Raw genomic sequence first — 72,089 nt, forward strand, 5'->3', positions numbered from 1 at the left:
GTGGTAGTTATTAACTTACAAGTAAGTGTTTATACCATTAGTCATTTACCATCTGTGGCTATAGCCAAGAGAAATGTGTGGTAGTTATTAACTTACAAGTAAGTGTTTATACCATTAGTCATTTACCATCTGTGGCTATAGCCAAGAGAAATGTGTGGTAGTTATTAACTTACAAGTAAGTGTTTATACCATTAGTCATTTACCATCTGTGGCTATAGCCAAGAAATGTGTGGTAGTTATTAACTTACAAGTAAGTGTTTATACCATTAGTCATTTACCACCTGTGGCTATAGCAAAGAGAAATGTATGCAAGTTGTTAGCATACAAGTAAGTGCCTATATCATTAGTCATTTGCCAAAGGCTATAGGTAAGATAAATGTGTGCTGTATGGTTAACTTACAAGTAAGTGTTTATAAATGTGTGCTGTATGGTATGTAAGTGTGCATAAATGTGTGCTGTATGGTATGTAAGTGTGCATAAATGTGTGTTGTATGGTATGTAAGTGTGCATAAATGTGTGCTGTATGATATGTAAGTGTGCATAAATGTGTGCTGTATGGTATGTAAGTGTGCATAAATGTGTGCTGTATGGTATGTAAGTGTGCATAAATGTGTGCTGTATGGTACGTAAGTGTGCATAACTGTGTGCTAGTTGTTAACTTCATTTACAAAGTGAAACACTTCTTTTCTGGAGTAAATTATATCTTTTTTACATTAAACAACAGTATGCTATTTTTTATTTATCTAATGTAAACAGATTAATATTTTACAGTTTTAACTTGATTCCTTGTTTTGTTACATATTATAAAGTTTCTTTCTTCAACCATCCTTTTCGTACCTTTATATACATTCTGTTTTTAGTGACTTATTTTGAATTGGTTAATAAAAACTGATGTTCTTGTTCTGTCTGAATGATTGTAGAATGGCTCGTTAATCACAAACGTCTCACTAAGTATTGTATATCAGATGAAAAATAAAAGTCTTAAGGTTTCATACTACCGATGTGAGTGCAAGTTTCACTCTGGTACAATTGTAATCCTAGTAAAGCTTACCAATAATGAGGGGAGTTAGGCAGGTCAGTCTGACGCCCTGCTTCGAAACACAAATAACTTCGAAGAAATTCTGAATCATAGCCAAAAAGTTGAAGAAATGGGTCACCACATTATAAAGAAATATATAATAGTTCGAAAGAAAGGGAAACAATCTAACAAGTTCAACTATAACTTAACCACATCTTGAAGAAAAGAATTATGTACCAGCATGATCCATTGTGTTGACTTGTATTTCTTTTGTTTATCAATACCATAATCACTTAACCACGAGAGTTGACCAACTATTACATCAGATTTTAGGGTCAGTAGTTCTTAACAATTTTAGAGAAAGTACACTGAATATTTTCATACAATAGCACGAATACAAAATATTAAACATTTTTTTGTGATTTCGTAACTCTGATATGTTTATTGGATATGTTTGATTATTGAAATACACGAAGAAAAATTAAGAAATCAAGAAAGAGAAATAAAAATACCCACTTGATAAACATAAAAATGTCTCTTAATTACAATAGTTTAGTTTTCGTGAGCGTCCACAGAAATTTCACAACTGAATCCCTCCGTACCCGAAGGGTAATTCCTCAATATTAAGTGTCAACGACTATACTGATATTTCATAATGGTTGCACTAACTGGATAATTCATCAATATAAACTATCAACTATTGTAATGGCACTTTATAAATGTTGTATTAAATTGATAATTCATCAATATAAACTATCAACTATTGTAATGGCACTTTATAAATGTTGTATTAAATTGATAATTCATCAATATAAACTATCAACTATTGTAATGGCACTTTATAAATGTTGTATTAAATTGATAATTCATCAATATAAACTATCAACTATTGTAATGGCACTTTATAAATGTTGTATTAAATTGATAATTCATCAATATAAACTATCAACTATTGTAATGGCACTTTATAAATGTTGTATTAAATTGATAATTCATCAATATAAACAATCAACTATTGTAATGACACTTTATAAATGTTGTATTAAATTGATAATTCATCAATATAAACTATCAACTATTGTAATGGCACTTTATAAATGTTGTATTAAATTGATAATTCATCAATATAAACTATCAACTATTGTAATGGCACTTTATAAATGTTGTATTAAATTGATAATTCATCAATATAAACTATCAACTATTGTAATGGCACTTTATAAATGTTGTATTAAATTGATAATTCATCAATATAAACTATCAACTATTGTAATGGCACTTTATAAATGTTGTATTAAATTGATAATTCATCAATATAAACTATCAACTATTGTAATGGCGCTTTATAAATGTTGTATTAAATTGCTAATTCATCTATCAACTATATATAATGACATTTTATTAAAGTTCTATTAAATCGATAATTTATCTATTAACTATTATAATGACACGTGTATTAAATAGATAATTCATTAGTATTAGCTATCAACAATTATAACGACACTTTACAAAGATTCAACTAATCGGATAATTTGTCAACATTATATATTTACAATCACAGAATAGATAGAGCATATCTGAAATATACGTCAGTTAGTAAGCTGAACGTCTTAGCTTCTATTTACCCTAAATACTCATGTTTTTATTTATAATAGGTGATTAGGATTATTTTATTACAGAAACATATTCTGTTGAAGGGATACAAGATCATAGCATGTCGAGCCATAAATATTCACATCATGGCGTGTCGAGCCATAAATATTAGCATCATGGTGTGTGGAATCATATAAACTTAGATCATAGCGTGTGGAACCATATATGCTTAGATCATAGCGTGTGAAATCATATATACTTAGATCATAGCGTGTGGAACCATATATACTTAGATCATAGCGTGTGGAACCATAAAGAATCAGAATACACAGGAACATGATTCCTCTATTGGTCGATAAGTGATCATTTAACATACTTTAATTTTAAACAGTGACATCGTGTAGAAACATTCTGTTCACCCTCTCCAACCTTTAGCACATTAGGTACAAACATTCTGTTTACCCTCTCCAACCTTTATCACATAATGTACTAACATTCTGTTCACCCTCTCCAACCTTTATCACATAATGTACTAACATTCTGTTCACCCTCTCCAACCTTTATCACATAATGTACTAACATTCTGTTCACCCTCTCCAACCTTTATCACATAATGTACTAACATTCTGTTCACCCTCTCCAACCTTTATTACATCATGTAGAAACATTCTGTTCACCCTTCCCAACCTTCACTACATCATGTAGGAACATTCTGTTCACCCTTTCCAACCTTTATTACATTATGTACAAACATCCTGTTTACCCTTCCCAACCTTCAATACATAATGTAGAAACATTCTGTTCACCCTCTCCAACCTTTACAACATAATGTAGAAACATTCTGTTCACCCTTTCCAACCATTGGTACATCATGTACAAACATTCTGTTCACCCTCTCCAACCTTTATTATATCATGTAGAAACATTCTTTTCACCCTTTCCAACCTTTATTACATTATGTACAAACATTCTGTTAACCCTCTTCAACCTTTATTGCATCATGTACAAACATTCTGTTCACTCTTTCTCCAACCTTTATTACATCATGTACAAACATTCTGTTCACCTTTACCAACCTTTATTACATCATGTACAAACATTCTGTTTACCCTTTCCAACCTTCAATACATAATGTAGAAACATTCTGTTCACCCTCCTAAACCTTTATTACATCATGTACAGACATTCTGTTCACCCTCCTAAACCTTTATTACATCATGTACAGACATTCTTTTCACCCTCTCCAACCTTTACAACATAATGTAGAAACATTCTGTTCACCCTTTCCAACCATTGGTACATCATGTACAAACATTCTGGTCACCCTCTCCAACCTTTATTAGATCATGTAGAAACATTCTGTTCACCCTTTCCAACCTTTATTACATCATGTACAAACATTCTGTTAACCCTCTTCAACCTTTATTGCATCATGTACAAACATTCTGTTCACTCTCTCTCCAACCTTTATTACATCATGTACAAACATTCTGTTCACCCTTTCCAACCATTGTTACATCATGTACAAACATTCTGTTCACCCTTTCCAACCATTGTTACATCATGTACAAACATTCTGTTCACCCTCCTCAACCTTTATTACATCATGTACAAACATTCTCTTCACCCTTCTTAACCTTTACTACATCATGTACAAATATTCTGTTCACCCTCCTTAACCTTTACTTTATAGGATTTAACTGACATTTATCTGTGGAATTTCCCAATCAACCAATTTGTTCTAATTGTAGTTGACCTTGTCTCAACGTTAATGCACTTGCCTTCTGTTTATTAATTTTATTATCTAATTTCCTCTTCTAAATACTTCGCTTCCATCACTGTTAAGACAGGTCCTTTCACACTGCATTCAGAGACTCACTCTAACACAAACGACCTGAGATATTTCTGATTCATTACACTTACAGTACTAATGTCTAACGCTTATGTTTTTAATATTTTAACATATGGAGTTGTTTACCAGCCACCTTTGTTTTAAGTGTTATTTATACAGCAGGGACAGTTTTCAGTTATGTTTGTTTTTAATAGTGTTATCTAAACAGCAGGATAACTTTCCAACTACTTGTTGAGGTAACTTATCCAGGACTTCATATGCACTTCCACTTCAACCACATGAGGGACTCTTGAATGCCAAGTGCGGTCTCAGAGTCTGAAAAGCTGTGTTCTCGCTCTGATCATGCTGTTGGTTTTGGTAGTATTGGTGTTCCTCTGTGCAGTCACTGATACACGTTGTGTCGCTCTGATCATTTTCTGGGGCTGGTATGGTAGGTGTAGCCACATGCCACTTCTGTCTCTTAATTCTTTACCGATCACCTGAAACGCTATCATTACACTTTCTATTTGCTGTTGCTTGGTTGTCATTTGTGTACGTTCAGGAGATTTATACACTTTCCCACTATATGGGTCACTCTTATACACTATTATTACACTTTCTATTGCTTGGTTGTTATTTGTGTACGTTCAGGAGATTTATACACTTTCCCACTATATGGGTCACTCTTTTTGAAGGTACGTCATTTCCAACATCAACTTTCATAAGTGATTTTTATCAGAAATACAGTCTTGGTCAAAGTGTTTGTATATTTTGTAGAAAATAATAAGATCATTAGTAGGGAAAAGATGAAGGAAAACTGTCTTATCTACGGGTAACACACAGGGGGAGGTGCAGTATATGCTTGGGCAACTACTCATCATGGAGGAAAATCCGCTCTTTATATTTAGCAGGAAAATGTCAATGGCGCCTTGTACAAGTATGGTATGGAGAAGATATTTCTACCATATTCTAGGGCAACGTTTGGCAATAACCTTGTGTTCTCGGACGACAATGCCACTGCCCACAGTACACATATTATACAGAATTATCTCGAAAGTAGGATACTAAAAGATTGCAATGGTAAGCAAATTTTCACAATTGTAATCCCATTGAGAACTATTGATATGAGCCATAAGATTGACTTCCACATCTGTAAACCAGCTACTGTCTGAGTTTCAGCCCCTTGTAATGACAATTTGGATGAAATCCCGGTGGTTAGATCAATAACCTTATGGACAGCTTGCCACATCGTTTGCGGAGGTTATTAGTGTATGAGGCAGATAATCAAGTGCTGAATGTTTAATGTGAACTGATATAAAGTTACAGACACTTTATATTTTTATAAAGTACAAAAATCATTGTCTGTCTGTTTCTTGCTATCTATTCCTATGTTACTACTCCAACGTCAACCAAACTTTGTGGGTGATAGTTTGAAACAAGGGGCTTGGCAATAGGCGATTTACAACCCCTATATTCTATTATTAATGTTGTTAAGCATTTATTATGTTTTACGTAACTTAATGTTAACTGTTTTCAGGGATAATGACACAAAATAAAAAGTAATTATTAAATTCTCTATATTCCAGGGGGACAACGGTAAGTAAGTTTTCAGATTTACAATGGTAAGTCAGGCATTCGATACCCTTTGGTGGACACAGGAGACAATTCAATATGACTTTGACATAAGAAAACACACATACACATCAAATGTTATATAACGCAACATATAACTATCCAAACAGTGTGCTGTTGCTAGTGGTAGGGCAAATGGGATTTTAGGTTGTATCTACAGAAACACTGAATACAAGTCTACAGATGTTATGATTTCATTGTAAAGATCACTGGTTAGGCCAAATTTGAGTTCAGCCTTGGGTTCCTTACCTTAGGAAAGACATCAAATTGTTGGTAAAGAGAAGGGTTACTGGAATGATGGAACGTCATATGAGGAGAAGATGAAATCTCTCCAATGGTTTTCTCTTGAAAAAAAGAAACGTTAGGGTGATCTGGTTGAGGGGTTTAAGACTGCAAAAGAATGAATAGTATTGATGTATCATCTTTTATAATATTTCTTGATGACGAGATACAGCACTAGTACAATATTTAACAGTGATAAATACTAATATTTCTTGATGACGAGATACAGCACTAGTACAATATTTAACAGTGATAAATACTAATATTTCTTGATGACGAGATACAGCACTAGTACAATATTTAACAGTGATAAATACTAATATTTCTTGATGACGAGATACAGCACTAGTACAATATTTAACAGTGATAAATACTAATATTTCTTGATGACGAGATACAGCACTAGTACAATATTTAACAGTGATAAATACTAATATTTCTTGATGACGAGATACAGCACTAGTACAATATTTAACAGTGATAAATGCTAATATTTCTTGATGACGAGATACAGCACTAGTACAATATTTAACAGTGATAAATACTAATATTTCTTGATGACGAGATACAGCACTAGTACAATATTTAACAGTGATAAATACTAGTATTTCTTGATGACGAGATACAGCACTAGTACTAGTATACATTTTAGCAGGGTAGAAGCAATATTGAGCTAAGACAATTTTATTTTTCTGACACAATAGTTGGTCTTTGGAACGCGTTGCCTTCAGAAGTTGTAGACGCAGTAATTTAAGTGCGTTTAGGAAAGGGCTTGATGAATGGTAAGGGCTGGCTTTAGGAATTTTTATTAAATTATTTAAATTTACTTTAAAGTATAAAACTGCTGAGATGAACTAATAGGTTCTATATGGTTCCAAACCATAGTGAGTTCTTAAAGCTTGTACAAAACCTTTGGTGAGATAATAATGAATACTGTAACAATATGTTATGTTACAAATTGTGTGGAAGTTAGGACTGTCGTATTATTTATCATAGCTTCTATTCACACGACATTTTAAAGTTGATAACCAGATAAAGTATGGGTACCTGAATTTGTTTTAATAACTTCGTGTTATATTTTGTCATTATATATATATTTTGGTGATAGGTGAAATGGCGAATTACACACATTTCTAAAGGTGTCTGGTAAAATTGTATACTGTTCTAATAAATTGTTCAAGATCCACAGAATCCATACAGGTGACATATGTAGATCTTTAATATGTCAGTTTGGTAGCATTTAGTTTATTTATATTCCATTTGAACGATCTTATTTCATATAATTTAACGATGAAAACCATACAATTCGGGTATTTTCGAAAGGGAATCCTTATTTCTTTAAATTAGACAGTGTGTCCCTGAATAAGAAAGGCCCACCTTTTGAAAGCTTTCGGGTTACAGGGTTTTATATTAAGACCACTAGAGTTTACGTGTTTTTCTGACATCAGGAATTTAATTAAAAACCGTTTGACAAAGACTGCACCACTTTGACCCAGCAGTACCTCTTGTGTCGTTTTAAATAATCTCCTGCTTCTGTTTGACAAGATGATTTGACGTATAAGCTAAGAAATATATTTTTTCTATTTTTGTATATACAATGGATTCATTCAGTCGCCGATGATAGTTACCAAACTATTTCCATCAGTGGCAGGTACCCTTTTTGATACCACAAGACTCAAAACTCTCAATACTTTTAGCTTCACCGATATGCTTACCATACTGTTTCAGTGTCTTATTGTTCAAAGTTTAATATATTATGATCGTTCCAAACAGCTGTTTAAAGATACAACACACCTGTTGATCAAAGTTTAATCTGTTATGACTCGTCAAACAGTTGTTTAAAGAAACAACACACCTGTCGATCAAAGTTTAATCTGTTATGACTCGTCAAACAGCTGTTTAAAGAAACAACACACCTATCGATCAAAGTTTAATCTGTTATGGCTCGTCAAACAGTTGTTTAAAGAAACAACACACGTGTTGATCAAAGTTTAATCTGTTATGACTCGTCAAACAGTTGTTTAAAGATACAACACACCTGTCGATCAAAGTTTAATCTGTTATGACTCGTCAAACACTTATTTAAAGATACAACACACGTGTCGATCAAAGTTTAATCTGTTATGACTCGTCAAACAGTTGTTTAAAGAAACAACACACCTGTCGATCAAAGTTTAATCTGTTATGACTCGTCAAACACTTCTTTAAAGATACAACACACCTGTCGATCAAAGTTTAATCTGTTATGACTCGTCAAACAGTTGTTTAGAGATACAACACACCTGTCGATCAAAGTTTAATCTGTTATGACTCGTCAAACAGTTGTTTAAAGAAACAACACACCTGTCGATCAAAGTTTAATCTGTTATGACTCGTCAAACACTTCTTTAAAGATACAACACACCTGTCGATCAAAGTTTAATCTGTTATGACTCGTCAAACACTTCTTTAAAGATACAACACACCTGTCGATCAAAGTTTAATCTGTTATGACTTGTTACATAGTTGTTTAAAGTCTCTTTTATGAGTTACCAATGAGAGATTTTTATCACGAGGCTCTGTGTTGTGTTTGACCATCCATGCATCCAGTTTCTGTCATTCAATCATAAGATCCATCATGCGTTCAGTTTCCAAATCTGGATTTTTTCAAGAAGTATTTGATTTGCAAAAATTATTGATATTAAAATTGATATAAAGAAGAAAGTACCAAAATGATTACCTTCAGCTGTATAACAATTTACAGACTAAACTATTAAAAGTTGAAGTTCAGTGATATCAGTGTTTGAAATAGTTAGTTCTAAATGTTCGTGCTTAAATAATAAAAACTTGTTTATCATAATCACATACTCTTGTCTTAATGTTAATCTGGAACGTGGAATTCGTCCACAAAGAGAAAGAACGTGGCCTCCTACTCAACAAAAGGTAGAGGCTGGTTAAGTTTGTTAACACAAATCAGGTTTTTAACGGGAACTTAATAAAACAAACAAAATGCACAAGCAGATAATGAGAAGTCTGAGAAAAAAAGTAGAACAGTCTATAAAAAATCTATTAAAATAGTTTACTTATATAAAACAAACTAATGTTAACAGGTATAAACAAGTAACTTATAAGGACTAATAAAACTATAAACCATGCTCTAAAGAACAGCTAGTACATTCTTCAGCCTCTTCTGATGGTACATCTGGTACATTCTTCAGCCTTTTCTGATGATGCATCTGGTACAATCTTCAGCCTTTTCTGATGGTACATCTAATACAATCTTCTTAAGCCTTTTCTGATGGTACATCTAGTACAATCTTCTTCAGCCTTTTCTGATGATACATCTAGTACAATATTCTTAAGCCTTTTCTGATGGTACATCTAGTACAATCTTCTTCAGCCTTTTCTGATGACACATCTAGTACAATCTTCTTCAGCCTTTTCTGATGACACATCTAGTACAATCTTCTTCGGCCTTTTCTGATGATACATCTAGTACAATCTTCTTCAGCCTTTTCTGATGATACATCTAGTACAATCTTCTTAAGCCTTTTCTGATGGTACATCTAGTACAATCTTCTTTAAGCCGTTTCTGATGGTACATCTAGTACAATCTTCTTCAGCCTTTTCTGATGGTACATCTAATACAATCTTCTTCAGCCTTTTCTGATGGTACATCTAATACAATCTTCTTCAGCCTTTTCTGATGGTACATCTAATACAATCTTCTTCAGCCTTTTCTGATGGTACATCTAGTACAATCTTCTTAAGCCTTTTCTGGTGAAACAGAGAAGCCTTAAGTAATAGATTAGTTGAGAAGGGGATTTAAACAAGATTGTCCACATATTTCAGATGAACATAACGAGTACTTCATAACTAACAAACATTTATCTTCGATAAGAGAGTATAAGAGAGTCTTATCGAAGATAAATGTTTGTTAGTTTCGCTCAAAGCTACTCAAGAGATATCTGGGATATATTCACTTATTACTGAGAATCTAACAACAGGATTTTTATCCAACACGCTGATACTAGTGGTTATATTAACTGAGAATCTAACAACAGGATTCTTATCCAACACGCTGATACTAGTGGTTATATTCACTTATTACTGAGAATCTAACAACAGGATTTTTATCCAACACGCTGATACTAGTGGTTATATTAACTGAGAATCTAACAACAGGATTTTTATCCGACACGCTGATACTAGTGGTTATATTAACTTATTATTGAGAATCTAACAACAGGATTTTTATCCAACACGCTGATACTAGTGGTTATATTCACTTATTACTGAGAATCTAACAACAGGATTTTTATCCAACACGCTGATACTAGTGGTTATATTCACTTATTACTGAGAATCTAACAACAGGATTTTTATCCAACACGCTGATACTAGTGGTTATATTAACTGAGAATCTAACAACAGGATTTTATCCAACACGCTGATACTAGTGGTTATATTCACTTATTACTGAGAATCTAACAACAGGATTTTTATCCAACACGCTGATACTAGTGGTTATATTAACTGAGAATCTAACAACAGGATTTTTATCCGACACGTTGATACTAGTGGTTATATTAACTGAGAATCTAACAACAGGATTTTTATCCAACACGCTGATACTAGTGGTTATATTAACTTATTTCTGAGAATCTAACAACAGGATTTTTATCCAACACGCTGATACTAGTGGTTATATTCACTTATTACTGAGAATCTAACAACAGGATTTTTATCCAACACGCTGATACTAGTGGTTATATTCACTTATTACTGAGAATCTAACAACAGGATTTTTATCCAACACGCTGATACTAGTGGTTATATTCACTTATTACTGAGAATCTAACAACAGGATTTTTATCCAACACGCTGATACTAGTGGTTATATTAACTGAGAATCTAACAACAGGATTTTTATCCAACACGCTGATACTAGTGGTTATATTAACTTATTACTGAAAATCTAACAACAGGATTTTTATCCAACACGCTGATACTAGTGGTTATATTAACTTATTATTGAGAATCTAACAACAGGATTTTTATCCAACACGCTGATACTAGTGGTTATATTCACTTATTACTGAGAATCTAACAACAGGATTTTTATCCAACACGCTGATACTAGTGGTTATATTCACTTATTACTGAGAATCTAACAACAGGATTTTTATCCAACACGCTGATACTAGTGGTTATATTCACTTATTACTGAAAATCTAACAACAGGATTTTTATCCAACACGCTGATACTAGTGGTTATATTAACTTATTATTGAAAATTTAACAACAGGATTTTTTATCCAACACGCTGATACTAGTGGTTATATTCACTTATTACTGAGAATCTAACAACAGGATTTTTATCCAACACGCTGATACTAGTGGTTATATTCACTTATTACTGAAAATCTAACAACAGGATTTTTATCCAACACGCTGATACTAGTGGTTATATTAACTTATTATTGAGAATTTAACAACAGGATTTTTATCCAACACGCTGATACTAGTGGTTATATTAACTTATTACTGAGAATCTAACAACAGGGTTTTTATCCAATACGCTGATAGTAGTGGTTACATTAACTTACTCTTGAAAATCTAATAACAAGGTTTTTATCCAACACATTGATACTAGTGGTTATTTTAATGCATTCTTGTTAGACTTACAAGGAAAACAAAACCCGCTCCAAACGGTCAGTCTGTAATTTTTATTCTTTCTCCAACAAAACCGATTAGGTGTATCGCATCAAAACTCTTTGTAAAACATTAAATAAAGTACTGTGAAACATTACATAAAGTACTGTGAAACATTATATAAAGTACTGTGAAACATTAAATAAAGTACTGTAAAACATTATATAAAGTACTGTGAAACATTAAATAAAGTACTGTGAAACATTACATAAAGTACTGTGAAGTACTGTAAAACATTAAATAAAGTACTGTAAAACATTAAATAAAGTACTGTGAAACATTAAATAAAGTACTGTGAAACATTAAATAAAGTACTGTGAAACATTAAATAAAGTACTGTGAAACATTACATAAAGTACTGTGAAACATTAAATAAAGTACTGTGAAACATTAAATAAAGTACTGTGAAACATTACATAAAGTACTGTGAAACATTACATAAGGTACTGTGAAACATTAAATAAAGTACTGTGAAACATTACATAAAGTACTGTGAAACATTAAATAAAGTACTGTGAAACATTACATAAAGTACTGTGAAACATTAAATAAAGTACTGTGAAACATTACATAAAGTACTGTGAAACATTACATAAAGTACTGTGAAACATGACATAAAGTACTGTGAAACATTAAATAAAGTACTGTGAAACATTACATAAAGTACTGTGAAACATTACATAAAGTACTGTGAAACATTAAATAAAGTACTGTGAATGTCGCAATTGTGTTGGAAAATCAGTTTGTTTCTTCCGTATTTGACATACGTTAAAGAACAGAATTATTGAAATCCTTACCCCTTGAACCTAGTTGTCTTACAAATATCAGTTAAAACTTAAGTATAAGATAAAACAGTTAATAATAAATGAACATGTAGTTCCTCAATGTTTATTACACTATAGAATCGGTAGCTTTAGTGATCCAACTCCACATTATGAACGAAGTTAAAAAATATAAAGAAATCACTACACATAATATTAAATTTTTTACACGCATTTGTAGTATAATTACTTTATTTGTAGTGTAATTACTTTATTTGTAATGTAATTACTTTACTTGCAGTATAATTACTTTATTTGTAGTGTAATTACTTTATTTTTAGAATAATTACTTTACTTGTAGAATAATTACTTTATTTGTTGGTTTTGGTTTGGTTGGTTTTTGGAATTTCGCACAAAGCTACTCGAGGGCTATCTGTGCTAGCCGTCCCTAATTTAGTAGCGTAAGACTAGAGAGAAGGTAGCTAGTCATCACCACCCACCGCCAACTCTTGGGCCACTCTTTTACCAACGAATAGTGGGATTGACATTATAACGCCCCCACGGCTGAAAGGGCAAGCATGTTTGGCGCGACGGAGATGCGAACCCGCGACCCTCAAATTACGAGTCGCACGCCTTAACGCGCTAGGCCATGCCAGGCCCCTACTTTACTTGTAGTATAATTACTTTATTTGTAGTATAATTACTTTATTTGTAGTGTAATTACTTTATTTTTAGAATAATCACTTTACTTGTACAATAATTACTTTACTTGTAGTATAAATACTTTATTTGTAGAATAATTAATTAATTTGTAGAATAGTTACTTTATTTGTAGAATAATTACTTTATCTGTAGAATAACTACTTTATCTGTAGAATAATTACTTTATTTGCAGAATGATTAATTTATTTGTAGTGTAACTACTTCATCTGTAGAAAAATTACATTACCTGTAGTATAATTACTTTATTTGTAGTGTAATTACTTTACTTGTAGAATAATTAGTTTAGTTGTAAAATAATTACTTTATTTGTAATATAATTACTTTATTTGTAGTGTAATTACTTTACATGTAGAATAATTACTTTACCTGTAGTGTAATTACTTTACTTGTAGAATAATTACTTTACTTGTAGAATAATTACTTTATTTGTAGTATAATTACTTTACTTGTAGAATAATTACTTTATTTGTAGAATAATTAATTAATTTGTAGAATAGTTACTTTATTTGAAGTATATTTACTTTACTTGTCAAATAGTTACTTTATTTGTAGAATAGTTACTTTATTTGTAGAATAAATACTTTATCTGTAGAATAGTTACTTTTTCTGTAGAATAATTAGTTTATTTGTAGAATAAATACTTTATCTGTAAAATAATTACTTCAAAAGACACGAAGGTTTATCTGAAGTGATGATTTAGACGTATATGTTTTATTTGATGAGGCTGCTTTTCTACGATAAATGTTTATATGTGCTTAGCGGTAGGTGTTTAGGAATATGTTTGCCCGTTTCTATATATTACGTATAGGAAACTTAGTTACACAGAAACTATAAATTCTCACTATATTCTCAAACAAATATCTGTGACAATTTCCATTTGCCGCTTAATAATTTACATCTTGAAGAATTGCGATCAAATAGTCAATAGCTGTAGTAAATCATCATGAACCGTATCAGCTGTGTTTATAATCATAACAATGTAAACGGTTAGCTACCACATCAAGTAATCCCTTCTCCATAGTTGAGCACAAACACATTCCTGCAAACAAAATTAACAAAAAATAGGAGTTTGAAAACCTGTAAACAGGAATATAGATAGCGTAGAAATTATTTACTGAAACTACAAGCCACTATTCTGGCTCTATGCTGCTACCAAGAATTACATTGGATGGAGTCAAAATAAGGAGTTTCAATAAGTAATGTCTATATTATCCCCAGCCTTGTTTGTTCACTTTTTACGATCCAGATTTTTAAATTACTATTTTTATTTATCTTGTATATCCTCATGAGAGACACAGCTGTTTAATGAGTTATTTAATTATCTTGTAAGCAGTAAGATTCCACACGAAACCAAAAAATAATTTGTATAAAATATCCATAATTCAAATGAAACATGTTATGCATATATATAGGGGATTGATATGTGTGTTCTTATAACCACCTGAGTCCACCAGGCGGAATCGAGCCCCTGTTTTTAGTGTTGTAAATCCTAAGACTTCACGCTGTACCAGCTGAAAACTAGGGACTTGACAATGTGTTGTGATGTTTTTGTTATTTAGTTTCACAAATGCTCTAAACTTTTAATATTTTATTTAATATAATTACTTCGTGTTTCTTGAATACTATTTTCTTCTATAAAAATTTTTGTTTTAAGTTGCTTAGTCTTTCAAAGTCAACCAACCATCGAAAAACAGTTATCTCTGATTACTATATAGTTATCATAGATTCTTTGGAGATTACATACTTATCTCAGAGTCTCTGGAATGTTTGTAACTAAATATTTAACATTTTCCGGGTAGTATATAGGTCAGTTATTTAAGGTTCCCTGGGGAGTAAGTATATAGTTGAGTTATTTCAGATTCTCTAGAGAGTATATAATTAAGTTATTCAATAATGTACTCTCGAGAAAACATAGTAGGTTACCACAGATTTTCTGGATAGACAATTGTTAAGTAATATAATGTTCTTTGGAGAGAATATAGTTAAGTTACCATAGATTATTCAGAGAGAATATATTTAAGTTACCTCAGATTCTTTAGAGAGAATATAGAATATAGTTAAGTTGCCTCACATTCTTTAGAGAGAATATAGTTTAGTTACCTCACATTCTTTAGAGAGAATATAGTTAAGTTACCTCATATTCTTTAGAGAGAATATAGTTAAGTTACCTCAAATTCTTTAGAGAATATAGTTAAGTTATCTCACATTCTTTAGAGAGAATACAGTTAAGTTACCTCACATTCCTTAGAGAGAATATAGTTAAGTTACCTCACATTCATTAGAGAGAATATAGTTAAGTTACCTCACATTTTTTAGAGAGAATATAGTTAAGTTACCTCACATTCTTTAGAAAGAATATAGTTAAGTTACCTCACATTCCTTAGAGAGAATATAGTTACGTTACCTCACATTCTTTAGAGATAATACAGTTAAGTTACCTCACATTCTTTAGAGAGAATATAGTTAAGTTACCTCACATTCTTTAGAGAGAATATAGTTAAGTTACTTCAGATTCTTTAGAGAGAATATAGTTAAGTAATATAATATTCTCTGAAGAGAATATAGTTAAGTAATGTAGTATTCTCTGGAGAGAATATAGTTAAGTAATTCAGTATTTTCAGGAGAGAATATAGTTAAATTGTGTCAGATTTTGTGGAGAGTATGTAGTTATTTCAGATTCTTTAGAGAGAATATAGTTAAGTAATGTGGTATTCTCTGGAGAGAATATAGTTAAGTAATGTGGTATTCTCTGGAGAGAATATAGTTAAGTAATTTAGTATTCTCTGGAGAGAATATAGTTAAATTGTGTCAGATTTTGTGGATAGTATGTAGTTATTTCAGATTCTTTAGAGAGAATATAGTTATGTAATGTGGTATTCTCTGGAGAGAATATAGTTAAGTAATGTGGTATTCTCTGGAGAGAATATAGTTAAGTAATGTGGTATTCTCTGGAGAGAATATAGTTATTTCAGATTCGTCGGAGAGTGTATAGTTAAATTGTATCAGATTTTATGGAGAGTATACTATTAAAGTATTTCAGGTTCTCTGGAGAGTATATAGTTATCTCAGATTCTTTTGACAGGATATAGTTATCTTAGATTATCTGGACAGAATATAGACAAGTTATGTCAGGTTTTCTGGAAAGTATATAGTTGAATTATCACAGATTCTCTCCAAGTTAAGTAACACAACTGCCCTAGATAATGCATTATCAAGCCTCAACTTCGATAGCGAGTACCTTGTCAAGTCAGTTTAGTTTCTGTAGGATATGCAAAAGATAAATATTGAACGATTATTTTAAATGATGTTTTAAACTCTGTGATTCTTCCCCATATTTCTCTTAAACTCTTATTTTAACTCGAGTTACGCAGGCAGATGATAATGAATCTAAAACCTTTACATACTTACAAATAACTCTTACAAATTCGTATCTTAAATACAGAGATAATTCCCTTATAGATGTTTCCCATTTATCAACTATAATCTTGCTTGTTCTGACCTTATTGATGCTAACAGGAATTCCATTACAATTGTTAACAGATGTGTTGGAAAATAGTTTTAAAATAGAAAAGACTGCGTCAGAAAATAAATGTTCTCTTTGATGGTCAGTTATTTTATGTTTCGTTCAGGTTAAATGTTAATTAATACATTATTGAAGTTTTTTAAGCAGCTAAAGCAGACTTTTTATTTCTTTCAAACGTGTGAATTACTAGACATGAACAGCTCCGCTAACCCTTACCTGTAGGTTACCCTTCTCGACAAGTGCTTGCTTCATGTGTTTATCTGACACACAAATCAGAAAACGTGAAAATGTTATAAAAGGATTAACATCTGTGGATGATCAAAATCGTTTCGAAAGTTGTTAACAGTTCTTGTAAGTGCGTATATATATTTGAATAATTATTGAGAAAACAAGCATTCATGTATATGTCTTGCAATGTGATGTCTTAGCAGGACGAATCTTTTCCTCTTTATATTTTTCACTCGTTTTGAATCAGCATTCGTCATCGGGTTTTAGGTCTTTGTAGACGAGGGAAAGTAAGGTTCGATATAAACTTCGTGTTCTGTGTTTTATATATGTACAATGTAAAATTCTATTTAGAACTTCAAGTAAACAAAGTTAGGTGATTCGTTATTTTTATCCCATTCGTTTTAAATAAGCCAAATATATTCAAATTTAAATAATTTCCTATTGAAAACGTTGCTATGTAGTGGCATCTGGTGATATAAATGAATTTTAATAAATTCCTTTTGTTGGAAATTAGAACTGTGTATGTTTTAAGGTAATAATACGTCATACCTTTCGCCATCGATGTTGTCAAATAAATCCACCTCTCTATATTTCAAGTAGCCTACCCTTTGTTTGTCTAGTATGACCACGATGCTGTCATACAGACTAGCCTCTGTTTGTCTTGTACGACCACGATGCTGTCATACAGACTAGCCTCTGTTTGTGTGGTATGACCATAATGTTGTCATACAGACTAGCTTCTGTTTTCTGGTATGACCAGAGTGTTGTCAAACAGACTAGCCTCTGTTTGTGTGGTATGACCATAATGTTGTCAAACAGACTAGACTCTGTTTGCCTTGTATGACCACAATGTTGTCAAACAGACTAGCTTGTGTTTGTCTGGTATGTACACTATGTTGTCAAACAGAGTAGCTTCTGTTCGTCCAGTGTTGTCATAAAGATTAGTTTCTGTATTACTAAATTTAGGAGAAAACTTTAAAATACCAGTTATGTTTGTGTAGTTTTGAAATGCAAAGACAATGTGATTTCTTATAAGTTATGTCTGTATGATAGTCGTTGTGATACGACCCCTTAATTTATTTGTTTTAACTTTTAACATCATTTTATTTGTCTACCATGAACAGCAGTAAGCTGCCAATATGTGAACCACTTTGACAGTTGTTAATGAATCTTGTTCAATGATTCATCCAGTTTATTTGTTCACTCACTGTCATTAATCGTGTATGACACCTAACTTGAGTTAAACTTGGTCCAGTGTTGTATTTTTAGTGTATGGAACACAGCTGGATTTAAGCTATTCGATATTTTATTTTTTATAGTATATTAATAATAACGTTGGTGTTTTACTTTCTATGGAAATATGAAAGTATAGAATATACTCATTATAATTTAAGTTCAGTGTATTACATTCAATAAGTGTGGAACATCAACTTGATTCGATGTCTTATTTTTTAGTCTGTGAAACAATTTAAACTAGGTTCGGTGTTTATTTTCTCCAGTGTATGGAACATAACTTGATTTAAACTAGGTTACATGTTTCGTTTTTTAAAGTGTATGAAAGACAGTTAAAATTAGCTTCGATGTTTCATTTGCTATAGTTCACCTAACATAGCTTGATTTAAGCTAGGTTCGATACTTCATTTTCTACAGTTCATGGGACATAATTTAAACTAGGTTTGGTGTTTGTTTTCTACAGTGTATTTTGGTCTACTTACTGATTGTAAGTCCTTCTACATTAGTTCACTTTAGAGCTCAAGTGAAACATTGTTTTTCCTATAACTCCATCTTACACTGACAAGTGATTGGCTTCTTCACAGTGAGCCATTTATCCTTCGACTAATCCGATCTGCGGACTGTCATTATGAGGAACGTACCCTTCTTGAAAGCCAAGATACAGAACAGGACTCGTAGCTAAATCTTGTGCACCAGTATGGCCGAGGTTCTTATTAAATGGCTGAATTTTGTAAAGTGTCTCCAGTACTGGACGTCCTCTCGGAGGTCCGCCTGCTCTGTAAGTTTTTTGGTCTGTGTTAGAAAATCTGTGAAGGTCCCTTTGTCCATTTGTTAAAGCGGTGAGTGATACACCTGCTAACTGATCTCCTTCACTCGGGTATTGTTCGGTGTTAAGAGGAATAACATTCAGCGCCACTCCTCGGAGACCTTGAGTAGCTGTTGGATATGGTAACATGGCTGGAGACCTTTGTGGCAAGCCACTTGACTGCTGACCTTCGTCATAGAGGGATGCTGGAAGTCCACCGGCATCGTGTGTTGCTTCGGGAGACTGGCCAGTAAACGGGTGAGGGACAATTCTTTCCGGCGGATCCATTTCGGATTGTGAACCTTCTTTTGATTGTGTAGGCCTAAGGGCATATCTTCCTAATATTGACTGTCTGAAGTTCAACTGTTTTTGTCTACCGTCGTTCATACTTTGGAAATCTTCTGGTAGGTTTCCGTATCCATATTCATGATTTATTATTGGTCGGGCGAAATAAAATCTTAAAAATCCGTTTGGACGTGTATTTGATGGTGATCTTTTGTCTTCACCTTGGACCATATATCCTAACAATATCGTTAGAACCTATTAAAACAAACATATAATAAAGGAAAGTTAGGGCCTGTTAAATATATAAATAGATACTTACGGGGTCGGACATAAAAATGGCCCCTCCTTCAAAAATGTTGTTAATTTGTTACATTCTTTATTAGATGACAGAAACAATATGTGACACAATATGTTTTTAGAATGCACTCGACGAGATCTGTTCGAATTTGATTTGAACTCCTAGTTTCTGACTTTCATAAATATCTGAACTTTTCATGATTTCAGTTACATTTTCTCATAAAAACGTACTGTGTACCAGCTGTAGTTTCTTGGACCTTCTTACTACAATTAGCTTATAAAATGATCAAACAAGTTTCTCTGTAATAATCGAACGTAAAAATGAAACTCAAAATAACACCAACCACTTTCATAAGTTAATATTTAGTGGACGTTCCCTTGGATTTCAGTACTGCTTCATATTGACCTGGTATGTTTTCAATGAGTGTCTACAGATATTCCTGAGTGATTGACTGTCATTCTTCTTGGATTTCAGTACTGCTTCACATGTATGTTTTCAATGAGTGTCTACAGATATTCCTGAGTGATTGACTGTCATCCTTCTTTGAGTAGTTCTTAAAGTTCATCTTCAGTGTTTGGTTTGTGATCTTTCATTAATCGGTTTAACTCAGCTCATAAATTTTCAATCGGATTAATACAAGTGATTGATCTGGCCATTCTATAATATTAACTTTCTTATTTCTCAGATTTCTTTTAATGACTCCATAACTGTAGAGAAAGTTGTTTGTTTATTTTCTAGGCTAACTAGAATAAGAAACTATAAGAAACTCCAGTACATACACAACACTTATTATGAGAAAATGTAACTGAAATCATGGAAGTTCACGTATTTATGAAAGTTAATGTTCAGATTAGGAGTTGAGATCATATTTGATCAGATCTCGTTGAGTGTGTTCTAAAAACACACAGTGCTATATAGTTTTTTAATAGCTGATAAAAGATATAACAAATTAACATTTTTCAAATTGGTCCATTTTTGTCCACCACTATATATAACAGAGAAAAGAAATAGTTATAGCTTTTCATGATGACGAAAACCCACTTGAAGAAAAAATATCTTCTAAAAACGGTTAAGCTGAAGATGACCTTTAAAGGTCGAAACGACATTTTGCAGTTTATTTTAATTAAAGCTTTCATACCAGCCGTATTTAGAATACAATTAAAGCCATTTTAAAAATACACACAATACATATATCTGTGATAAAGAAAGGCCACTGACACCCAGTGTAATAAAACAAACTATTTTTAGATATATAGTAAAGAAGGACAGTTGGAACCTGTTAAAAAAACGTTTTATACGTATGATAAAGGATCGGTATATTCTGTTAAAAACACGTCTTATACGTATGATAAAGGATCGGTAGAGCCTGTTATATATACTTGTTAAAAACATGTTTTATATATATAATAAAGGATAGGTAGATCCTGTTAAAAACATGTTTTATATACATAATAAAGGATAGGTAGATTCTGTTAAAAACATGTTTTATATATATAATAAAGAATAGGTAGATCCTTTTAAAAACATGTTTTATATATATAATAATGGATAGGTAGATCCTGTTAGAACATGTTTTATATACATATAAATACAATATTTATTGTATATACATATATACAATAAAGGATAGGTAGATCCTGTTAAAACATGTTTTATACATATAATAAAGGACAGGTAGATCCTGTTAAAAACATGTTTTATATACGTAATAAAGGATACGTAGATCCTGTTAAAACATATTTTATACATATAATAAAGGATAGGTAGATCCTGTTAAAAACATGTTTTAAACATATAATAAAGGATAGGTAGATCCTGTTAAAACATGTTTTATATACATAATAAAGAATAGGTAGATCCTGTTAAAAACATGTTTTATATATATAATAAAGGATAGGTAGATCCTGTTAAAACATGTTTTATACATATAAAAAAGGATAGCTAGATCCTGTTAAAAACATGTTTTATATACATAAAACAGGATAGGTAGATCCTGTTAAAACATGTTTTATACATATAATAAAGGATAGGTAGATCCTGTTAAAAACATGTTTTATATACATAATAAAGGATAGGTAGATTCTGTTAAAAACATGTTTTATATATATAATAAAGGATAGGTAGATCCTGTTAAAACATGTTTTATATATATAATAAAGGATAGGTAGATCCTGTAAAAAACATATTTTATACATATAATAAAGGATATGTAGAACTTGTTAAAACATGTTTTATATACATAATAAAGGATAGGTAGATCCTGTTAAAAACATGTTTTAAATACATAATAAAGGATAGGTAGATCCTGTTAAAACATGTTTTATATATAGAATAAAGGATAGGTAGATCCTGTTAAAAACATGTTTTATATATATAATAAAGGATAGGTAGATCCTGTTAAAACATGTTTATATACATAATAAAGGATAGGTAGATCCTGTTAAAAGCAAAATGAAAAATACTTAATTATGAAGTTATATGATTGTTTTTGTTAGACGCTGTTTGATACTTAACTATGAAGTTATATGATTGTTTTTTTAGACGCTGTTCGAGGAATAACTGGCTTTAATCTTGAAGTAATAGATTAGAGGAAAGGCAGTTAGTCGAAATCACATACCGCCATCTCTTGTTTGACCAAGAACTGGGACTTAACCTTTAACCTTACGGCCAAATAGCGCAGAACACGATTTTTGTTTATTTATTGTGGTAATACAATGCTAACCACGGGGCTAAGGTCTACAGAACAACATGTTAATTACTGTGTCATGTTCACCTAGAAATAAAATAAAAATACTGGAAATATAGGGCATTTACTGTTTTAATATGTCATGTTTTAATCGGTTGATATTCTTTATTATATACAGTTATAATTCATAGATTCAGAGAGAAATTTAAAGTATAATTAAATGTTTTTCATACATAGTTTCTCAAGTACGTTTAATTGAGCTTTTTACAGTAATACCTGCTCACAAACAATAACAACACAAAATTATTTTAGAAAGGAATAAAAGAATTGAAAGACGAGAAAAAGCCTAAAGAAAACAATTTTATAAATAAAAAGTGTTGTTGTTTGTAAATATAAGCACAAAGAGCTATCTGTGCTCTGTCCACCACGGGTATCTTGATAAATAAAAAGTGTTGTTGTTTGTAAATATAAGCACAAAGAGCTATCTGTGCTCTGTCCACCACGGGTATCAAAATTCGGTTTTTAGACTTGTAAATCCGTAGACTTACCACTGCGCCAGTGGGGGACATAAAAGTCTAAAATATAAAGTAGATAATACTGAGATATTTAATATAAACTAAATAATACTGAAATATTTAATATAAAGTAGATAATACTGAGATATTTAATATAAAGTAGATAATACTGAGATATTTAATATAAAGTAGATAATACTAAGATATTTAATATAAAGTAGATGATAAAGTAAGTTAAATTAAAGTTAGATAGAGCTGGAAATAATGTTGATTGAAGGTATATAAAATAAAAAATAATTTAGGTTGAGTTTAATTAAAGCTACAAACAATGTTGATTGAAGGTTGATTAATCTAGAAGATAATCTTAAAGGTAGATAAAAATTATATTAGGGTTGACAGGTGAATAGCGAAAATGTCGATATTTTCATGGATAACATTTCGCTGTAAAACCATAGACAGTAGATCATATATGGATCATTTTGAAATCGTCATCTAGTAAACATACAGTTAAAATTAGTTTAACTAATACAGCTGGGAACAAATGAAAACACATGGAAACTTTCACTTACAATTGACTTCAACACTGGCATAGCGAGTTACGTGACGTATATTTTAGACACTACTGGTTCAGGTGTGTTTCTCTTCTATTTATACAGTTACAACGAAGTAGCTACAAGCCAGAGTATAAGAAGGTACTGGGCAGTTACCCACCTTGTTTCTAAATTCAGCGTGCTTTAATCCAGGCATGAATTCAGATTAGCATGTATAACATAGAAGAGAAAGTAGTTATGTGCTAGACTTTCCGGGTGAAATAAACCGTGATGTATTGTGTGCCAATTTTAGATTTCATACGTTGATACCGTTACACAAGCTATTCTAGAACAAAAATACAAACTGCACGAGAGCATCATCATAAATGAGGTCAAAAAGTTTGGAACGAGTAAGAATTTGTTTTGTTTTTTTTGCAATTTCGCACAAAACTACTCGAGGGCTAGTCGTCCCTAATTTAGCAGTGTAAGACTAGAGGGAAGGCAGCTAGTCATCACCACCCATCGCCAACTCTTGGGCTACTCTTTTACCAACGAAAAGTGGGATTGACCGTAACATTATAACGCCCCCACGGCTGGGAGGGCGAGCATGTTTAACGCGACGAGTAAGAAAACAAAGTAAACAAGTGTTGCTGTTGAGTATATGCTAGAACAACAAAACAAAGTAAAACAAGTGTTGCTGTTGAGTATATGTTAAAACAACAAAACAAAGTAAAACAAGGGTTGCTGTTGAGTATATGTTAAAACAACAAAACAAAGTAAAACAAGTGTTGCTGTTGAGTATATGTTAAAACAACAAAACAAAGTAAAACAAGTGTTGCTGTTGAGTATATGTTAGAACAACAAAACAAAGTAAAACAAGTGTTGCTGCTGAGTATATGTTATTCTATTACATCAAATGAAAATATGATATTACACAATTGAAATATACTAAAACAAATAATTGAAGTGAAAAGGATATAACTGAAACGAAAGACAAACTCTTTTACTCAAACATTACTCTCAGTGATGTCGAGAAACCCACTTGTTGAGAAATATATATGCAAAAACGGCTCGTTTGGGTTGAGAAAATATTTTACATAGAAGAGCGAACAACGTTTCGACCTTCTTCGGTCATCGTCAGGTTCACAAAGAAAAAAAGAGGTAACTGACCGGAAGCTGACCACATGTTTGTAAGGGGTTGTGTAACTGAATGTCGGAATGTAGAGGGCGGTGTTAGATGTTTTGAATATATAATTTTATTTATTTATTATATTAATATAGGTATAAAAGCGTTCCTTTATATTGGTTTATTTTGGGTTTAAGTTGTTGTATAAGTAAGGCTTCTTTAATTTTGCGTTTGTTTATGTTTGTTTCTTTATTTAGTATTTGAGTGTTTTCTATGGTTATGTTGTGTTTATTTGACTTGCAGTGTTCGAAAACGTGTGAAGGTGACTTTTTATGTTCTTTGAATCTGGTTTCCATTTTTCTACTTGTTTCTCCAATATAGAAGTCGTGGCAGTTATCACATTGTATTTTGTAAATAATGTTGGTGTGGTGTTTGTCAGTGTAGTTTTTACATAGTATAGACCTCAGTTTTGTGCCTGGTTTTTGAATAAATTTGGTATTAACTGGAATGTCATTTTTTGTTACTAATTTTTGCCAAATGTTGGTTATTTGTTTGCTGATGTCGGGAATATATTGTATACAGCAGTATATGGTTTCGTGATTTTTTGATTCGTGAGATATATTTACTTTTGTTGGTTGATTTTGCTTTCTGTCTAGGTGTGTGCGTATAATGTTTTCTACAGTTTGTGGAGGAAACTTATTGATGTTGATGAAGTATTGTTTTATTTTGTCTAATTCATCGTTAATTTTATCTGGTGAGCATAGTTTTATGGCTGTGTTTATTTGGTTTCTTAATATGTTCAGTTTTTCTGTTTCATGTGCTCAGTCCCAAGCAATGTATAATCCAGTATGGGTGATTTTACGGTAGATTTCTGTTTTCAATTGTGTGTCGGTTCTTGTAATTTTGAGGTTAAGAAATCATATTTGATTGCTTTCTTCCTGTTCACAAGTGAAGTTAATGTTGGGATGTATAGAGTTAATGTGATTGAAAAAATTAAGTGTGTGTTCTGTAGATGTGAATCCCGCAACCGTGTCATCTACATATTTGTACCAGTATAGTGGTGGATGTAATGCTGTGTTAATTGTTTGTGTTTCAACTTGTGTCATAAAAATATTGGCTAGAACTGGTGATACTGGGTTGCCCATGCTCAGGCCATTTGTTTGTATATAGTTTTGGTTGTTGAACATGAAGTTTGTCTTTATCGTGGTGAATTCTATGAGGGTTGCTAACTGGTTACTGGGAATTTCTATGGTTGGGTTAGGGTCTCGGATATAGAGTTCTAAGGCTATCTTGCAGGCTTCAGTGGTTGGAACTTCTGTAAAGAGGGATATAACATCGAAACTGGCCATTGAGGCTTTATGATTAAGTTGATTTGGATTAGACTTGAAATTAAAAGAGTCTTTGATGAATGAGCTGGCTGATGTTACATATTTGGAGAATGCCCATGCTATGTATTTACCAAGATTGTAATTAAACGATTCATATGTGGACATTATTTGTCGTAATGGACAATCTGGTTTATGAGGTTTGGGGTGCCGTATATTTGCGGTGTGTGTGAGTCGGTTTTACGTAGGTAGGAATAAAGTGTTTGTGAAATTGTGTTGGCTTTTTTCATTTGTAGTAGTAATTTGTTCAGTTGCGTCTCGTGTGTCTTTGTTGGATTTGTGTGTATTGGTTTAAATTTGTTCGTGTCTGATAGGATGTTATTCATTTTTTGGATGTAGGATGTATTTATTCGTGTTCATAAAAAGTCACCTTCACACGTTTTCGAACACTGCAAGTCAAATAAACACAACATAACCATAGAAAACACTCAAATACTAAATAAAGAAACAAACATAAACAAAGGCAAAATTAAAGAAGCCTTACTTATACAACAACTTAAAACCAAAATAAACCAATAAAAAGGAACGCCTTTATACCTATATTAATATAATAAATAAATAAAATTATATATTCAAAACATCTAACACCGCCCTCTACATTCCGACACTCAGTTACACAACCCCTTACAAACATGTGGTCAGCTTCCGGTCAGTTACCTCTTTTTTTCTTTGTGAACCTGACGATGACCGAAGAAGGTCGAAACGTTGTTCGCTCTTCTATGTAAAATATTTTCTCAACCCAAACGAACCGTTTTTGCATACAAACATTACTCTGTCATACGAGTGTCGCCTAAAACTTGGCAATAGGTGCTATTGAGCAGTTACGTTCTTTCCAGATTAGCACAAGCTTAGTGACTGCTGAGCACCGCTATTATAAATTACTTGATTTGTTCCTTCTAATTACGTAAACCTTACATTAAGCCTATTCTGGATACTAATGTTGATGAAATTTATAAACCTATAAGGTTATTTGTATGTCTTCTCTAAAGAGTACACACTACACGGTATGTTGGTTGCAACTGGTGTTTCTATTTCATTTGACAACATAAAGTTTATAATAAACAGGCTCTAGTGTACAAGCTAGTGTAGCTATCATCATACGTTAGTAATTATTCCCAGAGTATCTCTCACCATGTGTCTGTACGTACTCCATGCGTAGTCTACATTATAAGTCTATAGGTATTATATGGGTAATTTTCATCATACGTCTGTAGATATTCAAACGATAAGTATAATAAATATCAACCATTAGATTGAATTTTGGTAAGTGTAACACACATTAGAAGCATGCGTCAACCATTAGAATGAATTTTGATAAGTGTAACACGTGTTAAAAGCAAGCGTCAACCATTAGAATCAACTTTGGTAAGTGTAACACGTGTTAAAAGCATGCGTCAACCATTAGAATGAATTTTGGTAAGCAGGGGCGTAGCCAAGTGGGGGTTGGGGATTAAATCCCCCCATGAACCCAAACTTTTTAGACAAGTTCAGTTGCCACCTGTGAAGTTTCATAAAGATCCGTGATTGCATGGCATATAATTTCACATACAACAAATGGTCAAATGCAAATTTCTGATTGAACACTTTTAATACAGCAAGTTTTGTCAGAACTAGAGAAATACAATTGAATATCTATGAAAGGCTTAAACGCCTGTTCGTTTTTGCCAGGACATCTACAACACAGTTTGGTTCAACTTTAATATCACGGTGAATGTATAATGAGGCCAGGCCATTCAATCGATCTTCAGGAGTGATATTTCTCAAATACGTTTTGAGTCTTCTGAGAGTTGAAAACGAACGCTCCACTGAGCTCGTTGACACAGGCAGCGTGGCAAATACTTTCAACAGTCTAGAAATGACTGGGAACATTTGTGCATTGCACATTGCATATGCATTTATGACATTTTTTAGTCTGTTGTTCGCAAGCGATTTGTACCAAACCCTAAGCTCACCAACTACAGCTAGTGAAGTGCTGTCAATGTCAGCCTTGTATATATTACCAACTCTTTAATTTGGTCACATTGTTGTGCTGTAGGTTCTGACCGTTCTGTGGTAGCTCCTGATGGTGGTAGACAATGAAGTTTGTAAGGAGAGTTTTGTGACTGGACAGACAGTCACATATTTGTGAAAAAAATTAATCAACAAATGGTACAAATACAACAATACGAAAGTATTCCTCAAGGCGTTTGTGGGTTAGCACGGTACATCTGTCTTTTATCCTTCCTTGGCATTATGATGTCAATTTGAAGCTCACTACACAGAGTTTAAGCCTCACAGAAAATGTTGTTAAATTCATTCACAGTATTATTTCTGAGTGAACGGATTAAATCTTCCACTATTTCTACGTGATGCATCGCAGCACCTAAATTAATGTTCTGTTGCTGCAGTAAGTTGCACAAAGGTAAACTAAAGGAAAACAATTTAGCAATGGTAAGTAGAGTTATGATAAATTCTGGCTGTGTTATAGAACACAACAATTGATTGGTTTGCGTGGCAGAATCTCTGTCTTGTCAACCTGATATGGTCTCAAGGGCATCTACAACTGTATGGATTAATTCTAGAAAGACAATGAAATGACTGAGTCATGCCTCTCAACCCACCGGGTGAGGCAGATACCTTTCAAACTTTTTTTTTCGATTCAGGTGCTTTATTCTCCACCGAAAGAGCCAAAACGTGCTTTCTTTTGGGTGTATTGAGAAAGTTTTCAATGCTAGAAATTACTTCCATGCAATTTCGCACAGGAATTTCTTTACAAGCATCAGAAATTGCCAAGTTTAAAGAATGGGCACTGCAGTGTACATAGGGTGCAAGTGAGAATTTATCACTTATGTGTCTCTGGACATCATTGAATTTCCCACTCATAGAGGCAGCACCGTCGTACCCTTGTCCTCGCAGGTAAGCCATGTCAGGGCCATATTTTGTCAGATTGGTTATGATAACATCAGCGAAGTTTCTGCCTGTCACATCATGAACAGGTATAAATTGCAAAAAATCTTCTCTCATTGCAACAGAGTTGTCATTGGCATGCAAATATCTAACACACAGCAAAAACTGTTCAATGCCTGAAATATCTGTTGTTTTATCAGCTAATATTGAGAAACACTTTGCAGCATTGACCCTGTTGACCAAAGCATCAAGAACATGAGTATCACAGGCATTGATGATTTCATTTTGAATTTGAGGACTCAGATACGTAGCATTCCTATTTGTACTCTTAAGGCTTGCTGAAAGCTTGACATCAGTCTTTGTCCTGTAGCGCAAAATTGCCCGAAAATTCCCATCATTATTGATGGGCTCCTCATCAGTTTCACCAACAAACATTGGACCAGAATCATATTTTCTCCTCACAGCTAAACCCTGTCTCCCGCACAGCAATACAGTATCAATAGTAGGCATTAAATATTGCCGGTTCTGTTCAATTTCTTGCTTGTAAATTGCATAAAGCTGTAAGTGCACAGATGGACTTTTGTTTACGACCTGTAGAAAATTGTTAGCTTTTTCTTTGCTGTCTTTGGTGGTACTGTTTCAATTCGTGTGCCTTGAAGTCTTCAACCACCTTCTTCCAGTTTGTGTATGGAAATTTCATTTGTTGTCCCAATTTCTGGCTTCCAACACCAGCACCATCAGGAGCAAAAAGACAGCAGTACTTGCAGAAAGCACCCTTTGCATGTTGACTGTAGAGTAGCCATCTCCACTGTGAAAGCCAACGATGCTGAAACGCAGCTTTCTTGGACCACACTGGGGGAAAACATAATCACTCTCTGGCTTCCAGGCATTCTCAAGGAGGCATTTTTTGGTTTCAGCGTTTATCTAAAAGAGACAGAAAGGCATAGTTCTAATTAAGTTATTTTGCACATAGGAAAGTTTGTTATCAGAGTACAATAATCTCGAAGAGAAAGGCTTAGAGCTGTACTTCACAGAGCAGGCTTAACATCCTGTGGCTGTAGGCCTACAATCACTAGCAACAATGAATATTCAGTCTAAAATTCATCAGAATGTTTGCATGATTTTAATACAAAATTAATATTATAAGGAGTCGACTTACCTATTTATTAATGCTGACGTCATCAGAAATGTAATTTCCAATGTCCCAGACTGGACCTGAGGTGGTACTGGCAGCACTGGTAGAAGGCCAGGTGGTGACTCTAACAATTCAGTTGACAATTCTGATTCAACCTGATTGGTTGCAGCAGATTGATCAGGATTAGCCTCATGAATGGATTTAAAGAACCCATGCAGTGTATTTTGCTTTTTCAGGCTTGACACAGTGAATGATTGTTTATCGCAACTTCTATTTGTCAACGTCACATTCACAGTACCATTGGCGCCATCTATAGTGAATGATTCACTATAGATGGCGCCAATGGTACTAGGTTAGTGCCATGGTGCTGCCAGCCTGTCACGGTGCCGCCCACTGTTTATTTGTGAAGTTAATTCTTGAAATCCATGGAATCTGAACATACACTGTCCATGATATTTGAATACAGATTATAGACACTTTACATGTATTTTACACTCTCCTGAGTGACTCTATGTTTTATATGTTGATGACAGGACTGTAGGCCTACTTTGCTGGGCCTGATAACTTTAAGTTATATATTATATATTTATTTATGATTAAAACAATAACACAAACACCTCAATGTGCCATTCTGAAATTTGCCAAAAAGGTGGTCTTAGAATGCATAATTCAGGCTGTTCTTTTATGTTTTTGTTTAAAAATTTCCTGGAGGCATGCCCCCGGACCCCTAGAATGGCTTCGTGCCTGCGGCGCTCGCATCAAGCTTTCAAACTACCCCCCTCCCATGGCCATTTCTGGCTACGCCCGTGTTGGTAAGTGTAACACATGTTAAAAGCATGTGTCAACCATTAGAATGAAATGGGGTAAGTATAACATGTGTTAAAAGCAAGCGTCAGCCATTAGATTCAACTCTGGTAAATGTAACACGCGTTAAAAGCAAGTGTCACACACCAAAGTTGTATTTAATGGTAAGTATAACATATGCTAAAACTAAGCGTCAACCATTAGATTGAATTGGAGTTCGTGTAACACATATTAAAAGCAAGCATCAACCATTATATTGAATTTTGACAAGTGTAACACATGTTAAAAGCATGTGTGAACCTTTAAAATGAACTCTGGAAGTGTAACACATGTTAAAAGGTTGTTGTTGTTACTTTAAATTAAGCACAAAGCTACACAATGGGCTCTCTGTGCTTGGTCCACCACGGGTATCGAAACCCAGTTTGTAGCGTTGTAAGTCCGCAGATATACCGCTGAGCCACTGGGGGCACATGTTAAAAGCATGTGCCAACCATTAGAATGAATTTTGGTAAATGTAACACGTGTTAAAACCAAGCGTCAACCATTAGATTCAACTTTGGTAAGTGTAACGGAAATAAAAGCATCATATATATATATATATATATACAAAAGATTAATATATTTCACTCCAACCAACACCACAGTGAATAAACTACATTTTTTCTATAGGTGTATTCACGGCTTCATGTGCTATATTTGGAATTGTTTACTCAACTCTATCTTTTTCTGAAGTATATTTATTTTTAGATACTCTGCATTTAGAGCTGTAGATCGCTTCAAACATATCCAGCATCATTCTTTCCAACAGATAGACTTACAACACCAGTAATTTCAGTAATGTATTTGCTCATTGTGGCAGTCTATTCACAGTTTTAACATTTCAGTATTTCCCATGACAGATACAATACTTAATGAGTCATTATGGTTGTCTATAATTAGTTTTGACAGTTTATTATTTACCATGACAGACACGGTTATTTAATGAGTCATTGTAGCTGTCTATTCTCGCTTTTGAAAGTTTATTATTTATCATGGTGGACACAATTGTAAATGAGTCATTATAAATGTCTCTCCTTAGTTCTGAGACTTTATAATTTACCATGGCAGACACGATTAATTTATGAGTCTTAATGACGACCTTGGTTGTGTTACCTTATTATTTCCTCTGACAATATGATATGTTTTGAATTTCGAGCAAAGCTGTCTGCGCTAGCTGTCCCTAACATAAAAGTGGAAGACTACAGGGAAGGCAGCTAGTCATCACCGTCCACCATTATTTATTTACTAATAAATAATGGGATTTACCATCACATTATAATGCTACCACAGCTAAAAAGACGAACATGTTACTAGGAGAGGGATTCGAGCCCGCGACCTTCAGATTGCGAGTCAAGAGCTCTAATTATATGGCCGTGCCGGCCATTCTCTGATAGTCACAGTGTTTTATGCACGTGTGTGATCGCTCAGTAAAATAATGAAGTATGAATTATCATTTCTTTGTGAGTTGATTTTACGACTTGGAAATTTACGTCATCAAAGAGTATTTCCAGATTCAATTACAATATTTTGTTTTAAATGAAATTTTAAGTGTTATACTTAACCAGTTATCTTTAACTATACTTTTAGTAAGACTTGGTCTGAATTTTCTTTTAGCTAATGCAGATACCCCTCGTGTAGCTTTGCGCGAAATTCAAACCAAACCAAACCAAACTAGACGTTCTAGGCCTATCTTTTGAAACTTTATGATCCTTTGGGTCCGCAGCTCCAAACATTTAGATTATAATATTAATAAGTGCAAACCCATCGCTAATGTCTGGCGAAATAGTGGATTTGATCCAAAGCGTGAAGTGCGATCTTGCAGCAACGGGTTTGTTTGGTTTGATTTGAATTTCGTGCAAAGCTATACGAGAGGTTTCTGCGCTAGCCGTCCCTAATTTTGCAGTGTAAGACTGGAGGGAAGGGTCATTACCACCCACCGTCAACTCTTGGGCTACTCTTTCACCAAAAAATAGTGGGAATGACCGTAACATTATAACGCTCCCATGGCTGAAAGGGCTAGCATGTTTGGTGTTACGGGGACTCGAACCCGCGACCCTCAGATTACAAGTCGAGTGCCTTATTCACCTGGCCATGCGGGGCCCGCATGCAGCAACGGGACGCAAACCATCGAATCTCGGATTCCCAGTTGACAAACTAACGATCTGGCCACGTCTAGCTCGTTGAAGGAGCTTATATTGTTTTGTTAATTTAACTTACTTGTTTCTTTACGTTTTAGTAACACGGGACCCTAATCACAAGAATTCTAACAATATTTCAGTATCTACACGTTTTAATAACATATATTTGTCAATAAATTAGAGGCTTAGTCGTTCATTTTTTTCATCAGCAAATTGAAGTTTCAGTGATAAAACAAATTCACAAATAAATAAACAGTGTTTATTTCTAAGTAGATATAAAGCTACACAATGGGCTATTTGTGCTCTGCCCACCACAGTTATCGGAACTCGGTTTCTGGTGTTGTAAGTCCGAAGACATTCCACTGTGCCACTGGGAAACAAATAAACAAATAACTAGTTAGTCTGCTGGATAATTAGGTTTAATTATTTTTGACAGTATGTCACATGCTATCCGCATACCTAAAATATTTTACGTTATTGGTAGGGTTATATATCAAAATTAAATGTATGCTGGAAGGAGTCTCCTGCTGGTACAGCGGCAAGTCTACGGATTTACAACGCTACAATCGACGCTTCGATTCCCTTCGGTAAACTCACCAGAGAGCTCGATGTAGCTTTGTTATAAAGAAAACAGACAATAAGGTAAAACGTAAATTTTTTCTTGCCTTTAATCGTTGTAACCATTTGCTAGTACAGGCTATTAACTCGTAATATTAATATTAATTTTGCAAAAGTTTATGTCTATGTTTCAAACAAATTGTACGTTCTATCCGTTCGCCTGCAAAAAAAAAAAGTCTGTTTTACACGAATATTACGTAATATCTGTTTCTCCTGTGAAGGATTATAACGTTATTTTATACCCAACACTTTTACAAACAGATTTTGTAAAACGAGAATACACGTTTTTAAGTGATTTTTGAAAAACAAAATGTCTACATCATATACACTAATAATTATTTTTAACACATAAACTTTCTTTTGTTGGCAATTATGTTCGAGAGAGAAATATAACTTCATTAAAATAAATAATTTTGTGATTGGAGAACCTAACACAATTCTACTAATGGAAAGAATGAAGTGAATATAACCACCTTAAAGTCAATAGTTTTGACTAAATAAAGATGTTAATTGAGAGGCAGACGTTCGCTGACAGGTTTATTTTGAACAAAGACTGGAAATAGAGGGGGCGACCACGTGACTTGTATTTGATCATATTCGTATCACGGAAGCTGTTTTTTGTTGTTGTTTTCTTACTTTTCTTGTCAGTGGCTTCAGGATATGAATAAAGTAAGAAGAGGTTGACAACCCGATGAAGATAGTACAGATTTGGGCAATTCGTATCCGAGACACTGTACGCGTAACTGGGGTGTTTGTATAAATATATATATGTATATAACTTACATTAAATATTGGTAAAACTACAATTTGTATATTATTCGGATGTTATCCATGACAATTATGTAAACTGTAAATATTTGTTCAGTTTGTCGAGAAAACCCACTTGTAGAGAAAGATATATATGTAGAAACGGCTCGTTTGGGTTGACAAAATTTTTACTGTGTAAAAACTACACTGACAAACACCACACCAACATTATTTATAAAATACAATGTGATAACTGCCACGACTTCTTTATTGGAGAAACAAGTAGAAAAATGGAAACAAGATTCAAAGAACATAAAAAGTCACCTTCACACGTTTTCGAACACTGCAAATCAAATAAACACAACAAAACCATAAAAACACTCAAATACTAAATAAAGAAACGCAAAATTAAAGAAGCCTCACTTATACAACAACTCAAGCCCAAAATAAACCAATATAAAGGAACACCTTTATACCTATATTAAAAATAATATAATAAATAATAATAATAAAATAAATAATATAAAATTATATATTCAAAATCTAAGCGAGCCCTCTACATTCCGACACTCAGTTACACAACCCCTTCCAAACATGTGGTCAGCTTCGGGTCAGTTACCTCTTTCTTTCTTTGTGAGCCTGACGATGACCGAAGAAAGTGGAAACGTTGTTCGCTCCTCTAGGTAAAAAATTTTCTCAACCCAAACAAGCCGTTTTTACATATATATTTGTTCAGTTTGTCTATTTCGGATTCTAAAACAGATGTGGGTTAAAGTAACATTTCGTCTTCTAAAAGCCACTAAGCTAGAAGAATATGAAAAAAGTTATAGTTTGTGTGATTTTTGTAAGAAATGTTGGGCTTATTAATTTCTAATCCTTCGCTAGCTTTCGGAATTTATATCATAACTGTTATGTACAATAAGCAATGTCATTGGAGAATGTATATCATTTAAAAGTCTATGAAAACAGTTTACACATTGAACATTCATGACGATCACTTATTGTGTGCACGTAACTGAACACTTTGTAAAACTTTATTATTCAGAATACAGACAATCTCCAAATACTGATTAATGTGCATAATATAGTAACAAACGCACATAATATGGAGGGTACGTAACTGGAGCAGATGAGAAATTGGAAGATAAAATATCAAAGAAATTTATTGTTTTATGGGCGGATCCAGGATTTTTTTATATATATATTTTTTAGGGAGAAGGTGGGTGTAACTGGCGGAAAGTTGATAAGAAACAGAACCAGAACTGAGACAACGCCCAAACAAGAGAGGTGGGCTATGTGTAAAAACATCTGTGAAATAAACGCTCTGAAACGTTCCCGAAATATGTACAACTTTTAGTGTGGAATAAAAAGTCTCTTTTAGATTATGGGAACACTGTAAGTTTTCTTTTCCAATCACAAATATAATTTCGGCTGACTATGGAAGATACACATTTCGATAAAATGAAGAATTAACTCGCTATTAACAATTAACACTCATATACTAAGAAGGGAAAACAGATATAAACAAACACAAAATCAAGGAAACCTTACTTATACAACAACAAAAATCAAAATTAAACCAATATAAAGGAACACCTTTAGGCCTATACTAATTAATAACCTAGCATTCAACTGTAACGCCCTCTACAATCTCGTACCCGTTTACACTCTCGTCCCTAAGACATGTATTTGGCTAGAGTCAGCTGTAAACTCGGTCTTTGTTAACCTGAAGATGGTCTAAGAAGGCCGAAACATTGTTATCTGCTTTTCAGTAAAAGTGTTGATACCAATACCAGTCGTTCTTCGATACATTTTAACATCTTTAAAGTCTTTTCAAACAAAGGTTGACTAGCAATAGTCTATTTCGATGTATATGTAGATTTCATTGCGATTAAAACTGATGAATGAAAATATATTTAAAAACGTTTTGTTTTTATTGCATCACGTTAACGAACATGAGATCAATTACATATTCGTAAGACAATAAAGTTTATTAACTGTCGTTAACTAAACGTTAAATATTATTTGTAACCACTCTACTATCTGTTTTTAGATCACAGACACCTGAAGCCGTTTGCTGGATCCATTTTAGGGAAATCGAACCCCGGGATTTAGCGTCATAACGCCGAAGACTTACCACTGTCACACGGGCTATCACACTGTAGGGACTTCTCACTTTAAAATAAAAATCAGAATTGGCGTAATGATGACCTTCCCTAGGGGTCACAGAAAGCGTTCTTTATTCCAGCTGATGGTCAGAGAAAATATAAACAAGTTTACCAGTGAAACCATTCTATCTAAGTTAGTTTATTACACAAAAATTTAACGATTAATCCAATGTAATGTTAGCATGTTAATTCATTTAGTGGAAAATTGAACTATTGTCTTAAACAGGTTTTGTAGCTGCATTTTATGAAACGATAATTACAAATTTGAAGTGTGTTTTGGTGGACATTGAACTCACTGACTATAACATTTATTGTTGGTTAACATGACACTCAACAAGTTGAACTCTCTTCATTATAACGGATTTATTTGTGTACAATGTTTAATCTCTAACTGTGGGACTCGATCAGTAAGGTACAAGTAATCTTGTTAAGTAAAAGTGTCCTTAGGTGTAGATTTTCACCTTAGTTTTATTTTTCTTCTGAAAAAAATCTTCATTTTCTTTCCTATCGTCTAGACAAACATACCGTCAATATTTCTGTTCCTGTATCAATTTCACAATGAGCTAACAAACTGACAATCAAGTTTGATTTATCTTCTAGCGCGCTGTCTGCCCGAAGCCTTCTTGCCAAACCGACCTCTCAGTGGGAGGGGTGCTGTTCTAGTTTCACTGCGTTAGAACGTAAGTCATCGACCTTATGCGCATGTGAAATTTCAAATCTTTATTATTGGCGTTACTATAAATTTGTGGGATTATTACCGAGTTTAAATAAACATTTAAATAAGTTTATACAATATCTGTTTCTGAAGAGACGTTCTTTAGGATGTTGTTTGTTTGTTTTGAATTTCGCGCATAGCTACTCGAAGGCTATCTGCGCTAGCCGTTCCTAATTTAGCAGTGTAAGACTAGAGGGAAGACAGCTAGTCATCACCCCCCGCCAACTCTTGGGCTACTCTTTTAGCAACGATCAGTGGGATTGACCATAACATTAAAACGTCACCAGGGCTGAAAGGGGAAGCATGTTTGCGAGTCAAACGCCGTAACCCACCTGGCCATGTCGGGCCTGTGATGTTCAATTAATTTAAAGACACATCTATATCAATTATACAAGCCTTAACTGTATCAGAAACAACACAAATCTATTGTTTTTGCTTATTGTTCTCTGCTTATCAATAAAAGTGTTAATACCCATACCAACAGTTCTGAGACATTTTTATTTCTAGTGGGTTTCTTGTCATCAAGAAACTATTGTTTTGTTTTCTTTCGCTCGAATTATTAAAGCAGATACATTTTAATTCGAAATTTTGTTTAATATCGCATTTTAATTAGTTTTGGTAAGTTTTCATTTTACCCTGAATTCATCAGTGAAGCTATGATTAATTGCGAACTTCCTTTAGTCAAGTGTAACTAGGCCTTACGTAGTTTAAAAACAAACAAGCCTTTCTTCAATATTGAAGTTGCTTAAATCCTATCAACACACACTTCTTCTCTGTAATTAGGAAAGTAGTTTCTAACTTGGTATTTCCAAATGAATGTCATGAATTATTATAAATTGTTTTTCATCCATTGTTAAGAGTAATGATGACAGTGAGCGATAAAAGAAATTATTTTAATAAATAGTTTAAATCCGGAACAAAATGAAAGGAATAGCGCCAGTCCTTTACTGTTAAATTAGGGACGGATATTGTAGATAGGCCTCGTATATCTTTGCGCGAAATTCCAAACAGAAACAATTATAGATGCCGTTATTTGTCAATTTAATTTTGAGAGATATATATGGTTGTTAATAATTGCAGCATAAATGAATTGAAGAAGAAACAGAAAGAAGATACTTTCGTGTTTAATTATGTAACATTTTGTGGGTTGTTTATATAATTTGTTTTATGTTACACATGAGTAGTTCAGTTTATTTTTAAACGTTTAATGCACAGGCTGAAGACATCAGAAAGGGCTTAGTGAAAGTTCTGAAAGTCGGTATCTGCACGCGTAGGTTGTAGTCACTAATTGCAGTAACTGGTTTTAATAGTTTTTTGTGAATGTATTTATTTAAAGGTGGGATTTTTATAATTTTAGTTTTTATTAGTTAGTAAGTTACAACAAAACTCATTTCTTCTGGTACGTGTGTAGTTTTAAATTGTAGTTTTGTTAGTTTATTCCTACAACTGACTTTTTTAGTTAATGCTAGATAGTACAACTTTCTACACTACATTTCAAAGGCTAAATTAATTACATGTAAATTTTTAAAAATTGATCATAAACAAATTAAAAATTTCACGTAATTTTTGAAAATGTTTCACTCAACGCTCACCTTAACAGTGAAACTAATAATTAATTTTAACTTTCCTAAAGGTAAATATATAAGTTATAATAATAATTATTATAACATAACGTTTTCAGACAATATGAAACCTATTAGTCCATCCTGGCCGTTCCACACTCTAAACTATACGAATTTAAAAAGAAAATTCTTAAAGCCAGCCCTTATCATTTAGCAAGCTTTTTCTTAAACTTATTTAAATTTACTGCTTCTATAACACCTAAAGGCAACATGTTCCAAAGGTCATCCATCCTGTGAGAAAAATAAAACCGTCTTAGCTGAAGATGACACCTACCTTGCCATAATTTATACTTGTGTTCTCTAGCCCTACTATTCTCACTGTTAAATATGAAAAAAAGATGATAAATCAACACTGTCAATTTCCTTTATAATCTTAAACCTGTCAATCAGACCCACCCAACTCTTAATTTTTTTTCAAGAGAAACAAATTTGAAAGATTTTAGCGTCTCCTCATATGACATCTCCAACATCCTGAGCACCATTCTAGCAACCCTTCTCTGAACCTTTACCAATAGTTCGATGTCTTGCGAATACATTTTTCAACGGTCCAGCTCTATCATTAACAAATTAGGAATAAAAAAATGCAGGACATCAAAATTCAAGTGAACAGGTAATACTGCATTTTATTTTATACAGAAAATCCAGTCTCAACACTCAGACTACTCTTCAACAGTGAATAGAGATGATTCACTGTCTATGCTTTCTGACATTGATTTTTGCAAATTGATCAATGACCTCATCAAAATTCACCTCTTTCCATATCAATGTTCAATTGAAAGTAAAGCCACATTTGTCCATTTCAATTTGGAAAAAAATTCTTTCACATGAAGTAATAGACATACAGGCAGTCAAAAGAAATCTCAAACACAGTGACAAGCTTGACAGAGATTCACAAAAATCCCATTTCAAACTAAACTTCAGAAACTGCAGTGCCGTCCATTTCTTTGCCTCTTCAACACTGATTTTGGAGCTCCTAAATGCCTCGGGAGTCGTTCAATTTCCACACTGATATCTTTTTCAGATAATTAATTGAAATCTGAGTCAAATTTGGAATGCCTTTTCAAAGTTGTTCTTCTTTTGTAATAACCATATTCTTTGGTTGAATAGCAGCGAAGATAAACAAAATTTGATACATTGCCTTAGAACGAATCTCCAATTCTTAATGAAAGCAATCCTGACATTGAAACATAGCCCTTTTTACTTCCTTCAGCAATATGAGACCAGCATCACTTGTCGTCTATCCTGACAATGTGAGACCAGCATCCCTTGCCGTCTATCCTGACAATGTGAGACCAGCATACATTGCCGTCTATTCTGATATCCTTTTTCAGAGCTTTACTCTCTCTTCTCTCTATAGAATTGTTCATTTGCTCACACTTTGTAGTTACATAATGAATGGCCCTTTTCACGGTTTCATTGCAGTGATCTTCAAGAAAGAGTTTTAGAGCTTGGAGCTTCACAATGCACTTTTCAAGACTGATTCAAAATACTTACAAATACTTTGTGTGAGATTAATTTATTCCAATACTTCATATCAGAAAGAAAGAAAACTAAAAAAGAGAAATCACATACACCAGACAGTAAAAACAGAACTGATCCTCTTGTGTCCACATTTTCTTTGAGATCACACAGAACTCAAAAGTTGAGGTCATCTATTCAACATTTACGTTCACTGGGTTTACAGCGTCATAATGAGCATTCCATATTATCTGGGACAGTCTATTGATTGGGGCATGATTAAGCCAATGAGCATTAGTACTACTTCAATATAGAACAGTACTGTAGATGTTTATCTAAATCTGAAACTGTGTTTACTATATTAAACATGTAAGCATTAACACATCTCCATATGTCACATCATCACCATGTAGCTGCATTAATAAAAATCATGCAGTCACATCACCACCACCATCGTAAGATTACCATATAGTTTTCATAAAAAAACTCACTCAGTCCTACACATCAGTAGTTATGGTTGCAGGGAAAAATACAAGTCTAGAGTTTAGTGTAAAGTGTTACTTTCTGATCACCGGTAGTCACAGGGATCATCTTTCATAAACATGACTTTCTATAGCATCACGACGATGTACTTATAAACAGTTAAACATCACTATGATACTACACTTTCTGATCACCGATAGTCACAGGGATCATCTTTCATAAACATGACTTTCTATAGCATCACGACGATGTACTTATAAACAGTTAAACATCACTATGATACTACACTTTCTGATCACCGATAGTCACAGGGATCATCTTTCATAAACATGACTTTCTATAGCATCACGACGATGTACTTACAAGCATATAAACATCACTATGATACTACACTTTCTGATCACCGGTAGTCACACGGATCATCTTTCATAAACATGACTTTCTATAGCATCACGACGATGTACTTATAAACAGTTAAACATCACTATGATACTACACTTTCTGATCACCGATAGTCACAGGGATCATCTTTCATAAACATGACTTTCTATAGCATCACGACGATGTACTTACAAACATATAAACATCACTATGATACTGCACTTTCTGATCACCGGTAGTCACAGGGATCATCTTTCATAAACATGACTTTCTATAGCATCACGACGATGTACTTATAAACAGTTAAACATCACTATGATACTGCATTGCCAAAATTAGTGGACACTGGTTTAAGTACCATGAAATTGTTATAAACACCAACATGGTATAAGTACCATGATATTATTATAAACACCAACATGGTATAGGTACCATGATATTATTATAAACACCAACATGGTATAGGTACCATGATATTGTTATAAATACCAACATGGTATAGGTACCATGATATTGTTATAAACACCAACATGGTATAAGTACCATGATATTGTTATAAACACCAACATGGTATAGGTACCATGATATTATTATAAACACCAACATGATATAAGTACCATAATATTATTATAAACACCAACATTGTATAGGTACAATGGTATTATTATAAACACCAACATGGTATAAGTACCATGATATTATTATAAACACCAACATGGTATAGGTACCATGATATTGTTATAAATACCAACATGGTATAGGTACCATGATATTGTTATAAACACCAACATGGTATAAGTACCATGATATTGTTATAAACACCAACATGGTATAGGTACCATGATATTATTATAAACACCAACATGATATAAGTACCATAATATTATTATAAACACCAACATTGTATAGGTACAATGGTATTATTATAAACACCAACATGGTATAAGTACCATAATATTATTATAAACACCAACATGGTATAGGTACAATGATAATATTATGAGCACCAACATGGTATAGGTACCATGATATTGTTATAAATACAAACATGGTATAGGTACCATGATATTGTTATAAACACCAACATGGTATAGGTACAATGATATTATTATAAACACCAACATGGTATCAGTACTATGATATTGTTATAAACACCAACATGGTATAGGTACCATGATATTATTATAAACACCAACATGATAAAAGTACCATGATATTATTATAAACACCAACATGGTATAGGTACAATGATATTATTATAAACACCAACATGGTATAAGTATCATGATATTATTATAAGCACCAACATGGTATAGGTACCATGATATTATTATAAACACCAACATGATAAAAGTACCATGATATTATTATAAACACCAACATGGTATAGGTACAATGATATTATTATAAACACCAAGATGGTATAGGTACCATGATATTATTATAAACACCAACATGGTATAAGAACTATGATATTGTTATAAACACCAACATGCTATAAGTACCATGATATTGTTATAAACACCAACATGGTATAGGTACCATGATATTATTATAAACACCAACATGGTATAAGTGTTATGATATTATTATAAACACCAACATGGTATAGGTAGCATGATATTATTATAAACACCAACATGGTATAGGTACCATGATATTATTATAAACACCAACATGGTATAGGTACCATGATATTGTTATAAACACCAACATGCTATAAGTACCATGATATTGTTATAAACACCAACATGGTATAGGTACCATGATATTATTATAAACACCAACATGGTATAAGTACCATGATATTATTATAAACACCAACATGGTATAGGTAGCATGATATTATAAACACCAACATGGTATAAGTACCATGATATTATTATAAACACCAACATGGTATAGGTACCATGATATTGTTATAAACACCAACATGGTATAGGTACTATGATATTATTATAAACACCAACATGGTATAGGTACCATGATATTGTTATAAACACCAACATGGTATAGGTACCATGATATTGTTATAAACACCAACATGGTATAAGTACCATGATATTATTATAAACACCAACATGGTATAGGTACCATGATATTATTATAAACACCAACATGGTATAGGTACTATGATATTATTATAAACACCAACATGGTATAGGTACCATGATATTATTATAAACACCAACATGGTATAAGAACTATGATATTGTTATAAACACCAACATGGTATAAGTACCATGATATTGTTATAAACACCAACATGGTATAGGTACCATGATATTGTTATAAACACCAACATGGTATAGGTACAATGATATTATTATAAACACCAACATGGCATAAGTACCATGATATTATTATAAACACCAACATGGTATAGGTACCATGATATTATTATAAACACCAACATGGTATAAGTACCATGATATTATTATAAACACCAACATGGTATAGGTACCATGATATTATTATAAACACCAACATGGTATAGGCACCATGATATTATTATAAACACCAACATGGTATAGGTACCGTGCTATTGATATAAACACCAGCACTTTATTATGTTTTATCATAATTATTGAATGAAACATACTTCATGTATTTGGAGTCACAGTGTTAAGTGAACAAGATTTGGAATGTTTGTTGCAGACACCTGGCTATGCTTAACAAATTGATTACTAAAACGTCAACAAACGTTCTTTTTTCGACGTAATTTTTATCAAATATTTAATTGGTCGTTGCAAATCGACCCCTCTAGTACAGCGGTAAGTCTAAGGATTTACAACACTAAAATCAGCGGTTCGATTCCCCTCGGTGGGTTCAGCAGATAGCTCGATGTGGCTTCGCTATAAGTAAACAAACACACTCGTTGTAATTTTTTTATTGTTAATAAAAATAAAAATTCATTTCATAGTGGTAATGAAACTGTTGTAACAGTTTAAAAAACATTTTCATTTATTTTTCTTTGGCGAATTTTTCATTTGGTTTGAAAACTTGTACTTGTATTTTAACTCTCCTGATGGCTCACTCCTCCTGCTTGTCACCTATGGCGGACCACCCTTTGTATCCCCCTTAGTACGCCACTAGTAAGGAACTCAAGACTGAAAAAATATTCCAAATATGTCCTAACTAGTGACCTGCACAATGAAATTATAACTTTGTATTCAATATTTCTGTAAATATAACTTAAAATCCTATTTTCCATATCACTAGTAATAGAACATTGCATGGATTGCTTTAGAGACTGATCAACTATTACACCAAAATCCCTTTCTTTCACGACCCCGTAAGTTTATTACAGTCCAATTTATACTTCTAATTTAAATTATGGTAATCCACATGCATTATGTTGCAATTATTATCATTAAAACCTATCTGCCATTTGTTGCAAATCAGCAGCATCCTCTTCACTTTTAGCAACACCCAAGATCTTAATATCATCTGTACATTTAAGTAATTTATTGACTAATATATATGCAAAAACGGCTCGTTTGGGTTGAGAAAATATTTTACCTAGAAGAGCGAACAACGTTTCGACTTTCTTCGGTCATCGTCAGGTCGAAACATTGTTCGCTCTTCTATGTAAAATATTTTCTCAACCCAAACGAGCCGTTTTTTGCATATATATTTCTACAAGTGGGTTTTCTCGACATCACTAATTTATTGACTATTCCTTCATTATTGTCATTAACGTAAATCAAAAAGGGCAAAGGTTTTAAGACTGAGCCCTTAGATACTCCAATTGTGACATTAATCTAGTTCGACTGAACTCCATTTGTAACAATCTCTACTTTCTTTCAGAGCAAAGGTCCTAAGATTAAATCCTGAGTTAACCACTTGTGACCTTAATCTAGTTCGACTGAACTCCATTTGTAACGATCCTTGGCTTTTTTCATCAAGCCACTCCTCTATCCAATTCGCTAAGGTATTCCCCCCCCCCATAGAGATAATGTTTTACAAGCCATTTATGTGGTACCTTGTCAAATACCTTATGAACATCCGGATACACCAAATCTACGCTCTTATTTTCATCTACATAAGCAGTAACATTTTCAGAGAATGTCAAAAGATTTGTAAGGCAAGAGTTTTCTCGTAAATCAAGTTTATTATCCAATAAAATTCTAAACTTTATGGAATGATTTTATAAAACATCTTTAACAGACTTTCCGAAACCTTTCCCACAATTGACGTAAGGCTAATAGGTCTATAATTACTGAGACAATTTTTATCTTCTCTTTTGAAAAGGTGAGTTACATTAACTTACTTACAATTCTCTGGTACCTCAGTTCTTAGCCTTCATTAATGGTTATTCATCTGTCTCCACAGTATCGACTGCTGTGCTACATTAAGGGTTATTCATCTGTCTCCACAACATTGATTGCTGTGCTACATAAGTGGTAAGCTCTCAGTTTCCACAGTAGCGGTTATTGGGCTACATCAATTCTCAGTCTACTGTCTTCAAAATAATAATTTTACCAATAACCTATGATTGATAATTGTGTGCTTTTGGAACTGATTTTAAAGAATTTCTAGAACACTTAAGGATAGCAGGTGCTGCTAGTTTTTGAAGTTAGTTGGTTTTCTAACAGAGTTCTATTTTTTAAAATTTAGTATTAATGAATAAAGAAAACCATATTGGGTAAGTACAATATTGGATTTTTGTACTTACAGTGACACGGAAGGTCCCTCTGCCATCACAGTGTAGCACTTCATCCTTTTAAAGGAATGGTCCCACTGCTCTGCATCCCATAAAGCAATATCAGAAACTTGATCTTGAGCCAACCAAGACAATCTTGATGATGAAAATTGTTGTTTCAGTTTGGTTGTTGGCTCTCCATCTATTGTCAAAGGTCCTCGTCCATTAGAACTATATCTTTTACAATAAAATCATTATGCAGAGTTACTGGTGCTTTGTAGAACTACCATATAGGTAGGACGGGGGCTGCCTTTGTGTACTTAGTATAATTTATTTAGAGAACAATTAACATTACCAGAATTACGTCAACTGTTCCAGATCACAAGACGAGAACACTAAATTTCTAGAAATAACTGAACAAAACTTTCTCTATATCTACTCTTAACCAATGTATATCATAAACATATGAATTGTCTTAAGTGTCCAGAAAGTAGCACATATGTTAACATCTTCAAGAACAGAAGTATGTGAAATGATTCATTCAACCAGAATCCATCAAATATGTTTAAGTAACGTTCAATGCTTTACTTCTGTGTAATGGAATGCCATACACTGTTGAAACACTTTTTCGGAACACTATAGTATATCACTACTATCAGTTCTATTCTTCAGTATAATACTACCAGTTGTAGTTTATCACCACCACCGTATTCTGTGCTACAAACTATCAATTATAGAATGCTACGATAAAATCAATTACTAACCTGTTGTGTAAAGAAAAGTACACTTGGAGTCTAAATTATTTATGTTAAATTACTTACAATACGGTTTTTTAAACTACGCTCCGCGAGGAAATATTAGAATGTCAATATTCCCTAAAACTGTAAAATTGAATCAGAATACTCTGTACAAAAAAGTGAAATATATCTTAAATATAACAAGTTTATCGCATGATGGGTCTTTTAATATTTTATTCTGCCTAACGCCAGACGATTTTATTTAGTTTAGGAGAAGTTCTCGTGGTGAAAGTGCTAATACAATCTCAATTAACTTTGACCGTGGCATCACTGATTGCTAGAAGATATGGCACCATCTCAAGATCGCATGTGTCATTGAAGATGCAAAATAGTCAAATAATTTTCGTATGAAACATGACGTCACAGCTGAAACTTGTCCAAATTTGAAACATTGTGATGCAACTAGATGCTGTATCAGTTGTTCCAATTTCCAAGTATATTTGTATGAAGTATAATTATATTTATGAGAATTATAATTGCTAGTTGTTACATTATGTCAGATTCATTGTAGCTTAACTAGACAAACTTAGTACCAATGAGCTTTATGACGTCTTAAGTCCGCATGATGTCATGTTTCTTTTTTTTTCATATCGTTCGAGATTTAGACGCATGTCAGATCTGGCTTAATATTTTGTCATTTGGCTTAAAAAAATAATAATAATATGTTACCCTGTTCTTGTAGGAAAACTTATTATTCTAGAGGCCTAGCCTTTTCGTCACAAATATTTACTTCTGACTTCGTTATGGCAACACTGATCTCAGGTCAGCATGGCCCTATTGTATGATGATAAAACTCAAGTGCTTGAACGAGTTTTCATTAAGAAGCCATTTTGTGTCCGTGAAAATACTTGGAAGCGTCAATGATATAAGGATACGTTTTCAGACAAATTAATAATTAGTTGTTACCCTAGGGCCTGGCATGGCCTAGCGCGTTAAGGCGTGTACTTCGTAATCCGAGGGTCGCGGGTTCGCGCCCGAGTCGCGTCAAACATGCTCGCCCTACCAGCCGTGGGGGCGTTATAATGTGACGGTCAATCCCACTATTCGTTGCTAAAAGAGTAGCCCAAGAGTTGGCGGTGGGTGGTGATGACTAGCTGCCTTCCCTCTAGTCTTACACTGCTAAATTAGTGACGGTTAGCACAGATAGCCCTCGAGTAGCTTTGTGCGAAATTCCAAAACAAACAAACAAAAGTTGTTACCCTTATAATAGATGAGTGGCTGAATATCAGAAATAAATCTGATACGAGTAAACATCTTTATCTGGCGCTAGTGACTGATTGTTTCTAATTTTAGTGTATTTTTTTTATTAAGGCTCGGGAATGTTTGGTTTTTTTCAAGCTCCTCTATTCTAAAAAAATTGAGAACCTCTGACTTACAAGATCAAAATAGATATCTTGGCAATGTTCTTTGTAGAGACATCTAGTGCCAGTCAACGTAAAAGATTTCATACAGTTAACGAGCAAGTTAACTGTCATTGAATAGTAATTTTACTCCACTATAAATATATAAGAAAAATGACTATTCACTTATATTTACAATTTTTATTTTAATAGTTTTATAGAAATCAGAGAGACTGAATGAAAAACTTAGAAGACAAAGATCCACTCCTTGTTGTGTATAAAAGTCATAACCCCTCTCCCCTGAAAAGGTAATTTTAATTATTCTTACAATATACAGATATAATATGCTGATTGGGTTTTAAATCTCACGTGACTTATAAGACTTTAAGAGAAAGAAGGATATTCTGATTTCATTTCATAATTATAGATCACTGTATAATATTGACTTTTTTTATTAATGGCTGTGTCACGTGACAGTAGAATGTCTCATATTTACCTCTGATAACCTTCTTTAGTGTTTATTTTGAATTTCACGCAAAGCCACACGAAGGCTATCTGCGCTAGCAGTCCATAATTTAGTAGTGTAAGACTAGAGGGAAGGTAATTAGTCATCACCAATCACCGCCAACTCTTGGACTACTCTTTTACCAACGAATATTGGATTGATGATGACATTATAACGCCTTAGAGCTAGAAGGGCGATCGTGTTTGGTGTAAGAGGGAATCGAACCTGCGTCTCTCAGATTATGAATCAAACGCTTTAACTACCTGATCATGCTAGGTCGATAATCTTTTTTTATATTTTAGGTATTAAATTTATTAAATATAAAACTTAGCAACTTTGCTAAAGAATTACATTTCTCAATAACTTTGTTAATTTTCCATAGCACCGGAAAGTCTGGTAAAGGCACATGATGTCTGTGTTAACATTGAACTTTGTTTGACGAATGTATATAATACCAATTTAATTTCTAGTTTGATTTTATACGCTTTCTAATAAATAAGTACATAAAACATCAGTTATCTAATTATTTGTTGAAACTTGACAAGAGCGATTACGTATGTTTTTAATTAAATCTACAACAACTAATGCATAAAGTAATTATTATATGAGGTTAACCCTAAAGCAAAGTTTACATATTACTTCAACGGAATTCATAACCTGCTATAATAATAACAGTAAGAAATAAAATATATCAGCAGTCCAGAAAGCCATGATATTAAACCATGCTACAATATTACTTTAACAGAAAATTAAACCATGTTACAACTTTAACAGGAAATTAAACCATGTTACAACTTTAACAGGAAATTAAACCATGTTAAAACTTTACCTTAACAGGAAATTAAACTATGCTACAACTTTAACAGGAAATTAAACCATGTTACAACTTTAACAGGAAATTAAACCATGTTACAACTTTACCTTAACAGGAAATTAAACTATGCTACAACTTTAACAGGAAATTAAACAATGCTACAACTTTAACAGGAAATTAAACCATGTTACAACTTTAACAGGAAATTAAACCATGTTACAACTTTAACAGAAAATTAAATCATGCTACAACTTTAACAGGAAATTAAACCATGTTACAACTTTAACTTAACAGGAAATTAAACCATGCTACAACTTTAACAGGAAATTAAACCATGTTACAACTTTACCTTAACAGGAAGTTTTCCACTCAAAAACCTGAAGTACAAGATCATAGCAAACATACCAGCATATAAAGATAATACCACTGTAATGGAAGTATTAATTGTACCAGTATATAAATATAATACCACTTTAATAACCTTACTTATAATTTACAGAAGTATCTATCAAATAGAATTCATCATCTCAGACTGGTACTAAAGATTTACAAAAGTATCTGCCAAACCCAATTCATCATTTCAGACTGGTACTAATAATTTACAGAAGTATCTGCCAAACTCAATTTATCATCTCTGACTGGTACAAAGGTTTACAGAAGTATTTATCAAACCCAATTCAACATCTCAGACTGGTACTAAAGGCTTACAGAAATATCTATCATATCCAATTCATCATCTTAGACTGGTACTAAAGATGTACAGAAGTATCTGCCAAACCCAATTCATCATTTCAGACTGGTAATAATGATTTACAGAAGTATCTGCCAAACCCAATTCATCATCTCAGACTGGTACTAAAGGTTTACAGAAGTATCTATTAAACCCATTTATTATCTCAGAATGGTACTAAAATTTACAGTAGTATCTAACAAACCTAATTTTTCACCATGTGCTGGTATTCAGTAATTTCTATTAGCGTTGCTGTTTGTAATAATTATTCCGACAGCCAATTAACTTTCAAGTTTTAGTCTTATCCGAGATGGAAGAACTTGCTACAGTCGTTAGTTTTGGAATAACATGTTTTTCTACTGTAAAGAAGAGAACGCAAGTAGATATTTAAGTAAAGACGTTTTTTTGTACTTTATGTGGCTAATTATTGTAAGCTTTTTAAAATAATAGAAAGAAAAGAAAATATACAAAATAGTTTTAACCAGAACAGGAATATTTCATTATTATTTTTTTTAGCCTCATCTTATAGTGAGTATTATTCGCAGATGTCAACAATTTTCGGACAGAATTTTTTCAGTCACATAGGGTGGCATAAGGAAATAACATAATGTTTTGAAGCAATTCTTTGATTATTTAAGTTAAATAGGAATAGAACAGAAATTGGAAGATCACTTGGGAGGTAAAACTGTTTTATTAACATTTACAGAAGGTGTACAGTGTGTACCAGTGTTTTGAAGCTTCGTTTACTGAACTAGGACCTACTGACCTGGAGAATCCAATGTGGTTATAGGGAACGATTATGAACGTTCCTTAAAGAGAAGACACCGCCCAGTAAAATTACAGCCTCACCTAGTTTATTAAGGTGGTATAATATGTTGATTCAACAGAACATTTGAAATACATGAACAATTGCAATTAGTTTTATCATAATGTTAAATTAAAAAAAAAAAACAACTTTTAACAATTTATTGACAGTTTATAGCATTGTTTCTTAGGTCTACGGTAATACGTAGATTTCCTTCCCTACGTTCTGTAATTAGAACAAAATATCCAACATTAAGAATCAGTGCCTTAAGGTGAGCCCCAGAATACACTCACAAAAATTTTGCAGGTTGTCGTCCCCTAGTGTCCTTGTTTTTAAAATGTATCACACATCTGTAATCACCCCAGGCACCTATCGGTCAGAAAGAGAAAGTTATGAAGACGGGCCGGTCAGTTAATGACGTCATGGAAACCAAACCTTTATTTAAAAGGACATTTGTCGAGAATCTTAACAACCGCTTGGTGTTCGAATCGTGTTCACGTCTTTCCGTTTTTTCAATCGAACATCGAGATGACTGGAACACGTGTAAGTAAACAGGTATATGGTCACTGTATCGTGAAGTTTTGTCATTTTGTTTCTAAGAAGTGTAGGTGGTTTTTGTTTATTTATTTCCAAATGTTAAAAATGCTTCATGTAACTTCATGTTACACAAAATAGTCTTGTTGAGGTTAATAAATAAGGTAATTTGAATTTGAGTTTTGTTATAAAACTTAAGCCTATGATATGTGTGGAAATGGTTGTGAACGTTTTAAACTGTTATTCTATAAATTGGGAATGTGGGAACTTGAACTTTGAGGCTCTAGTTCGTCTGGTCACTCCTTGGTTCTTCTTTTCACACATATGTCCAACATCAAGTCTGCAAATGAACTCATTTTTATGGAGTTTTTACTCCATATTCTATGTATTTGAACCTTCAAAAACAAATTGATCACGCCTTCATATCTATTGTTTAAGAAGTTAAAACGTTTATTACATAATGGAGACACGTTTCATCTGTAATAAAATGTTACGAAAAGACAATTTTGAAACATATTTTCTTGTTAAATAATGGATTGGACAGAAACTCTTGTAAACAGTTTTTCGGAAGAGGCAAATTTAACCATATTTTTCTTGTTACATAATAAATTTTTGTTTAGCGGAAACTCTTGTAATCTAGTTTTAGGAAAAATGAAATCTGAAGTAGATTTTTTGTTAAATATTTGACTGGATTGAAACTACTATAATCAGAATTTAGAAAGATAGAAATATTCCTCAGACTCTTAATTAAAACATGCAAGTTAAAGATTGTTGCCCACTAGAAAATAAATCCTTTTCGAGTTACACTATTTTCACTTTACATTACAGGGCTGTGTCTTTGTCCTTTTATTCACATGTGTCGTTTCATCTGACCTCTATGGTGATCAAGGCGGTTTCGTCTCTAGCTACGGTTACGGCCAACCTCTTGCTACAGGATACGTTCGTACTAAAGTAGTCAACATGGAGAAGAAAACGGGAACCGAAGGTGGTGATGTAGTAAACTACCAGGTGGCGCCACCGCCTAAAGTCAGCAGCTATTCTGGTGGGTACAGCACAAGGTTCCACTCGTCCTACGGTACCAGTACTCCTAAACAATACTCATCTAGCTTCGTATACAACCAGCCTGGTACAAGCACGCCCATTCATCAAGGTTATGCTCATTCCAAAGTTGTCACCGTGGAGAAAACTCTCGGAGACACTAACCCCGTAGACTACCAGGTGGCACCACCTCCTAAAGTCTCTAGCTATTCTGGTGGGTACAGTACAACGTTCCATTCATCCTATGGTACCAGCACTCCCAAGAAATATTCAAGCAGTGTTACACATAGTTATCCAGGAACATATGTTTCCAGTGTTCCGCACCGAACCTACGCACACGATCCCAAAACATATGGCGGCAGCGCTTTTGTATCTACCAGTCCTTTCGAAGCTCGTGCCGGATATTACACACCGTCCGTTACTCGGCCAGTTCTGAGCAGCGTTCAGCATAATGTCGGGAGCTTTGTGGCTGACACGTTGAAGAGCACGTACGGTGACTCTGTTCTAAAGCTGTGAATCAAATAAACTCAAAAGCGTTTCATTGCTTTTAAGGGTTTCCTTGGTTACCGAATCTACTCCGTACTTTGCTAATGTCTATTTAATCCCACGAAATAAAAAGAAAAAACAAGTTTGTCTTCAAGGAAAAGTTAAACTTCTGAATGGCTACAAAAATATAAAAGTGTCGACGTAATATATTTTGATTAATAATTCAATAAATTATATGTTTAAGAAGATAAATGTAAAACGACATGATGACTGAAAAACTTTGTTTAATTTTTTATTAATTATAATGAACTTTAATAAATTTCATCTGTTTAGCTGGATTGTAAAACTCATGATTATTGGATAAACAAAAAGAGAACCAACTTAGGAATATGTCTCTGCCAGTGATTAATTAATCCTATTTCGTACTTTTGACACAACGTTGTTCAACTTAGCACATTTTAATACAAATAATAACTTCGCTGTTGTTATAGCGTTACTATTGTCATGATTCTTGTGAGAAATAACCATGAATTACTACTTTCAACTTAAAACCACATTAGTTGGGGAGAAATTAATCGTATCATAGGACTGTAAAAACGACGCTCATAGAAAACCATTTTCACCAATTGGATTAAAGGTTTACATACACAGGGTTTACAGAAAGTATTTCCACCAGTCAACTGTAAGGCTATATATTCAAGTCTCACAGCAAATAATTTCCACCAAACGAATGAAGTGTTACATATATAGTGCTTAGATAAAGCCTTTCTTGTCAATATGATTGTAGGGTTACATACACAAAAATTAAAACGCATTAAAGATCTGCTTGAAAGTGAAATTTACTTTTGTTATGTTCTGTTTTAACAAAATGCGAGATAAGATGCTAGTTGTGCTATTAAAAACGCTTATTATTCGAGAAACAGGAAAGAAATGTTTAAAGTTTGAACAAAATTAATAATACATAACTGATTTAAAAAAATACATGTTGAATTTTGACTTGAAGTACACTAGAAAATACTTACATTAATTTTACTTACATATGAGACTCATTTTTAGCAGGTTTTTCCTCCACAATTTCCTAATACAAGCAAACAAAACGTTTTTAACAAAAAACTGTAACGTTTCTTACAATTAACACAAGAATTAGAACCAATTAGTTAATGATGTGTAAATATTAGAGAATTCTTAATAATAGTTTATATTTTGTAAAGAAAAATATCCTAGACGTTTATTTGTTAAGTTAGGTTTTGGTTAGGTTATTATTTTATTTTTAATAAAAATTCACTAAAATCATTAACTGATAGGTAACACTGCTACCCATCAAACCAGCTGCTGTGTTCCATCCTAAGAACTAGTACCCATCAAACCAGCCACTGTTGATCAAATCAGTATTGATCAAACCAGCCGCTGTGTAAAACACAGTGGCTGGTTTGATGGGTACTAGTTCTTAGGATAAAACACTGGCTGGTTTGATGGGTACTTGTTCCTAGGATGGAAAACACTGGCTGGTTTGATGGGTACTTGTTCCTAGGATGGAAAACACTGGCTGGTTTGATAAGTACTAGAACCTAAGAACTAAGTTTCCCTTGCAGATGAAATAGCTGTCCTCAACCTTGTTTCTGGCTTTAGCATCCTTGGAATTGATGTGCTCTAGATTATATCAGTGAAGCTCGCCTGTGTAACTGCAGAAACCTAAGTTTGTTAAGATCAGTCGAATTGGCTGACCTGTTTAAAGTTTAATCATGTCATGATGGTCTATTGTACAACTAAAGAGATACTTTTCCGAATATCAAGGTAAAGCCAGATTTCTAAAGAAACGGAGAAGTCACCTCTCTTCAGGTACCATCAGACAGGAGGTTGTGAAAAGAAGGAGGCTTCACATTTCTGTATAAAACGCATTCAGAACTCCTTTAAAATAACAGAAAGTAAGCTTACTTTTAACTTTATCATTTACTTTACAAACACACATGCATGGAAGCCTCTAGACCTAGTTGAACAGGAACTAATCTTGTGCCTCAATAAATTGGTTTATAAATGTATGAGAGAGCGGTACACATCAACATATATCTATCAGTTGTTTCAATGTTAATCTCTGGTGAACTGGCTTAACAAAGAATCAGAAGAAAGTGTAGTTGGCTAGATGACGATGCAACAACTGTTTTATCTCACCCTAATCCTAAATATGAGGAGAAAGGTGCCGAGAGTACTTACTTATCCGGCTGTTTAGGATGAGTCATATGAGGAAAAACAAAATCACCTATACCAAACTGTAGAACCACTGATGATAACCTCCTATTGATATGGTTGGGATTAAACCCAATCATAAAGAGCTATACCAGTGATTTGGTCGAGAAACAACTGACTGGAAGGATATATCAATCCTTGATTTTTGAAATACCCTGTGGTGTTGTTGTTAGGTAGAGTTTATGCCTTAAGTTATACAAATACCTCTCAGATGTTAGGACGATATAATGGTTGTAATATTAAGGGAACTTACTTTCCAAGCTATCGAATAATTTAATTATAAGAGATATCCATAGCACGTCGAATAAAATATGCTCGACTAACACATTTAAAGACACTGGTTCAAATAAATATTATACTCAGTGCATCAAAATATTGAAAACGTTAATTTTATAGTTTGAAGTGAGTGACTCTTACTTTTCGATTTATCAAGTGATTTTTCTGAGATAAACGTCAGGGAAGTTTTGTATCACTCATTTGATGCTGCTGAGTGGCAAAAACTGTAAACTGCACAATTCTTTCCCTATCTTTGTTTAATATATCTATCAGGCATATGACTTTTCCATATGCAGTGAGGAAGTTGTGATTTGTTTGAATGTCTAATGGTTCAATGTTAATATGAATCCTTACTTTGTAGAATAGTTTAGCTTTTAGATTAATGCTATTGGTGATTATTTATTTTACGATATTTACAAATAAAAGCTTACAAATCTGCAGGTAGCACCACGTTACTAGAAAGAATACAGCTACTGAGCGGTATCTCTAAAAATAACTGGTGATTGTTATGAAGTTATTTGTGTGGGATCCAGAGGCAGTCAGTTGTTAAGAGTAATGATTGTATGTAATGGAAATATATGCATATAATAGTATGTACGTCTAAATAAGTATATGTATATGGAACCACACTGGTCGAGGAATACTTATGGTCTTTTATGACTGTTCTTTAACACAAATGGATAAATTACAGAACGAACACACATGAAGCCGAACATACATGGAAATTAAAAATTGTATCCGATGTTAGAACTTTGAGGTATGATGTTAACTGTGATTAGTAAATTATAAGTTATTATTTGGAGATAGAGTACATGTGTTATTCTAATTAAAATCTGTAAGAAATGTTATAATTTTGATGTTGAAGTATTTGACAGGAAATGAATTTGTTAGGAACAAAAACACATTTTGTTTGCTGATTTCAGTAATAGTGCATGATGTTTTGATGTTCATAAAATGTGTTTTTGAAGGTGAAATTATCTGTAATATAAAATTCACAAACACAACTTAAATATAGCAGGAACTATAATTTTTATACCAAATATTTTATGTTTGGTTGTGGTAAAATATATATAAACATAAATTAGAGTATTCCTTGAATCACATGGCTTTCTGATTATTTTCTTAACATCGCTCGAGTACAAAGTACATGAAAATACAGACTGTACATGCACTAAAGACTGTGTGTGAGTGTAGAGAGGAACACATACGGTGAAAATTTAAACTTGAACCATAGATAGTGCTAATATTGTTACTGAAAGAAGGTCCCGAAGGAAAAACATTAGTGTATTTTAATAACCAAAAGTAGAGGACAGCGACACTCTAGCCTAAGCCAGCTGATGTGTGTAGGATCCAGGTTTACAGTTTCAGCCGAATTTCTTTCTACTGGAACTAGAATCTTTTTACATATAAAAGTAGAAGGAATGGGTCTGGGTCGGTTAGTAAACATGTTGGCTGTTGGCATGAGAATAGCAGCATGGCTTATAAAGTATCGATGAGTTGGTGATCTAATGAGGTCTGTGTCAAGTATAGTTATTCTATAGACGATTAGAGTATGATCACATGTGAACCACACATATATTTTGCTTGTCCAAAATAATTTGTTTATTACTTAGCTTCTAATAGCAGTTTTTAATGAGAACAGTAGTTATAACCAGGTAGTTATGACTTCTTGTCCATCCACACATCTAGCTGAACTGGAATTCTTCTTCCTTTCATCTTCAGTTCAAACATTTGTATTTAAGGTCAAGTTCCTGGTTACTTTTGTACTTTTATCTTCAATTAAACAGAGCTATTTTTTCTCTTATTCTGTAATTATATTCTTTTTGAGCAGCATAATGAGAAGAGGTGCTGATGACCAAAAGCATTGGATATAAAACAGTTGTAACTGGCCTGGCATTCCTTCCGATGTTTGGGACCTTTCAGAGTCAGTTGTTAGGCTGGGTCTCTATTGGTCTATGACAGGGTGGCCCCAGTCAGTGGTAGATCCACTTGCTTCACCTAAGCCACCACTTAATGGAATGATTATAACAACTCTACTAACCAACCACATCATAGATACTGCTTCTTTGATAACCTGCTTTTGCCAGCATTTCAGCCATAAATATCAACTGCCATAAGACCAGAGTGAAATGATGATCACTGGATGTCCAATCAGAGATTATTTGACAATGATGTGGGATAAGCACCACATGTAGGGCACATCTTCAAACTGAGAATGCTGTTCCCAGAGCTAAGGAATGAAAAACAACAGTATTTAGCTGGCAACATTACCACCTTCCCTCAGTAGTGGTTCCAGCAGTTCATTACAAAATAGTCATCAAAGATCAAAGCCAGGTGACTTGGAAGGTCTTTCTGCTTGTCACACTACAATGAAGGTAAACTACAATAATTTTCCAGGTATAGAAGGAGCTTTAACCTGGACTGTCTGTAAGACCACAATCAGTATGAAGTTGAAAGCCTCCATTTGTATTTTCATAGATGCTATACTAAAGAGTTTATGGAGTCAACTAAGTGGCAGTTAAGAGTGACATTCCTAATAGCACCATCAAACACCCAACATTTTAATAGATCGCTCTGATAAAGTGGAATTGTCAGGAAATGGGTGTAAAGTCTATAGAAGCTTGGTCTTTCTACAATAGGATTGGTTGTGGCAGAAGGAAACATCAATATAATAGTTACACTACCTATGAACCAAGTCAGCAGAAAGGTGAAGAGCCCATCATATCAATGTGGTCAGTATTCAAATCACTTTCATCCTGGAGGTTGTGTTATATGGTCTGAAGTCAGGGGGATAAGTTAGCAGTTGGATAAGTGTAAATAATGGAGTATCATCTTTTTTATTGTTGTTTTCATAACCATGAATGTTAAATTTAAAGGGGTTATAGTTGATGGTGGTGTATTAACATAAAGCTGCATTATGGGATGTCTAGGTTCTACTAGCTATAAGAAATTAAAACCCTGATTTTAGCAATCTAAGTTCCTAAACTTAACAAGGGGAAATTTGTACCTGCAAGTGGTGAGGGGGGTTAAAAGTGGGCACCCCCATAATGAGAAATATAATTCTTTCTTTCTTTATTCAACATGTGTATATAATTTTTTATTTACATCACAGATTAACATTACCCTTTCCTTGTGGAAAACTTTGTCCCAACACAAATTTCTACGAACACCAATGCCAAGGATCAGTTGAAATAAAATTAATTAAATAACTGATGTATTATGTAGATTATTTTTAGGGTTATGTTATTATCAGGGTGTTTATTTAATAGGTGTTACACACACAAATATATATATGTGTGTAACTCTGCATTATGTTTATTTAATAGGTGTTACACATACACACAAATATATATGTGTGTAACTCTGCATTGTGTTTATTTAATAGGTATTACACATACACACAAATATATGTGTGTAACTCTGCATTGTCTTTATTTAATAGGTGTTACACACACACACAAATACATGTATGTAACTCGGCATTGTGTTTATTTAATAGGTGTTACAGACACATACAAATATATATGTGTGTAACTCTGCATTGTCTTTCTTTAATAGGTGTTACCCATACACACAAATATATATGTGTATAACTCTGCATTGTGTTTATTTAATAAAGTCTCTTTACCCTTTGAGAAATGTTTAGGATGTAGAATGCTCCTTAAATATTTATTAGCAAAACTGAATTAAAAACAAAATTTTATAACACAGCAATTTCATAATCCCTGTTTATATACCTATAAGAAAAATAAAAGAAAGAGTTTTGAATATATAACTTCAAAAATTCCAAGAATATAACAAAAATAAATTATTTTAAATTTAACTAAAACATGTTTAGCTATATAAGAAAAGTGGCACAGTTTTCCATAAAGGCGAATTATACATATACACACCACACATATACATTACTGGCCAAAATCTTAAGGCCAATTAACATAAAGAAAAAAATGGACACACAACAGACAGTACTGTTATATTTATATAGATAAGCTGTTACATGGACATACAAAAGTCAATACTGTTGTATTTATTATGAAAAGGTTTTTAATGGACATACAACAGATAGTATATTTATATACACTGCTGGCCAAAATCGTAAGGATAATGAACATAAAGAAAAAATATGCATTTTGCATTGTTAGACTTAACCACTTATTTGAGTAGAGCTTCGAAAGATGAAAATAAGAAAAGGGAAAATAAAAAACGTTTTAGCATTTAATAGGGAAAATGTGAACACTATGAAATTAGCCTAAATACTAGCTGGTCAAAAGTTTAAGACCATACTGAAACGAAGCATTAATCGGTAAACATGTAACGAAATTTAGTCATTTGTGTTCAAGCATTAGCGTTGTCAACATTTCCCACTGATATCTCCTGTGTTACATTGGCTATAAACATGACAAAGGCTAAAAAGTTGACAGAATTTGAACGTGACAGAATTGTCGAGCTGCAAAAGCAAGATCTCTCTCAACGTGTCATCGCTGGTGAGATTGGGCGTAGTAGAACTGCTGTTGCAAATTTCTTAAAAGATCCTGATGGATACGGAACGAGAATTTCAAGTGGTTGGCCTAAGAAATTTTCGCCGGCGTTGAGCAGGAGGATTCGACGGGTTGTCCAGCAAGACACCAGCCAATCGTCGAACCGGATTAAGGCCCTTACGGACGCAGAATGCAGCTCAAGAACAATAAGACGGCATCTATGAGAGAAAGGCTTTAAAAACCGTTAACGTCTTTAAAGGCCACGCCTTCTTCCACACTACAAAACAGCTCAGTTAAACTTTCTTGAGAAGCACCAAACATGGGACTTAGAAAAGTGGAAGAAGGCTTTGTTCTTTGATGAGAAACAATTTAACCTGGATGGTCAAGATGGCTTCCAACGTTACTGGCACGATAAGGGTATCCCACTGGAGACATTTTCTAAACGACACAGTGGAGGAGGTTCCATCATAATCTGGGGTGCTTTCTCCTTCCATGGTACAATGGAGCTTCAGCTTATAGAGTGGCATCAAACAACAGCTGGTTGCATTGGCATGTTGGAAAGAGCATCCTTATTGACTGAAGGCCCTCGCTTGTGTGGAAATGAATGGATCTTTCAGCAGGACAACGATGCCATTCACAATGCCCGAAGGACTTTTTCATGGCGAATAAGATGATTCTTTTGGACCATCCAATGCATTTGCCTGAATTGAAACCCCATTGAAAATGTTTGGGGTGGATGGCAAGGGAACTCTCTAGAAATTGACGTCAATTCCAAACAGTGCATGATCTTCGTGAAGCCATCTTCACCACTTGGAATAACATTCCAGCCAGCCTTCTGCAAACGCTTATATCGATCGTGCCAAAGCGAATGTTTGAAGTTATTCGCCATGACGGCCGTGCAACTCACTACTGAGATCTCTTGTTGGGCATTTTCTATTCTGTTTAGAACTTCTTTTTGGTATGGTCTTAAACTTTTGACCAGCTAGTATTTAGGCTAATTTCATAGTGTTTACATTTTCCCTATTAAATGCTAAAAAAGTTTTTATTTTTATTTTCGCTTTTCTTATTTTCATCTTTTGAAGCTCCATTCAAATAAGTGGTTGGGTCTAACAACACAAAATGCATATTTTTTTCTTTATGTTCATTGGCCTTAAGATTTTGGCCAGCAGTGTATGTTTCTTAAATATGAATGTCAAGCCGTAACTACCTACTTTATGATTTCAAGTTTCAGATCGCTTTCAAATAACACAGCGGCATGTCTGCGGATTTATATTACCAGAAACCAGGTTTCGATAATTTGTTTATTTTGTCAACATATTACTGAATCATGTCCCAGAAACAGTGATGCGCATGTTGTGGGGAACTTAAATGATACAGCGTTCTGAGAGAATAAAACAACAATTCAAATTGTTTTCATATATGATATATGCAGGGTTATGCATTGTGGAACATCATAATTTGATATACAAATATAACTTTAATGGGAATAACCTTTATGGAGTTATGGAAAAAAGGAACTGGTTCATCAGTCTTTCAAGCCATGTATGAAATGTATTGTTACTAGTGGCAGAGCAAATCAAATGTAATTTTAAATTGTATCTACTGAAATATTGAATACCAGTAAAGAGTTTATAATTTTATTGAATAGGTTGCTGATTAGGTTACACTTGGAGTATTGTAAAACATTGAACTATTGGGTTCAGAGAAGTGCCGTATCTAGAATTGAAATGTTACGTATGTATATCGTACAAGGACAAATGAAGACCTCAATTTTGTTTCCAGTTGAAAAAGGAAGAATTAGAGGGTATCTGATTGAGGTGTTTAAAAATGTAAAAGGAATTAATAATGTTGATGCATCGTATTTTTTCATATCTAAGGGTAAGAATACGGAGTTTGAAATAACTGATTTCCAATGTCAGAAACAACCAAAATTATTGCTAGAGAACTATTATGCATTAATAAACTGTCCTCAGACAACCTCAACATGACTATGACGTTCTAGGCATTTAACTCGTGTTGGTACATCCAGAGTACTATATCTATGTAAACCATGTTCTGATTTTCACAGACCATTAAGACTGAACATATTGTTTTCCAGTGAGTATCTTTCACAATTTATGATAACAGATTTTGATAATGCCGAGATTGTTTGATATGTTAGACCTGTTTTCAACTGCTGCTATTTCATACTGACTGTTGTTAAGATAGTCCAATTTATGAAAAATTAGTAAGTGATGGTATATTATACATTTGCTATTATCCCCTTGGTGTGGATTCCTGTACCTGGTGAGGGGACCTCCCAAGGAAGGCTCTGTTCTCTCAGTTTACCTCCTCTAGGATCTAAACATCCACTCACGTGTTTACTGTGCGTGGTGACCCGTGAAGGGGAGGAGAGGATCTTGGTGGTTGAGGGATCCAACCCTAACACACCAATTTGGCCTTGAATTCCTGTAGACGGGCAGCCTTGGGGTGACCACCCTAGGGCCAGTTGGCTGGTCTACTTGGACTAAATTCAACCAAGTGCCAATGCTGGATGTTCTTAACAGGTGTTGTGGAGGTTGTATCTGATGCTGGTGTTTGGATATAGTGCTCACGAAACCCAAGCGTTGCTGCAGTGTCCTTGTTTGGCATTGTAGTGTGTTCCTTGTAGGGTTCCATGGTGGGTGGGGTGAGTGGACACTGAAATATTATTTTTTATTATGGATCCTCCAAATAAAAACTTAAATAAAATAGGGAAAAAATAGTCTATAGGTAAACGACCACGTCTTGAAGATTCTGAGCAGCAATCTTCAACATCTGTAACACTTGTTGTACTTCATTTTCTAATACTACATTTTCTTTCAAACAAATATTTAGGGCAGATGTTTCTCTTTTTCATTCAGAAGTCAGTAAAGAAGCTTCGCTCTGGTGACATATTGGTGGAACATCCAAATCTCAACACAGTAAACTCCTCTTGCATTCAAGGGCAATTGGGGATATACCTATTGAGATTACACCTCATGCTACTTTGAATTTGTTATGAGGCGTTATTGTTGAGAGGGATTTGAAGAACATCCCCGAGTCAGAGATTCTCGCTGATGTCTCTACCCAAGAAGTTTCTGCAGTGAGGCGTATCTCCACTCACAAAGATAGAATTATGATGCTGACCAATGTTCTCATTCTCACATTTACATCACCGCGTCCACCTGCCACCATCAAGGCAGGTTATCTTAATTGCAAGGTACGGCCATACATTCCAAACCCTCTTATATATTTCCAGTGTCAGCAGTTTGGTCACTTGAAGACATCATGTCGTGGTTCCTTGACGTGTATTCGTTACATTAGCAAGGACCACGATGCCTATGAGTGTGAAACGGACCCTCATTGCATCAACTGCAATGGCTCTCACTCGTCCTACTTTCGTTCTTGTCCTAAATGGTTGGAAGAAAAAGAGGTGCAGCATTTTAAAACGATTAATAACATTACTTACCCTGAGGTACGAAAGTTGCTGTCTACCTGTTAATTTTGGACTATATTGCTGCACTTCGTTCCATTACTATAGTGGGAGTGCATACAGATCTCTCTGTGCCTCCAAAACAATCATCATTCTCAAACCATATGAAAAGTCTTTTGACCTCCATGGTTAAAAAAGTTGATGAATCAACCTCAACACCCATCTCTGTCCCTAAATACATTCCAACAAACCACAAGATTCACTTCCTTTCGTTCTGGGTACATCTTCTCTTACCTCAAGATGCAAAACGATCATTTGTTCACGTCCTCAGTTGCTCGAATCCTCTTCCAACAACAAAGACCTGCCTAAACAATCCAGGGCAGAATCCATGAAGGTCGACGGACCTCTCTCGAATAAAGAAAGTAAAGAAAAAAGACGTGCTCGTAAACAGAAGGGCTCTCCACCAAATTCGACTACACATAAAAAAATATGGCCACCTTGATACAACGGAACTGTCGAGGTTTATGTTCTAATCTGGATACATCAAAACGCTGATTGATTCCTACTATCCTGTATGTCTTTCCTTACAGGAAACATTTCTGAAACCTGCCGAGACAGTGATCTTTCGGCAGTTTTTGTACAAAAATAATAGGCTGTGTGATGGACGAGTGCATGGAGGGGTTGCACTGTTGGTTGATCAGCATGTACTCAGCCTGTTTTTGCCACTCGACACATCCTTGGAGGCCGTAGTCTTCCATGTTTCCTTGGGTCATACCATCATTGTTTGTTCTCTCTACCTGTCACCTGGAGAGACATATGATCAATCAGGCCTGGATGATCTCACTGAACACTTGCCGTCTCCCTTTTTAATCCTGGGGGACTTTAATAAACATCATCCCCTCTGAGGAAGTGCTGATATTGATAGGAGGGGTTGCTCTGTAGAGCGTATGATCTCTGATCACAACCTTTCTCTTTTCAATACTGGTTCTTCTACTTATTTTCACCAACCAAGTCAGTCCTTTACTATTATTGATCTCTCAATTTGCTCCCCTTCATTATTCTCACACTTTTCATAAAGGGTTGACAATAACCAACGTGGCAGTGATCATTTTCCTAAAATTTTGAGAGAGACTGGCCAAGGCCGATGCTACCTGACCCACGTGCCCCGGTGGAAGCTGAATCGAGCAAACTGGCCCTCTTTCCCTGCTCTCGCAGAACTTGATCCTTCCATCGTCTGTCAGCCATCAATAGATGGCTGTGCGGCAGCAGTAACTTAATGTATTATAAAAACAGCTGTTTAATATATTCCTAAAACCTCGACACATTTTCCTCGATATCCTCGTCTGTGGTGGAATCCTACCAGCCACATGGCACGGAAGGCTCATAAACGGGCCCGGGATACTTTTCATAGGAATTCTACACTCTCGCATCGCATCACTTTCTAGCAGGCCAGTGCATATGCTCGGTGGAGAAGACGTCAAAGCCAGAAGGACTCTTGGATTAAGTTCACAACCAGCACATCTTCTATCACCAGTTTAAAAGTAACATGGGACAAGATTCGAAAGATCTTTCTTTCTGATGGTTAGGAAGTAGTTAATACCTGGAGCATCGCTGATACTCTAGGTGAAAACTTTTGCCAGGTTTCTAGCACTTGTGCTTCTTCTTCCATCTTCTTAGCCATCAAGACTCGAGCAAAGCGATCACCTATTTCCTTTCAAGTTGATTGTCTCTACGACTATATTGGATCTATCCTTTACACTGGTGGAACTCAAACTGGCTCTTCATCAGTCTGGCAGTACCTCGGTTGGACCTGCTGATGTACACTATGAAATGCTGCGTCATCTATCTCCTGCATCTCTTACTATTCTTCTGATTGTTTTTAACCGGATCTGGCAGGAGAATGTTTTTCCTGATGCCTGGCACCAAGCAATTGTCCTACCTTTCTCTAAGTCTGGGAAGGATCCCTAGATTCCTTCAAACTACTGTACTGGGGTTGTGTTTTCCTTCCTCGGTGAGCCATGCGTTTTCAGAGCAGACGATCTGTCATTCCTCCTTTCGGCCTTCGTATCCAGGTGCAGTTGGATGAATTGGGACTATCCTTGGATGACATTACTGTATCCACTGGTCAGCCCATCCCATCATGGCTTATTACAGTCCCCAAATATGAACTATCTTTAAATCATCTGAGAAAAGCAGACACTCTCGATTGGAAATACTGCTGTTATTTGCTTAAAATTTTTTGAACTATGCTTCCATTCCTATTTATACAGATGGTTTGAAATCAGCTGACTGTGTGGGCTTTGCCATGGTTTGTTGTGGTTCGGTGGTTGTGCAAAAATATCCTCTACAGTTTCTGTGTTCACTGCTGTACTGTATGCTATTTCTCTTGCCCTAAATCACATATAAGCTACGCAGTACTCAAACTGCACCATTTGTACTGACTCGCTTAGTTCTCTATTGGCCCTGGAATTGCTTCACATTAGTTCACACCCTGTTTTCGCCGATATTTAAAACAGACTGGCCCATTTCTCTTTAACATCTACTTCTATCTAGTTTTTCTGGATACATTGGTATTCGTGGGAATGAGCTTGCGGAAACCACAGCCATATCTGTCTGCTCTGGCACTATCACTGCTGTGCCTGTTCCATACATGGACTATGGTCCTGTATTCAAGGCTCGGTTCCACTCCACTATGAGTACAGTGATGTGAAACGATAGAATAAATTACAACACATTATGACATTCAGTGGATTATTAACATTTTAATGTTGCCTCATTATTTACAGTAATCTGAGTGGGATGTGGTTCAGTGGATTATTAACTTTTTAATGTTGCCTCATTATTTACAATAATCTGAGTGGAATGTGGTTCACTGGATTATTAACTTATTAATGTTGCCTCATTATTTAGAGTAATGTGAGTAAAATGTGGTTCAGTGGATTATAAACATGTTAATGTTGCATCATTATTTACAGTAGGCCTGGCATGGCCAAGCCCGTAAGGCGTCCGAGAAGTAATCCGAGGGTCGCGAGTTCGCGCAGGCGTCGCGCTAAACGTGCTCGCTCTCCCAGCCGTAAGGGCGTATAATGTGACGGTCAATCCCATTATTCGTTGGTAAAAGAGCAGCCCAAGAGTTGGCGGTGGGTGGTGATGACTAGCTGCCGTCCCTCTAGACTTACAGTGCTAAATTAGGGACGGCAAGCACAGATAGCCCTCAAGTAGCTTTATGCGAAATTCCAAAAAAACAAACAAAAAAAACAACAAATTTACAGTAATCTGAGTGGAATGTGGTTCAGTGGATTATTAACTTTTTAATGTTGCCTCAGTATTTACAGTAATCTGAGTGAGATGTGGTTCATTGGATTAATAACTTTTCAATGTTGCTTCAGTATTTACAGTAATCTGAGTAGAATGTGGTTCAGGGGATTATTAACTTTTTAATATTGCGTCATTACTTATAGTAATCTGAGTGGAATGTGGTTCAGTGGATTATTAACTTTTTAATGTTGCCTCATTATTTACAGTAATCTGTGTGGAATGTGGTTCAGTGGATTATTAACTTTTTAATGTTGTTTCATTATTTACAGTAATCTGGGTGGAATGTGGTTCAGTGGATTATTAACTTTTTAATGTTGCCTCATTATTTACAGTAATCTGAGTCGAATGTGGTTCAGTGGATTATTAACTTTTTACTGTTGCCTCAGTATTTACAGTAATCTGAGTGGATGAGGTTCAGTGCATTATTAATTTTTTAATGTTGCCTCAGTATATACAGTAATCTGAATGGGATGTGGTTCAGTGGATTATAAACTTTTTAATGTTGCCTCAGTATTTGGAGTAATCTGAGAGGAATGTGGTACAATGGATTATTAACTTTTTAATGTTGCCTCAGTATTTACAGTAATCGGAGTGCAATGTGGTTCAGTTGATTATTAACTTTTTAATGTTGCTTCATTATTTACAGTAATCTGAGTAGAATGTGGTTCAGTGGATTATTAACTTTTTAATGTTGCCTCATTATTTACAGTAATCTGAGTAGAATGTGGTTCAGTGGATTAGTAACTTTTTAATGTTGCCTCAGTATTTACAGTAATCTGAGTGGATGAGGTTCAATGCATTATTAATTTTTTAATGTTGCCTCAGTATATACAGTAACCTGAGTGGGATGTGGTTCAGTGGATTATAAACTTTTTAATGTTGCCTCAGTATTTGCAGTAATCTGAGTGAGATGTGGTTCATTGGATTATTAACTTTTCAATGTTGCTTCAGTATTTACAGTAATCTGAGTGGAATGTGGTTCAGTGGATTATTAACTTTTTAATGTTGCCTCATTATTTACAGTAATCTGTGTGGAATGTGGTTCAGTGGATTATCAACTTTTTAATGTTGTTTCATTATTTACAGTAATCTGGGTGGAATGTGGTTCAGTGGATTATTAACTTTTTAATGTTGCCTCATTATTTACAGTAATCTGAGTCGAATGTGGTTCAGTGGATTATTAACTTTGTAATGTTGCCTCAGTCTTTACAGTAATCTGAGTAGAATGTGGTTCAGTGGATTATTAACTTTTTAATGTTGCCTCAGTATTTACAGTAATCTGAGTGGATGAGGTTCAGTGCATTATTAATTTTTTAATATTGCCTCAGTATATACAGTAATCTGAATGGGATGTGGTTCAGTGGATTATAAACTTTTTAATGTTGCCTCAGCATTTGGAGTAATCTGAGAGGAATGTGGTACAATGGATTATTAACTTTTTAATATTGCCTCATTATTTACAGTAATCTGAGTGGAATTTGGTTCAGTGGATTACTAACTTTCTAATGTTGCTTCATTATTTACAGTAATCTGAGTGGAATGAGGTTCAGTTGATTATTAACATTTTAATATTGTCTCATTATATTCAGTAATCTGAGTGGAATATGGTTCAGTGGATTATTAACTTTATAATGTTGCAGTAATCTCAGTAGAATGTGGTTCAGGGATTATTAACTTTTAATGTTGCCTCAGTATTTACAGTAATCGGAGTGCAATGTGGTTCAGTTTACACAGTTATTACAGGTAACAAGAGCTCATGAACCTGATCCAAGTAGTTTTGTAATGTACAATGTTAGATAAACCAACCTCCACTTTACACAGTTATTACAGGTAACAAGAGCTCATGAACCTGATCCAAGTAGTTTTGTAATGTACAATGTTAGATAAACCAACCTCCACTTTACACAGTTATTACAGGTAACAAGAGCTCATGAACCTGATCCAAGTAGTTTTGTAATGTACAATGTTAGATAAACCAACCTCCACTTTACACAGTTATTACAGGTAACAAGAGCTCATGAACCTGATCCAAGTAGTTTTGTAATGTACAATGTTAGATAAACCAACCTCCACTTTACACAGTTATTACAGGTAACAAGAGCTCATGAACCTGATCCAAGTAGTTTTGTAATGTACAATGTTAGATAAACCAACCTCCACTTTACACAGTTATTACAGGTAACAAGAGCTCATGAACCTGATCCAAGTAGTTTTGTAATGTACAATGTTAGATAAACCAACCTCCACTTTACACAGTTATTACAGGTAACAAGAGCTCATGAACCTGATCCAAGTAGTTTTGTAATGTACAATGTTAGATAAACCAACCTCCACTTTACACAGTTATTACAGGTAACAAGAGCTCATGAACCTGATCCAAGTAGTTTTGTAATGTACAATGTTAGATAAACCAACCTCCACTTTACACAGTTATTACAGGTAACAAGAGCTCATAAACCTGATCCAAGTAGTTTTGTAATGTACAATGTTAGATAAACCAACCTCCACTTTACACAGTTATTACAGGTAACAAGAGCTCATGAACCTGATCCAAGTAGTTTTGTAATGTACAATGTTAGATAAACCAACCTCCACTTTACACAGTTATTACAGGTAACAAGAGCTCATGAACCTGATCCAAGTAGTTTTGTAATGTACAATGTTAGATAAACCAACCTCCACTTTACACAGTTATTACAGGTAACAAGAGCTCATGAACCTGATCCAAGTAGTTTTGTAATGTACAATGTTAGATAAACCAACCTCCACTTTACACAGTTATTACAGGTAACAAGAGCTCATGAACCTGATCCAAGTAGTTTTGTAATGTACAATGTTAGATAAACCAACCTCCACTTTACACAGTTATTACAGGTAACAAGAGCTCATGAACCTGATCCAAGTAGTTTTGTAATGTACAATGTTAGATAAACCAACCTCCACTTTACACAGTTATTACAGGTAACAAGAGCTCATGAACCTGATCCAAGTAGTTTTGTAATGTACAATGTTAGATAAACCAACCTCCACTTTACACAGTTATTACAGGTAACAAGAGCTCATGAACCTGATCCAAGTAGTTTTGTAATGTACAATGTTAGATAAACCAACCTCCACTTTACACAGTTATTACAGGTAACAAGAGCTCATGAACCTGATCCAAGTAGTTTTGTAATGTACAATGTTAGATAAACCAACCTCCACTTTACACAGTTATTACAGGTAACAAGAGCTCATGAACCTGATCCAAGTAGTTTTGTAATGTACAATGTTAGATAAACCAACCTCCACTTTACACAGTTATTACAGGTAACAAGAGCTCATAAACCTGATCCAAGTAGTTTTGTAATGTACAATGTTAGATAAACCAACCTCCACTTTACACAGTTATTACAGGTAACAAGAGCTCATGAACCTGATCCAAGTAGTTTTGTAATGTACAATGTTAGATAAACCAACCTCCACTTTACACAGTTATTACAGGTAACAAGAGCTCATGAACCTGATCCAAGTAGTTTTGTAATGTACAATGTTAGATAAACCAACCTCCACTTTACACAGTTATTACAGGTAACAAGAGCTCATGAACCTGATCCAAGTAGTTTTGTAATGTACAATGTTAGATAAACCAACCTCCACTTTACACAGTTATTACAGGTAACAAGAGCTCATGAACCTGATCCAAGTAGTTTTGTAATGTACAATGTTAGATAAACCAACCTCCACTTTACACAGTTATTACAGGTAACAAGAGCTCATGAACCTGATCCAAGTAGTTTTGTAATGTACAATGTTAGATAAACCAACCTCCACTTTACACAGTTATTACAGGTAACAAGAGCTCATGAACCTGATCCAAGTAGTTTTGTAATGTACAATGTTAGATAAACCAACCTCCACTTTACACAGTTATTACAGGTAACAAGAGCTCATGAACCTGATCCAAGTAGTTTTGTAATGTACAATGTTAGATAAACCAACCTCCACTTTACACAGTTATTACAGGTAACAAGAGCTCATGAACCTGATCCAAGTAGTTTTGTAATGTACAATGTTAGATAAACCAACCTCCACTTTACACAGTTATTACAGGTAACAAGAGCTCATGAACCTGATCCAAGTAGTTTTGTAATGTACAATGTTAGATAAACCAACCTCCACTTTACACAGTTATTACAGGTAACAAGAGCTCATGAACCTGATCCAAGTAGTTTTGTAATGTACAATGTTAGATAAACCAACCTCCACTTTACACAGTTATTACAGGTAACAAGAGCTCATGAACCTGATCCAAGTAGTTTTGTAATGTACAATGTTAGATAAACCAACCTCCACTTTACACAGTTATTACAGGTAACAAGAGCTCATGAACCTGATCCAAGTAGTTTTGTAATGTACAATGTTAGATAAACCAACCTCCACTTTACACAGTTATTACAGGTAACAAGAGCTCATGAACCTGATCCAAGTAGTTTTGTAATGTACAATGTTAGATAAACCAACCTCCACTTTACACAGTTATTACAGGTAACAAGAGCTCATGAACCTGATCCAAGTAGTTTTGTAATGTACAATGTTAGATAAACCAACCTCCACTTTACACAGTTATTACAGGTAACAAGAGCTCATAAACCTGATCCAAGTAGTTTTGTAATGTACAATGTTAGATAAACCAACCTCCACTTTACACAGTTATTACAGGTAACAAGAGCTCATGAACCTGATCCAAGTAGTTTTGTAATGTACAATGTTAGATAAACCAACCTCCACTTTACACAGTTATTACAGGTAACAAGAGCTCATGAACCTGATCCAAGTAGTTTTGTAATGTACAATGTTAGATAAACCAACCTCACTTTACACAGTTAACAGGTAACAAGAGCTCATGAACCTGATCCAAGTAGTTTTGTAATGTACAATGTACAATGTTAGATAAACCAACCTCCACTTTACACAGTTATTACAGGTAACAAGAGCTCATGAACCTGATCCAAGTAGTTTTGTAATGTACAATGTTAGATAAACCAACCTCCACTTTACACAGTTATTACAGGTAACAAGAGCTCATGAACCTGATCCAAGTAGTTTTGTAATGTACAATGTTAGATAAACCAACCTCCACTTTACACAGTTATTACAGGTAACAAGAGCTCATGAACCTGATCCAAGTAGTTTTGTAATGTACAATGTTAGATAAACCAACCTCCACTTTACACAGTTATTACAGGTAACAAGAGCTCATGAACCTGATCCAAGTAGTTTTGTAATGTACAATGTTAGATAAACCAACCTCCACTTTACACA

General features: G+C 34.0%; 2 protein-coding genes and 1 long non-coding RNA gene across 5 annotated transcripts; 2 read left to right on the top strand and 1 right to left on the bottom strand.

Moving 5' to 3' along the window:
* Window positions 1–18,573: 18,573 nt before the first annotated feature.
* LOC143251819 (uncharacterized) lies at window positions 18,574–23,942 on the bottom strand. Of its 2 annotated transcripts, none has more exons than XM_076503058.1 (2): window positions 23,819–23,942; window positions 18,574–19,863 (listed from the first exon to the last, which is right to left on the bottom strand). In XM_076503058.1, the coding sequence occupies exons 1-2, from the start codon at window positions 23,852–23,854 to the stop codon at window positions 19,111–19,113; spliced, it is 789 nt and encodes a 262-aa protein (XP_076359173.1). In that variant the 5' UTR covers window positions 23,855–23,942; the 3' UTR covers window positions 18,574–19,110. The 2 variants fall into 2 exon arrangements, with proteins under 2 accessions (XP_076359173.1, XP_076359174.1); XM_076503059.1 differs by having other exon boundaries at window positions 23,677–23,937.
* Window positions 19,590–36,957, top strand: LOC143251820 (uncharacterized). Its single transcript, XR_013028655.1, has 2 exons — window positions 19,590–19,727; window positions 36,569–36,957. It is a non-coding gene; the product is annotated as an uncharacterized LOC143251820 (long non-coding RNA).
* A 14,425-nt stretch (window positions 36,958–51,382) lies between these two features.
* Window positions 51,383–53,332, top strand: LOC143254468 (uncharacterized). Of its 2 annotated transcripts, none has more exons than XM_076509650.1 (2): window positions 51,383–51,521; window positions 52,341–53,327. In XM_076509650.1, the coding sequence occupies exons 1-2, from the start codon at window positions 51,393–51,395 to the stop codon at window positions 53,064–53,066; spliced, it is 855 nt and encodes a 284-aa protein (XP_076365765.1). In that variant the 5' UTR covers window positions 51,383–51,392; the 3' UTR covers window positions 53,067–53,327. The 2 variants fall into 2 exon arrangements, with proteins under 2 accessions (XP_076365765.1, XP_076365764.1); XM_076509649.1 differs by having other exon boundaries at window positions 51,445–51,533; window positions 52,341–53,332.
* Window positions 53,333–72,089: the final 18,757 nt, after the last annotated feature.

The sequence above is a fragment of the Tachypleus tridentatus genome, chromosome 6 (assembly GCF_004210375.1).
Source record: "Tachypleus tridentatus isolate NWPU-2018 chromosome 6, ASM421037v1, whole genome shotgun sequence".
Lineage (NCBI taxonomy): Eukaryota > Metazoa > Arthropoda > Merostomata > Xiphosura > Limulidae > Tachypleus > Tachypleus tridentatus.

Excerpts from the sequence above, each read along its gene's own strand:
- LOC143251819 (XM_076503058.1), bottom strand. The coding sequence starts at position 23,854 with ATGCCTGGATTAAAGCACGCTGAATTTAGAAACAAG. Across the intron at positions 19,864-23,818 it reads ACGCTGAATTTAGAAACAAG|GTTCTAACGATATTGTTAGG; the intron begins GTGGGTAACTGC and ends TTGTTTTAATAG.
- LOC143254468 (XM_076509650.1), top strand. The coding sequence starts at position 51,393 with ATGACGTCATGGAAACCAAACCTTTATTTAAAAGGACATTTGTCGAGA. Across the intron at positions 51,522-52,340 it reads TCGAGATGACTGGAACACGT|GGCTGTGTCTTTGTCCTTTT; the intron begins GTAAGTAAACAG and ends TTTACATTACAG.